This window comes from Nuphar pumila, chromosome 3 (genome assembly GCF_984573655.1).
Source record: "Nuphar pumila chromosome 3, dmNupPumi1.hap1.1, whole genome shotgun sequence".
Taxonomy (NCBI): domain Eukaryota; kingdom Viridiplantae; phylum Streptophyta; class Magnoliopsida; order Nymphaeales; family Nymphaeaceae; genus Nuphar; species Nuphar pumila.
In genome coordinates, this window is record NC_143251.1 from 129,773,082 (window position 1) to 129,835,417 (window position 62,336).

General features: G+C 36.9%; 3 protein-coding genes, 1 non-coding gene and 1 pseudogene across 4 annotated transcripts; 2 read left to right on the plus strand and 3 right to left on the minus strand.

The window, feature by feature from the left end:
• Positions 1 to 3,740: 3,740 nt before the first annotated feature.
• On the plus strand, positions 3,741 to 18,368 carry LOC149843792 (putative glucose-6-phosphate 1-epimerase). The gene is made up of 8 exons (XM_090001935.1): positions 3,741 to 3,848; positions 4,145 to 4,219; positions 4,829 to 4,885; positions 4,972 to 5,135; positions 14,625 to 14,759; positions 15,094 to 15,196; positions 16,969 to 17,068; positions 17,884 to 18,368. Exons 1-8 carry the CDS (start codon positions 3,741 to 3,743, stop codon positions 18,060 to 18,062), a joined length of 921 nt encoding a protein of 306 aa, XP_089858061.1. The 3' UTR covers positions 18,063 to 18,368.
• Positions 18,369 to 19,635: 1,267 nt separating this feature from the next.
• TRNAM-CAU (transfer RNA methionine (anticodon CAU)) lies at positions 19,636 to 19,707 on the minus strand. Its single transcript has one exon. It is a non-coding gene; the product is annotated as a tRNA-Met (tRNA).
• A 5,580-nt stretch (positions 19,708 to 25,287) lies between these two features.
• Positions 25,288 to 35,450, minus strand: LOC149843794 (exosome complex component RRP41 homolog). Its single transcript, XM_090000970.1, has 9 exons — positions 35,397 to 35,450; positions 35,269 to 35,315; positions 35,014 to 35,074; positions 34,763 to 34,826; positions 34,316 to 34,398; positions 34,185 to 34,221; positions 34,001 to 34,075; positions 25,432 to 25,488; positions 25,288 to 25,334 (listed from the first exon to the last, which is right to left on the minus strand). The coding sequence occupies exons 1-9, from the start codon at positions 35,448 to 35,450 to the stop codon at positions 25,288 to 25,290; spliced, it is 525 nt and encodes a 174-aa protein (XP_089857096.1).
• A 3,819-nt stretch (positions 35,451 to 39,269) lies between these two features.
• On the minus strand, positions 39,270 to 40,754 carry LOC149843795 (exosome complex component RRP41 homolog; annotated as a pseudogene).
• A 16,512-nt stretch (positions 40,755 to 57,266) lies between these two features.
• On the plus strand, positions 57,267 to 60,339 carry LOC149843796 (putative inactive receptor kinase At4g23740). Its single transcript, XM_090000065.1, has 2 exons — positions 57,267 to 58,924; positions 59,342 to 60,339. Exons 1-2 carry the CDS (start codon positions 57,682 to 57,684, stop codon positions 59,989 to 59,991), a joined length of 1,893 nt encoding a protein of 630 aa, XP_089856191.1. The 5' UTR covers positions 57,267 to 57,681; the 3' UTR covers positions 59,992 to 60,339.
• The last annotated feature ends 1,997 nt before the right edge of the window (positions 60,340 to 62,336 follow it).

Consider the following 62,336-nt stretch of genomic DNA (forward strand, 5'->3'; position numbering starts at 1 on the left):
ATAGGTTGTGAGACAAGTGACCAATTGATGGGCTGTTTAGATTTTTCATCTAAGGACCCATGCCAAATGAATCTTTGAAACAAATAATTGAGTCATTTTTTTAACCTTTTTGAGAATCTTAAAAAATTAAAGAAAATAAAGCTAAGAACAAGAGATGTTGAAGCGAACAAGATTGATTCTACCCGCTCTAGAGAGCAAGCATGAAGCATGAGACTGTATTTTTTGACTAACTCTATCCTCCAGGGAGCTCTAATATGATTCCCTAGGGAGCCCCAAATGGAGTGGTAAGCCCAAATACTTCATTGGTAAAGTTTCAACTTCACAATTAAAAAATGTTGAAGCCAACCGTTGGGAGTCCCCAAAGGGGTCTTTAAACACCAATACTCGGCACTTTTCTTTATTCATATGCAGGCCAAAAATTACAGAAAAATAATTGAGCACCACCCATAAGGCCCACATGTTTTTCTCATAAGCCTCCCTCAAAATCAACAAATCATCTACAAAGAGGAGAAAATTTGTCACCCAAATCGACACTTTACATCCTTTGAAAGCACCTCCACATTAGAAAGCATCACTGACAATGCTTTCATAGCCATAATGAAGAGAAGAGGTTAAAAGGAGTCGTCTTGCCTCAACCCCCCTCTTTGTTTTAAAGAAATCATCATTCTTCCCATTAAGAGAGACCACAATTGAGGTTGCAGGCATCCTTTCAATCAAATACCTCCACCTCTCACCAAACCCATCTTTTGCATACAACACAACAAGAATCTCTACTCAAGGGAGTAAAAAGTTTTTTTAGTGATCTTGATGGAGTGGATGGTCTCATGGGCGACAACACAAGCTTCATGAAAGTGCCGGCCGAGTATGAAAGCACTTTGAGATTCTGAAATAAGGCGTCCAATAACACCTTTTAGTCAAGATGCTAAGATCTTCAAGATGATCTTAAAGAGTGTGCTCACCAATGAAATGGGTCTGAATCTGCCAATGTCCTAGGCTTGTGTATCCTTAAGGATAAGGACAAGTGTTGATTTGCTCAAAACACCCAAAATTTTCTAATGAAAGTTCACCATCATTTTATAATAAATCCGTTTTGACACATTCTCAAGTGTATTTATAAAACTCAATAGGGAACCCATCAATTCAATTCCTGGGTATTTCCATTAAGAAGAGACAATAACATTTTTTATTTCCTCCAGATACCCAACCTATCCTCTTCACCTAAGGATTTAAAACCCATTCGGGAAATATCATACTCTACATCTACCGTATAAGAAAAACCTACCTTGAAAAAATCGATGGCACAAGATAACATGCTTGACTCTTCTTTTCTAACCCCTTCAATCACCAAGGAAAAGAGATGACATTCACTCTTGGCTGAGTGGAAGCACATAAGTGGTAGAAGTGTGAATTTGTCTGCTCAGATTTGAGCCAATGAGTCTTAGCTCTTTATTTTCACCTTAAGCAAGCTCACATCTTCCAGTCCCCAATTACGTTGACAAGAATTTGAATTGGCTATTTTTTACTAACTTGGCTATTTTTTAGTATGGCAGAAAATCGATATGATACTAACTTGAATTGGCTATTTTTTAGTACATATAAAAGTACTTAAAATTAATTTTTAATATTGTTTTAACACATTATATAATACGAAATATTTTTTAATTGTTTTTTAGCTTATTAAAAAAGATTCACTCGAAAATCGGTATCAGCCTGTTCACCTGAATCGTTGGCCAAAACTATTCAGGGCCGATACTGACAACATTGCCTCCCACTCTTTCTCATAGTTTTTCAAAGCATCGACCAGAGCGCCTCCCTCCTTTTTATGATCACGTTGAACGTTGAGGACTTGAAGTGCCTGCCGCCAGAGAAGGAAAAAAATAAAACAAGGACAAACTCCAACCCATCAACTATCTCTCCCTCTCGCTCTCCACGTGATCCTTCTCTTCGAGGGTCTCCTCACACACTTACTCTCATCTTTCTCACGCTTTCTTTCCAACTTTTGTTTATTTTTAATCCCACTCCAAACTCCAAGAAACAAATAAAAAAAACAGGAAAAGAACAAAAGAAAGAAAAAAAGAAATCCCATCCTACGCTTCCTTCCAATCACCCCCATTAACTGTGCCTTGGATGTCGTTCATCTTAAAAATGAACCACACTCAATGTGAGCTGTTTGTTTTAGACCATTCAGTTGCTGTCCATGTGAAATAAGAAAACACCGGAAAAAAAGTCGGACCCATCAAAGTAATGAGCATCTCATTAGTACAGGTTTCGATATCGTTCATCTTAAGATCAACAGCACCCAAAGGAGCTCTGACGGGTAGAGATCACTCTGACCTGATCCCATCTCATTATTGTTAAAGCTTGTTACTTGCTGTTCTTTTTACCCCCTTTCTCTGTTATCCACGCATTGGTCTGAAACACACATGCTTCTACAGTTGACGTACCCCCAAGATTATTCTTAACGTCTACAGAGAGAAAGATAGATAGAGAGTTTTGCTTTTTATTTGTTTATATCGTAACGCATGTACTTAGTATATTGACAGAAGGTGGTGGTTGAATCTCTTTTCTCTATGGCCGTTCATGGATTACTTTTTTGTGAATCTTTTCATAAGTTGGATTTTTTATGTTGGTGAGACTAGCAAAGTCTGAAATAGGCTTTTGAAAGCGAGGCACGTGGGGTACCTTGATTTCTTGGGGTTTAGGATTTTCCTCATTGTTTTTAACCCATTTTATGGTTTGTTTTCTTTTGAGGGTTTAATGGGAAAGCGATAAAAACTTTGGTGGTTTGCTCAACATTTTGAGTTTTGAGGTGGGATTGTTGGTTCGCATATTTTTGGAATGCACAGTTGAGAATTGAGAGTTTTTTTCTTTTTGCCTCTCTTTTTTAATATCTTTGTCGGGATCTTTTGAAATTTGGGTGGTTTTAGAATTTGTCCAAAAAAAGAGTGCTAAATATCAAATTGGGGCATGTGATCTTCCATTTCTCATTGGTTTTGGATTTAGAGACTTTGGTTGTTGTTGGAGTATCTGTTGTTTATTTTGGAAGTTGAGGTAGTTTCATATTTCGTCTAAAAAGCGTTGTTTAGACTAATGAGATTCTAATTTGGGTTCTAGAGAATAGATACAATTGATATCAGAAATTATTTTGGTTTTTAAGTTTGTTCAGAGTAAGGAGATACCATAGCTTGCTCCCATTTCATAGGATTCGTTTTCTTTCCTTTTCTAGCTCTAGTTTATCTAGATATTCTCTCTTGGTTATGAGTTTCGTCATATTATACTTGCAATATTATTCCCATTTGCTGATTGGGACGACTTATATTGGACAGAGGGTAGAATAAAATAAACTCCCCTACTTCAAATTTATGGTCTTCTTAGTTGATCTTAGAGTTCAGTTATGTGATTCGCTATAAGGCCGTAAATGCTTTTGAGATGATGGTATTGTTGAGTTGTGACTAGGAGCATTTCTTAGCGTGGGGAGGTTCGGTGGGAAGATGGTTTTTAGGTTTTGGTTCACGAGTGGATGAGATTCAGTCACATGAAAGTGCTTTTGAGTGTAGAATTTCAAAGTGGGTTAGAGTCTGTTGATTGGTAAGTCAGTAGTTCATTTAGTTCTCAAAGGGCCTATCTGAATGTTTGTGAGAGACAGCACTAAGGACACCAAGAGGCTCATGTAAATATGAGGCAGAGACACCATTAAACAATCCCTCTTCATTTTCATGCTCTCCCCTCATTCCCCTGAGATGGGTGATTGTGCTCCTTTGAATCATAGGGCTGCCATTGAAGTTGCAAAAGATTGGAATGGTATTGATCAGATCACACTTAGAGAGCCTCGAGGTGCATCTGCTCGGGTTAGATTTTTTTTTTGCTTTAGCTGAAGTTTTTTTATGGTGCTCTTGTATATTCCATGAACCAGTTTTCATGCTGTTGTTTTCATTTGCGTGCGAGCTTACAAAGCAAGAGTCAGGGTATCTGTATTTATTGCTCAGTCTTATTCTCAAAGGTTGATATTCATATTCGGCCTTAATCAGTCTTATTCTCAAAGTCGTATTGCTCAGTCTTATCGTTTTTTAGCTCCTCTTTTTTTGCTAAGCAAAAAATGTTTCGTATGATGTCTTTACTGAATGATCTCCTGTGGGAATTTCAGGTGAGCTTACATGGAGGGCAGGTTATCTCATGGAGAAATGGTCGCGGGGAAGAGCTTCTCTTCACAAGTAGCAAGGTGTTTACTCTGTTTCTTAATTAATGATGACTGAACATCATGAGTGTATGATGCATAACATCTTTGAAATCTGAAATATTTTTAGCTCTTCTTTATGATAGGAAGATTGTTGATTAGTGCTGATAAAATGTGGCATGAAGAGAAGCAACGCTTTTCTCTTGTCTTGCTTCGAGCTAATGATGGCTTAGCACTGTCTGTATATGCTGCATAACTTTGAAATATGAAATTTTGTTGGCTCTTCTTTATGACAGGAAGATTGAACGTTAATGCTGATAAATTTGGGCTCTTTTAAGGAGTATTGTTCTAATCGAATCTAGGAATGGTCAAAACTACTGACTTGGATAAAATTCAGTCTTGTTTCCATTTATTCTCAGTGCTCAACATGCATCGCTTATGGTGTAAACTGATACTTTTTTCATTAAAACTTTGTGATGTTGAAAGGAATTCCCTGTTATATGGATGGCGACTCCTGTTTCATGATGTTTGAGCCTTGTGTTTATTGGCATTTCATCCCTGGATATATGAAATGAACTGCATAATGGAAACCAACTAGCCAAACATGCACGTCTTCATCTTTTGCTTACAAATCCTGTCCGTTATCTAATTCAGGCAATATTCAAGCCTCCAAAAGCAATAATGGGAGGAATTCCTATTTGTTTCCCGCAGGTATTCTTTATCCGCATCAGGCATATGTGCTTTATCGATTGTATGTTGCCGTGCTGACCATTTCCCACATGCTCTTGCTCTTGTAGTTTGGTAACTGTGGATCTTTGGAGCAGCATGGATTTGCTAGAAATAAGATATGGGCAATTGATGATGATTCTCCACCCATTCATCTGAATGATGGCGATGGTAAAGCTGCCATAGATTTGTTACTTAAACCATCTGAAGAAGACCTCAAATGTTGGCCTCACTGGTATGACTTTCACTCTTCGTGATAACCTCTTTTTTGCCAATTCTTTTTTGTCAGAATCTCCAAGAGATGCTGCTGGAACCATCCTTTCGGCAACAATCTACCGTTTTGGATCATAGTGCATCAAACATTTTGATGGGGGAAATGTTCTCCTGCCTTATAGTAGGAAATCTTCTCCCAAATGCGATCACCTTCTTATCAGCTAAGAATCTTGTTGGAAGTTCCCTAGTAAACTCTATGGCTCTTAAAACTGTATAAAGTACAAGGGTGGGTAGACTTTTAGGATAACAGACCTTCCTGTCCCAGTTCTGGGAATACACAAAAGACCCTGTGGAATAAGTGCTGTTCATTATGTTGTTTCTTTTTATGCTACCGAGAATTTCTTCCTGACATCTTTGTCATTGCACTCCGGGAATGTACTGGATAAGGCAATTTTAGCTACCATGCTTGTCTTCTTGATCACATAGACCTGCTCACATCTTATCTTCCTCATTTTAACTAATCTTGTTTCTACTTGCCCCAGAGCTTCTAAATTTTGTTTGTGATTTCTGCTTATTTGTGAGCTCTATTCAGGATTTACTGTCATTGTTACATAGAAACAGTCGCATTGTAATAAAAAGCTTCATTGATTCACTTCTGTTTCTTGTTTTCTGTAGTGTCATAAGATTTGTGGCATATTCATATTTTTCTACATGTTGCTAAAGAATACCAGTTGAATGCAGTATGTTATATCATGAAAACTAAAAAATGGCCATTTTTTGGGCCTAGCATGCCTTTGTGTCATAAGAATGCTGAAGCCCCCTTGAAATTATGGAGGGTATGTAAACCAAAAGATTACCATAGAGGGTTGTGTCAAGCAACATTGAAGAGTCAGTAGCATAGCAATCTGAATGTACCAAAGCCTATTCTGAGCTTATTGCACTTGATACCAGCTTTTATGGAACCTTTTGAGTCTCATAAATTGGTTACATCTGTAGGTTGTCATTAATTATTATCTCATTCAATTTAGTATTTGATGATCAATTTAGTATTTGATGATCCTAGATACTGTATTTGTATAATGATTCTCTGTCCATACTCTTCATACATGTTTGTGACTGGAAACAACTTATACTTGGTTTTTTGTTTCAGCCTTCAATAAAATTCATAAACAAGTCTTGAGATAGGCTAGTAATTTTCAGTAAGGGCAGTAATATTCAGTATAATTTGTATATTCTGGACTCAAGGAACACAAAAAAATCATTAATTTTCATAACATACTTATAATATTTACAATTTTCCCTTTTATTTTTGAATAATTGATATACAATTTGAGGGTGTGTTTGATAGCCCTAAGCCCCCAGAGGGATAATAACTCTCCTGCATTTTGCATTGGTGGGGAGCTTTGTTGGAAATTATACCTTAGTGGGTCAGGCAAATGAGATTGAACCGGTGAGCTTGGAGGCACGCGTAAACGCAGAGTTACCGGAAGCGCCTAGGTAAAAGGGGAAGCGCGAAACATCGCGCTTCCGAAGCGTGAGGGGAAGCGTCCCCCTTTTTGGGAAGCGTGCTTTCCTTTTATGGGACGTGCTTCCCATTTATGGGAAGCGCGCTTCCTCCACGCTTCCCCCTCACTTCCCCATTTTTTCATTTTTTTTCTCTTCCCCCTCGCTTCCGGTTCGCTTCCTAGGTCGCTTCCGAGACGGTTCGGAATTTTCTTCTAAGTGGTCCCACGCTTCCCCTTTTTCTAAATTTTTGAAAGTGCCTCGCTTCCCCGCTTCCGCTTCCCGTATCGTTTCCCGCTCCTGCTTCCTCGATTGGTAACTCTGCGTAAACACATTGTCTTTCAAGTGATAGTTGCCCCATTTAGGATAAGTCCTCGGTGCAATGGGTATTCGTGTAACTATGCTCTCAGTATACAATCGAGCTTTCGCTTTCTCGCGAATGATCAGACCACGCCTTACATCGGGTGAGCCCAACAACCTCGACACAGACTACCTTCAACAACCTCTTGACTAGGGTTAAATCAGGTATGGATCCTGGGTTTAAATTTGGATTCTAACAGTAACTGGGTTGAGATCCAAACTACAATGGGATATGGGTCTGATCAGCAACCAGATCTGGATCCTGGATAGGGATCCAAACTATAACGAATCTAGATCTTAGATAAGGATCCAAACTATAACAAATTTGGATCTTAGGACTGGATCTAGAACCATATTTGAATCTGAACTGCAACTATATCTGGATCCTAACTACAACTGGACTTGGATCCGAACTAAGGCTGGATCTTGGCTAAACCAGATCTGGATCTCTACCTGAATTTGGGTCTAACCCAAGAGAGAGAGAAGCACAAAAAATTAGAGAGAGAGAAAAAATCTCAACTCGAGAGAGAGAGGAGAGCACTGAGGATGAGAAATGAGGAGGGGTTGGGTTTATGTAGGCCCCAACCCCATGCCACCCATAAAGGCCATAATGGATCTTTAAGAGGCCAAAACGTCTAGGCATTATGGGCCATGGCTGGCCAAACGGCTAGCCATGAATGCCCAAATGGCTAGCCCGAGAAGGATGCCAAAACTAGACAGAAACGTCCTTGAAAGGTCCAAGATCGACCTTGACAGAGTCAAAAGCCAACGGTCAACGGGGCTGGACGGCTATGTACCGTTTAGACTATTAAAACCCTATGCAAAACATTAGGGCATGGTCCAAACGGATCTGAGTCAGATCCAGGAAGATTCGAAGAGGTTTTAATGCAAAGTCAAAGTCGATTTAATGGTTGGTCAAAGGTAAAAAATATACTTGAGGATTAAAATTGTCTCAAGTACTAAAAAGAAAGTCAAAGACCAAACCAAGCCAAACTGAACCGAACTGAACTGAACCAAGATGAGTTGGGCTGGGCCGGGTCGAGTCGGATCCGGGTTCGTAATCCACAAACCCAAACCCAAACTCAAATCTAAATCTAAATGTATATATTGTTTGTGATCCAAGATCCAAGGTTTGTTCAATCCCAAAATCTAATGTCCTTGAGGGTCATGCCCTCTAAGGCACCACCCTTCTATATAAGGACAATGAAAGTTCCTACAACTTTCAATACGTGACTAAACTTTTTTAGGCAACCCTATACCTACATAGGAAAAATTGGAAAGATAGAGGATATACTTAGGTAGTTTTGAACCAAAAATACAACAATCTTCTACGTGGATCAAAACTATAAGAAGATGACTCAAGAGGTTATTCGCGAAGATTCAGTACATAGCCGAAGGTACCTTTTGGGTTTGAATCCCCACATTAGTGTTACTTAGTCTTAGTCAATTTAAGACCTCAATAGCGTTAGCTTTGAATTGAAAATCTTAATTGTCCTTCCAGACACCATGATGCACACTTTCACTTCAGGTGGTCATAATATGTCTACCAATATATATAAGCTACATATTAAGGGTCCTATGCTATATTCAAGTTTTATGAGTGCTCTAGAAACAAAGTCCAAGTCCCATAGAAGGCGACCCCCACCTTCACAATCACATAGGTAATTTTATCAAGGGTGTAAATCTGTTTGAAACACCCCAACCATAAAGCCTATGGATATTTTTAAAACTTCAATTTGAACTCAACCTCCTTACATAGATTTTGAGCACTTGACATCAGGAATGAAAAAATCATTAAGTGCTCAATCCAATCACTCAGCGACTTGTTCTTCCTATTGAACCATTTGATATGGTTTGACCCTTATCATGTGGTTGGGTTTCCATCAATGGTGATTGCTTTTATATACTTTAACCTCATTTCCCTCGATGTCTTAAATATGATATCTCGATAAAGTCTCTTTGTCAACGGATCTACTAAGTCTTGACAAGATTTCATATATTCAATTGAGATTACTCATTGCTTGAGTAAGCTATTCACATAATTATGCTTTTGACTAATATGTCTAGATTTTTTACCATAAATATTACTTGTCACTTTATATATAGCTGCTTGACTATCACAACACATAGATATCAGGGGCACTGGCTTATCTCCTAATGGTATCTTCATTATGAGATTCTTTAGTCACTCAGCTTTCATACTACCTGATGTTAGTCCTATTAACTCTGCATTCATTATAGAATGGGTTATCACAGTTTGCTTCTTGGGTCCCCAAGCAATTGCTCCAGATCCAAGGGTAAATATCCAACCGCTTGTGGATAATAACCCATTTGAATCATAATTTCAGTTTGCATCATTGTATCCTTTAAGTACAACAAGTTTTCTTTCATAGAATATTCTATATTCTAGAGTTCTTCTCAAGTACTTTAGGACTCGATATATTGTATTTCAATGCTCTTATCCTGGATTACTCGTATATCGGCTCAACTTGCTCATGTTGAAAGCTATGTCTAGTCTAGTTCCATTCATATCATACATGAGGCTGCCTATAATAATTGCATACTCCAATTGAAATATACTCCTTCCAATATTAATCGATAACTTAATACTAGGATCAATCAGAGTAGCAATGAGTTTACAATCATAATGATTATATTTTCTCGATATAGTAGGATTGAGTTAATGCATGACCACTTTCATGTCTAATCAGTTTAATACCAAGTGTAACATCAGCTAATCTCATATCTTTCATGTCAAATTTATATGAAAGAAAGCTTTTGGTATTATTTATGCATTCTGCATTATTACTCATGATTAGCATATCATCCACGTAGAGACAAATAATTATAACATGATTATCTTCTACTTTGCTATATATGCATTTATTAAAGTCATGAATTCTAAAACCATGTGAAATGATTACTTCATAAAATTTCTAATGTCGTTGTTTAGGTGATTGTTTTAAATCATACAATGACCTTAACAGTTTACCAACATTCTTTTCTTGACCTAGTGTGATATAACATTCATGTTATTTCATATAAATTTCTTCTAAGACACCATTCAAAGAGACAGTTTTGACATCTATATGATGAATTTCACAATTATAAATTAATGTCAAAGCAACCATAGTTCTAATAGATGCAATCCTGCTTACAGGTGCATATGTGTCAAAATAATCAAGTCTGGGTTTTTGTTTGGAACCTTTAGCTGCTAGTCTAGCTTTAAATTTTTTAATAAAGCCATCAGTTCAAAGTTTCTTTTTGAAAATTCATTTGCCTCTCAAAGGTTTAAAATCAGGGGGTAAATCAACTAAAACCCAAGTTTTATTTTCTATAATAGAGTCTAATTCACTCTCTATAGCTTTTTTCTAAGGAACATCAAGAGAGGTCATAGCTTCCGAAAAAGAAAGAAGATCTCTATCTATTATATAAAGATTAAAATCAAAACCAAAATCTTTTGATTTTCTTGATCTTTTACTTTTTCAAATTTTAGAATTTTCAGTCTTATAAACTCTTTTCATTGGATTATTTTCAATAACTTTTGGAGCTTTAAGTGATTTTAAAGTTAAATCTTCTCTAAATTCAGCTTGGATAGATTCTAAAATCGCTTTGGTTTTAATATATATCTTACTATTTTGAGAATATCCAATGAAGACACATGTTTTGGTTTTTGGACTTAGTTTGGTTAATTTTGGTTTAGTAAGTTTTACATAAGCAATACAACCCAAATTTTTAGATAATTTAAATTTAGGTTTCTCCCTTTCCAAAGTTCATAAAGTGTAGCATTTGACCTATAATATGAAAATCTATTTAAGATATGACATGAACTGAGCAATACATCACCCCACAGGTTATAATCTATAACATAACTAATAAGCATTAAATTAATTATGTCAATTTGGGTCATATTTTTACGCTCAGCTACACCATTATGTTGAGGAGTATACAGATCAGTATTTTATCTATGTATTCTATGGATTTTACAAAATTCAATAAACTCATTTGAAAGATATTCACCACCTCTATCAGACCTAAAAGACTTTATTTTGTAATTATGAAAGTTTTCAACCTCCGCTTTAAAAATCTTAACTTTTTCAAATGATTAATCTTTTGTTTTCATGAGATAGACATAAGTGTATTTTGTGAAATCATTAATAAAGGTTATAAAATAATTGTTACCCCCACGAGTTGAAGTATTTTTCAAATCACATACATCACAGTGTGTTAAATCTAATAGTTTAAACATCACATTTTCTAACATATTCATATTTGCATTTAGGAACAAGTCATAAGTTACTCATGCATCTCAAAAGACTTATAATTAACATGTCATAATTTAGCATGCCACAAATCATATGATTGTGCTTCCCATTGGTGGCATAGCCTTTGCCTACAAACTTATGGTTCTTCGACAATATAATATTACTGAATTTCAATACAATTTTGAAACCATTAGTTCTAACTTCTAAGTAAATAGACAAATACAAGATTTTTTGTGATGATAGGTACGTGATACACATTTTAGAGGGTTAAACATTTTCTGGAGGTGAAATAAAATTTTACACTCCCTTTTTTATGAGCCTTAGCTTCGTGTTTATCACCCATATAAATCATATGGTCTTACCCCACAGTTTCGTATATTTTGAATATACTTCTATCATTGTATGAATGAATCGTTGATCCAAAATCTACGTATCACCCTTTGTCCGAATTAATCATAAATATCTTACTAACTACAGTCATCAGGTTATCATCGGGTTTACTAGTTTTATTGCCTTAAAATTTCTTCCTGTGTCGGCATTCTCTCGCATAGTGACCTGGTTTTCACAAGTATAACAAGAAACATTATTTTTCTTCTTAGCAATAAACTTGGATTTCTTGTTCATGTTCTTGTTCTTAAGTCCGGGTTTAAACTTTGGTTTGTGTTCAACCATGTTTACCTTAGCACGAACTTCTTTCATATCATCTTTCTTATCTTGAGATCAAGCTTCCTCCTCGATTCTAAGATATTGAAGAAGTTGTTCTAAGGTTAACTCTTCATTCTTATGTTTCAATTCATTTCGATAATCTTTCTAAGATGGGGGTAATCTCTCAATGATTGCAGTCACATGGAATGATTAATCAAGATTCATATCCTTAAACTTAATTTGATTAGCCAAGATTTGGATCTCATGGACTTGAGGTAGCAGTGGCTTATTATCGAAGAATTTGAAATCCATGTACTTATTAACCAAAAACTTATGATTTCCTATATCGTCTATTTTGTACTTGCCTTCAAGGGCTTCCCATAGTTTCTTTGTTGTGTTGACTTTTGAGTAGAGGTCGAACAGGGTATTAGAGAGTGGATTAAGTATGTGTCCATGACACACGAAGTCATCATGTTTTCACTTTAATCTCTTGTGGTTTTCAACAATGGTTTTGTCCTCCCGCTCTTCTAGATAGTCTTCTGCGGGCACGTATGCTACTTTTGCAATTGTGAGGAAGATAAGCACCTTGTGTTGCTATCGTTTGAAATTGGTGCCATCGAACTGGGACAACTTGGGCAGCTCCTGATTTTCAACCTTCATAGTTGCCATTTGCAGAACTATCGCTTGAAAATTGTTGAAAATTATACCTTATTTAGTGGCTTAGGCAACTGAGAATGAACCAGTAAGCTCGGAGGAATGCATAAACGTGCTATCTTTCAAGTGATAGTTGCCCCGCTTAAGATCAAGTCTTTGGTACAATGGGTATTCGGGCAACTACGCTCCCAGGATACAATCGGGCTTTCACCTTCTCGCGAATGATTGCACCACGCCCTGCACTGGGTGAGCCCAACAACCTCGACACGGACCACCTTGAACAACCTATTGACTAGGATTGAATGAGGTATGAATCCTGGGTTTGGATCTAGATTCTAACAGTAATTGGGTCGGGATCCAAATTATAAGTGGATATGGGTTTGATCAACAACTAGATCTGGATCTTGGATAGAGATCCAAACTATAATGGATCTAAATCTTAGGATTGGATCTAGAACCATATCTAGATCTGAACCACAACTATATATGGATCTGGATCTGAATCAAAATTAGATCTAAATATCTACCTGAATTTGGGTCTAACCTAAGAGTGAGAGAAGCACCAAAAATTAAAAATAGAAAAATTCTCAACTCAAGAGAGAGGAGGAGAGAGCCGTGAGAATGAGAAATGAGGAGGGGCTAGGTTTATATGCCCCATCTAGCCATTATGGGTCATGGCTGGCCAAACGGCTAACCATGAATGCCCAAATGGCTAGCCCAAGAAGGATGCCAAAACTAGATATAAACAATCCTGAAAGGTCCAAGATCGACCTTGACATAGTCAAAAGTCAACAGTCAATGGGGTTGGATGGCTATAGATCATTTAGACTATTAAAACCCCATGCAAAATGTTAGGGCAAGGTCCAAACGGATCCAGGTCAGATCCGAAGAGGTTTTAATACAAAGTCAAAACCGACTTAATGGTTGGTCAAAGGTCAAAAATATACTTGAAGCTTAAAATTGTCCCAAGTATTAAAAAGAAAGTCAAAGACCAAACCAAGCCGAGCCGAGCTGGGCTGGGTCGGGTCCGGATCTGCAATCCACAAACCCAAATCTAAATATAAGCTATGTCACACGGACTCGGCTCCAAGGTCGCCGCACCCGCGTCGACACGCACCGACACGGGTGCGGCTCGGACTCGGTCAACCCGACCCTGGGTGCGGTCAACGCACCCAGGGTCATTTTGGTCCATTTTTTGGATTTTTTTTTTTTTTGAGTTTTTTTTTTAAAATTTTCTGGGCTACAGCTGTAAGGAAAAAAACCCATCACAACTAAAAAACCTGTACACTTTCAAGTTTTAAGTACAGAATGGGCACAACTCAAGTTTTTGTGGTTTTTTCCTGTACGAAGAAAGTGAATTATTACAGTGTATGAAGAAAGTGCCCAAAAGTGAATTATTCCTGTATGAAGAAAGTGTACAGAATGCCTTCACAACTCATCACCTGTCCCCTAATGGGCACAACTTTGACCGAGTCTTATATATATATATATATATATATATATATATATATATATATATATATATATATATATATATATATATATATATATATATATATATATATATATATATATATATATATATATATATATATAGCCGAGTCCCCGTGTCCAAATTTTTTGAAATTGCGCCGCACCCGTGTCGCACCCGCACCCGCACCCGCACCCATGTGACATAGAATATAAGTATATATTGTTTGTGATCCAAGATCCACGATTTGTTCAAGCCCAAAATCTAATGCCGTTGAGGGTCATGCGCTCTAAGGCACCACCCCTCTATATAAGGACAATGAAAGTTCCTACAACTTTTAATATGGGACTAAACTTTTGTAAGGAACACTATACCCACATCCTTAGGGAAAATTGGAAAGATAGAGGATATACTTAGGTAGTTTTGAGCAAAAAATCCAACAAGTTTTTCTCTACATTTTTGAGGAGAAAATTTTGGAACCATGGGGATCCAAACATGGTTCATATTCTTGTCTGTTTTTATGCAAGATATGTGTTTTATTGTTCATGGTTGTGTATTCTGAGTGTGGTGTATGGCAATTTTGTTTGCATAATGGTTATCTTCATTGTTTCAGTTTTGAGTTCCGTCTCAAAGTGGCTCTAGCAGTTGGCGGAGATCTCATGATGATAGCACGCATCAGGAATGTTGATAGCAAGCCATTCAGTTTCTCATTTGCTTATCATGCATACTTTTCTGTTTCAGACATAAGGTAATGTCAGTTGCTGTGTTAATTTATACCCAGCAGATTTATTTACCAGTTTTCTTTTCTTTGTTCTTTTTTTTTCTGTTCAATCATTAGTTGTGGCAAAATTAAAGTATGGTGTCAATTTGTTGTTTGAGCTACAATATTTACATGGCCTTCTTTTGGAAGATGTGGTTAGTAACTCTGCTTTGAGTGGTCTATTACTCGAAATTACATTAAGATCTATCATCACGAGCTAGAGGGTCATCTTACTATGGTCTTTTTTAATTCATAAAAAAATAATTTTTAATTATATTCAGGTATTCTTTCTAAACTTGTGTCTTATACAATTGTGACTCAGTGAGGTAAGGATTGAAGGTTTGGAGACACTTGACTATTTTGACAATCTGTATCAGCGAGAACGTTTTACTGAGCAAGGAGATGCAATAACTTTTGAGGATGAGGTAATTTCTCTTGCACATTATGGTCGCGGAAATGACAATTGGCACACTAAGAACAGTTATTGCAAAGGCACAGGCAAAACACTGTTCTTTTTAGAATATTAATCAGTTTGAATTGTGTATTTGATTAAGAATATCAATTTTGTAAGCTTCTCGTTGCATGGCTCCACAATTGTGAAATGTACTTTTTCTAGTAGTAAGATTTTCCTTTTATAGTGGCCTCAGACAAAAAGTTTGAGAAATTTGTGAAATACTTGTATCTGCAGTGCCAATCAGAAATTTCCTATTCCAGATTCTCTGGAATATCATGCGTTTTTGTTTGTTGCCTCTCTTTTGTGGGTTTGAATTCAATATGAGCCTTCCTTCTTTTTACTGCTACAACTAAGCTTGCATTCAGCACTTATAAATTATACAGTAACCTCAAGGGAAAATCTGATGGACCTTTGCAAACACTGCAGCTGGCTGAGGTGAATCAACCTAACCTGTGAAGTTTGGTATGCACAAGCCAAACCTACATGAATTTCATCTGCCCAACCTCAACTATACAATACACCCTCGAATTAAAACTTTCCAAATATATGGATAATCTTAGTGGATGACACTCTCTAGATCTATCAATTTTGTAAGCTTCTCATTGCATGGCTCCACGATTTTTCAAACTCATCCAAGCAATTGGTATCTGAATCATTAGTCATCACAATGTTCTGCAGCCAAAAATTGTATACACACACATTTGTTCGAGGCCTTGAAATAGAAACTGTCAGTGCCTTTTTATCTGGACTTGAAGTTGTTTTGTTTGTCTTGTAAATGCTATGACTTCAATTTCCACGTTCAGTTGTTTGGATTTTCTATGCATTTCCTTCAAACCAAAATTTACTAATTGATACCTTTCTCAGTTCGTGAATGTCATTTCTCTGTGGCCACTGTGACTTGTGAATTATCAAGGGATTTTTGCAGATATGGAGTTGTTGTTTCATGGTATTAGCATGCTTAGGATTCGTTGACTGAGTTTTTTTCTCAAGTGGTCGAGTTGTGAACCAGAGTTTATACTGGAACTTTTCTGCATGAATGAGTTGGATGTCGTTAACATCCTCTTAACAAAGTTTACCTTTTGTATGTTCATTTTTAATGATCACTTTTGTTTGTTTTGAGCATCTTTTAATGAAATTCTAAAAGAGAATTTCTCATTTGCTAACAAATTTCTCTGGCAAAGTCCCAAAACTGTACCCTGATCTAACATGCTTCTTTGCCTCATCATAGTAAACAGTCTTATTCTAAAACTTTTATGGAGTTCTTGAAATGCCATTGTCAGGTACCTTGTACTTTCAAGGAAATCTTTTCCTTGCATTTGCCAATGGAGTGGTCAACTAGTCATTTTTTCTTGGGGTCAACTATTGTATTTTTTGGGTAAGCAAGCTGAGGGATAACCCACGTGGGATTCAAACCCAAGGCCCCTTGGTTATGGACTTACGGTAGTGTGACCTAACCATCCTGCTATTTTATTCAATCCTACACAACTTATTGTAATTAGATCATAACTAATGAGTTTAGTTATCCTAACAGTTCTTAATATACAGACACTATTACAGGAAGCATCTTGTCTCATGTCAGTCTAGCCTGGAGAAGCTGTGCTTCTGTTTATAGTTGAAATAAGAGCACGTGTTTCTGTAGAGGAGCAAGTCTCTTGTTATTTATTCATAGAAATTTGTATATGATATGGTATTCTTATTTATCCCATGGCACCTTCAGTGATACATGCTGTTTGTTATATTCAGGTTGACAGAATTTACCTCAGCACACCAAATGTGATAGCTGTCCTTGACCATGAAAAGAAGAGAACATTTGTTTTAAGAAAGGAAGGACTGCCAGATGCAGGTAAACCATCCATGAGAATACATATTTCATGGTTTATTTTCATTTCTAATCTGGGACTCTTATGCAACTGCCAGTTGCAACCAGTGTTGCCGGTGATGATTGATAAACTGCTTGTTAGCAATGGCACAACTGGTTCCAAAGTGATGCTTTCCAACGGTTTCTTGAGAAAAATGGAGGTGATATTTTCATCTTCTGCAAATTCGTCAAGAACTGAGCAATAGTATGCCGGCATGAGGGTTGGGAAAAGACATTCATAATGTCAAATGCCCCATTATCTGAGGCGTATAAACTTTAAACACATAAGAGTGCTGTAGAAAAAGTGTTTAGTAGGGAAAAATGGAAATAATCATCAAATGTAAGCATTGTACCATCTTAACTCAGGTTTGGGGTTCTAATGGCATGTTTTGTGGTTAAACTTCAAAAAGAAATATTAGAGACACAAAAAGCTATCACTTTCTCATGTATGTTAGACAAACTGACGATCTGAATTATCGACCCTGATAATTTGACAACTCAGATTATCAACATTCTTTTGCATACATTTTAAAGTTGACATTCTGCACCTATATATAGTCATCAGTTTAGTCTGTTACTGTCCAGTTGCTTTGACGCAAGGAAGCTTCTTACACTGCTGTTTTATGCCTCGAGTCAAGATGACTCTCTCAGGCAAATCGTTCATCTGCGTCTATCCTTTCATCCTTTAATGATTCTACTCATTTTGTTTAATATCTCGGTTAAATTCCCCAAACTTTGAACTTCACTAAATTTATAAATTACTGCAAAGATTGATTTTTTCTTTTCTCCTTTCTTTATAGTCGTCTGGAATCCATGGGAGAAGAAATCAAAATCCATGGTGGACTTTGGAGATAATGAGTACAAGCAAATGGTATGTGTCGATGGTGCCGCTATCGAGAAGCCAATAATGCTCAAGCCTGGCGAAGAATGGACAGGTCGGTTGCAGTTGTCAGTTGTGCCTTCAAGCTACTGTTGTTGATCAGCTTAATGTTGCTTTCTAGGAGTACCAATGGCTAAAAAATGAAAGAATTCGGTCATGGGGTCCTGTTCTATCTGCTCTCCTTGATCTTTTCCTTTTAAGTTTTAGCCATTACTTTGGAGCACACTATATGAAAATATAGGCTTTTCATCCATTGGGATCAATTTTCTATTGTTCAGATAAGGAATGGATTTGAAGGGTGATTATGTTTGCCTTCTTTGTTTGAATGTTGTTGTTATGTAATTGTCACTGTAAATCTGCATATTTTTAAGAAAGAAAATCACAACCTTGGGTTTTTTTTCTCAGTAGAAACACACTCTTGATATGTAAATCTGCATATGTTAAAAAAAGAAAATCACCATGTGTTGGGACGTTGCAAGTTCAAAACCCAGTGGTATGTTTTGTAACTGGTGGGGAGTCAGCCTAACCCCAGCTTGCCTATTAAAAAAAAAGAAACACTCTTGATGGTTAGTGCATGGGGATTTTCTCACCACAGAAAATTCTCATGTGAAGGCATACCACCAACATCAGCCATTTTCTGAAAATCTCATGTTTTGATGTCAGGATTTCAAAATATCACCTATTTTGAAAATAGTGTGTTTCTATCATTCTATTGTTGCATTATTTAATGTGATATTCATATATTTTATGCATGTTATATATTTTCAATATTTCTTCTTGTAGTTTTTTAGTTTCAATATATTGACATCTTCCCGAGATTTTTCCAAGAAAAAAATTAATTTATTGCAATCCTTTGCTTGGAAAATTCCGATTATGTGATTTGTGACTAGATGTGCATATAAACAATAATTGGTTCTTTCAAAAAAAGTATATATAAACAATGATGTGAAAAAAGTAACAAGAAGAATTAGAAAAAACTTGTTAAGATCATGTTAAAATCGTGATATAACTAAGAATAAGTGATCTCTTGAATTTAGTGTGATTTTATGGGTACTTGAAAGTATCCAATAACGGGCGAATCTTGCTTTCGTCTTTAGTCAAAGCAGAGTGATGATATTTGCTGAGAAAATCCGGATAATGCGAGTTGTGACTATATGTATAATATACAAACAATAATGCGAAACAAATAACAAGAATAATTAGAAAGAACTTGTTAAGAACACGTTAAAATCGTTATATAACTGAAAATAAGTGATGACTTGAATTTAATGTGATTTTATCGGTACTTGAACGTATCGCACTAACGGGCCAGTCTTGCTTTCATTTTTAGTCAAAAGACTCGAAACAGACTTAGTGATCTTATTTTTGAGGATTGTCTTGGCTTTTGAAAATCGCGATAAGATCGGGATATTTTCAAAATGTGACTGCTATTTTGTTGCATTGCACTTGCCAAAGGACGTAAGAAGGAAAGCCAGAGCTAAAAATTAGAGTCAAACGACTGTTTTGGGACATGTTCTGCCCTTGTACGAGTTCTTATGACTATTTCTGTCATTTAACTTTATCTTTTTTTAATGACTGGGACCCACCAGGATTGAATGGACGGCTCGATCCTGGTGGGTTACTCGTCTCACAAAAAAAAAAGAGTCGATAGCAGAAATCCTTTCTGAAGAATTATCAGAGCCAGGTTTCGATCCTGGGACCTGTGGGTTATGGGCCCACCACGCTTCCGCTGCGCCACTCTGATGAGTTGTTATATGTTCTGTTTATTTATTTTTAAATAACCATTTATGTCTCGACCTAATTGGTAGTCTCGCTTGCTAGCACTTCCATATCCAAACTTCACTAAGAATCATGCCGTGTCAGAGTTTGGCTGGTTCATGGCGTGATTGTGTGGGACTCAATGTGTCTGAACCAAGTTACAAAGACTTGGTCAACTAGGGCAAAGTCATAACTTCATAAACAAGAGCAGAACTTGTTATATAGTCAGTCAAGCTTACCGGTTTGGATCGGTATGACCAAGATACCAGACCAACATCATAGTAATCTTCATTCCATCAGTAATTAGTGTCACCAAGACTGATTAACCACTGACTATTAATGACCCTGCTCTCTTAAACAATTTGCGACCTAGTTGTTAGTCATCCTAGGCAACTCCTTCAGGCCCCTTGTTTCTTGGTAAACTGCTATTAACGGGCAAAAATTTGGAAGATGGATCCCTCTGTTAATTGATAGTAATTCTCAAAATTACGATGCACTAATCATCATATTTTCAACATCAAGAGGCCAAAATGAAGGGGGCAAAAAAAACTTGTAGATCATTATAGGTAGGGTCCTTTGGCTTGATGCGAAAATGACCAAAATCCGTAGAAACATTCAAGGTCATGAACTTGTTAACGTTTCCACCCAATTCAGATACAACACTAACTGCTTGATGAAATGAATGAAAAACCACATTGGTGACTAGCTACTGTGATGAGCCTGTTGACTTGACCATGAGCAGCTACTCTAATTCTTAATCGGACCTCCTTTATTACCAAAACCTTATCAGATCCGGGTTGGGATAGTTTGTTGCGATCAGAAACACGTGAAAGAGGCCATTTTCCCATGGGAACTGTAATAAATATCCCCGCAGGGAAGCACAGGCTAGCCCAAGCTTTTCATACGAAATGGCCAGTTTCGTATGAAAACGGGGCCTATAGAATTACTCTAAAAAATACCAACGGGGGGCTCGGCTTGTTTGGTAGGAGCTGTTAGTGCACGTCACCATGTATTGGAACGTTGTAAGTTCAAAACCCAATGGTATGTTGTGTAACTGGTAGGGGTTTGCCTAACCCCAGCTTGCCTTTCAAAAAAAAATATTACTCTAAAAAAAATGGAGGTATGGTAAAAGCTTCTTTTCCTTGGGCTTTCTTTTATAGTAACTCGATGCCTGTGAAAACATGGCTTTCTTATGATTGGACGTATAGGCCTTATTTAGTGCCTTTAAAGACAGATCCCTACAACTTTTGACAGTAGGGTGGTGGTAAAGTTGTAAAAGAAAGAATGGTGAACAGCCATCTAGAGAAGGAAAAAAAAGAGAATGGTGAGAGTTAATCAAGATCAGAAAATAAATCATCCCCCCACATCACATACACAAGTAGACCCTACTCGTCGATCCAAAACCAGTCCCAGCCTGAACATAATCTTAACATCAAACGCCAAGTCACATTTCGACCGCAATGCTCCACAAAACCTTTTTAGGAATGTTACTGACACCCGCATTTTGAGCAAAACACAATGTTGGATTACTGTGAGCACAAAATCAGATAAAATTTGCATGTTGATTTCCTATGATCAATTCATCTTATATGCAGAAGGTTGACAGTGAAGCTTTCTACAGCTAGAAAAGTTGCCAATTGGCAACATGCAGAACCAAAGAACAAGCCAAGTTACCTTGTTTGACATGGAAAGAACATCATTGTAGAACACAACCGGTGAGCCATGGAAAGAACATCATTGTATAACACAACTGGAGAGCCAATGTGACTTAGAAAGGATTACCATCTTACCAACATCAGCCCATTTCAAGGAGCCAAATCGAAGTCTTCTATTTGTCAGATGAGACGGTTTATTTTCATTTTCTCAATTTATAATTAGAGAAACCTGATGAAAACCTGTAAACCCCAGTTGAACAATGCACTCTGAGTGTGTGTGTGTGTGTGTGTGTGTGTGTGTGTGTGTGTGCGCGCGGGCGTGCGCATCCCATATAAAGGGGATTCAAGGAAAAAAACATTGGCACAGACGTTCAATTTGTGGGGCACATGCAATACCAAAAAAATTGTTGTCTTGCAAAAACGCACACGCACACACTGGTTTTGTTTGTTAATGTTAGCAAATTGAGTATTCATATATAATTATGCCTGTAAATTCTCTAACATCAAAAGGGCTTGGTTTTTGTGCATGAAAAAAGAGCTTAATGGGGAAAAAGTTAATAATAGCTTATATAATAAACTATGTAACCATTTAAGACAAATAAAATAATTCTTCTCAATTTGGAGAGCCACCAAGCAGTGAGATCTTCAAACAGTGCAGCAAATAATTATAATCTATGCACTAGCAAATTTACAATCATAAAAATTGTTAAATTTCATCAATATCTTATAATGTAATGCTTCCAAATCCTAAAAGATAACCTCAAAGTACATATGAATGGAAAAAACTATTCCATGTTTTAGTTGGATGCATTTTTCGATACACTATTTTTTGGTAAACTGGTGAACTGCAAAAATGGATGTAGCTCGGCATGAAAAGAGCTGATCCCAAATGGGGCGCTGTACAGAAGGATGACATCTTCAGACTCATCACCTATATTCCCCTCCGTAGTTCCAACTTCTTTGTGTTCTCCAGTAGCACCTATTATTCAAAAACCAGGAGAAAGTACCACAAGGTTACAACCATTTGCACTTACATAACTATTCACATATCTACACAATGCAGGAAAAGGCTTACAACCAAAAGAAAGAATATCTCAACAATGACAATTAAGGTATAAACATCAATCTTGATGCACACGGCCAACTAGATATTGAATCGTCATAAGTTTAGTTTGTTATATTTGGTACTTTTTAATCCTTCAACACATGCTAATCGTAAATCTTTTGCAATTTTGACATTTTGGATATGTAATGGGAAGTTTTGCAACAGTAGGATAGCAGATTCTGGCAGATAAGCAAGCATATTTGAAAGAGGATTATCCTGCAAATCTATAGAGTATAGAGGTTTGCAAAAGCACATTAAAGTCCATGGCAATCACTGTAATGCAGAGCATTAACTTTTCCCCTTCCAAAAACACCCTAAACAAAGTAAGGCTGCACAAATTACACTTTCTGTGCAATTAATTAAACCAATATGGAAACTATCCAAAAACTTAAAATCACAGATTGATAATTCTCACAGGTTGGGAGTAACCCAAGCTGTCCGATTTAGAAGGACATGCAGTCACTAGTGCAATCTCATTCACGAATTCAATTGATCTAATACTACTTCAACTGTTTTGGTTCAAATGAGCGTGAGCAATTACATGCAGGATATATCTTTGATTACAACTTTGCCCAAATTGCTGCATCCACTTAGCATGTTGAATGACGAGTCAACTTGGCAAGAGCATACTCTCAAGTCAAGTGATAAATCAGTGAATCATCTAATTTTTCTCCAAAAATGCGCATTCACCTAAGAATAGAACAAAAACAATAATAAATAACCCAGATTATAATGGTTGCATTTTGTAAGATGTGAAGGATATTAATCTTATATGCATATGAAAATTTTCTGAAAAGAAATCACCATACAGAACTGCCAGCATGACATACTTTCCGAATATAATTTGCCACAGCCTTGCAACATGCAATTGCGGATGCGGGTGCGGGTGCGGATGCCGCGATGCGGCACTTTAAAAAAACTTGGGTGTGGGGAGGATATATATATATATATATAATATAATATTTAACAGTTTTAAGTTAACACTACGTGTATTTGTGTGCATTTATGTATTTATATATATATATATAGATAAAAATGGACTTGATTAGGGTTAACTGAATCTACTTTTGGATAGAAATGGACCTCAGTGTGGTTGACTTCACCTAACACAAAGGAAGTTGTGTCCAAGTGTCGCACCCGCCTGGGTGCGGGTGTGGTGCCCTGTTAGAAGAGTCTGTGTGACATAGCTTTGCATCCATCTGATATATAAACAACACAAGTAGCATCAATATGCAAAACTATTTAAAAAACATATAAGATTAGGCATGAAACAAGCATTGAACATGCATAAAATTATGATAGCTGGTGAAGAAAATAGCAGTGATAGAAGTATCATTGCATATTATATAACCAATTTCACCCAACCTCGGCCATCCCCAGCTTTATAAAGAAATAGATAACTAATCATGCAGTACTCTCCTCACAAATCATAATCATTGTTTAAATTCTGAATCTTTCATATATTTAACCAGAATTTAAAAACATAAAGAAATCAGGCAAAAAGAACAAAGGAGTCAAAATTCAATGACTGAAATGAGCACAAATTTGGTAATGATTTCATTATTTTCAGTTTTTTGTATTTCAAAAAAATTCTGTTCATATTTTGTAGTATATTAACTTGTGTAAAAGATACAAGATATGGCCAACCAAACAGTCATTATGCTATGAAACCAGTTATATTAAGAAATAGTTCTGAAGACCAAACTAAAATCTAGACCATTGGTTAAAATCTTGCAACGAAAGAAATGGTTAACTGACAAAAAAAGCTCCAACCTTTTCTACAAGATAATGACAACACCAAACTTGGTTCTTCCGTGAAAAAAGAATTCTCTATTGTGAAGATATATGAACTTTTTCGTCACAGGTTATCGCGAGCAGTGGAACAGTGTGCCTAGTTTCCTGAAGACTTTATTAAAATCGTCTCTTTTGCAGGCAAGGGCATTGTTCTACATTTGGATCAGAAGACACTTACTAGTTTCTCTTTAACACCAAAATTCTGTTTTATTTTTAAAAGGCAATTGCCTACTTGTTTTCGGCAAGCAAAGCAGAAGTTTGCAGTGTTTCCCCATATAAAACACCAACTGAATGACATGGAAAACTCCTGAAATCCACTCGTTGGCCCTCGATAGGAAAGCAAACAGGTGAGACATGGGTTGCACCAAGCTTCATCCAGTGCTACATTCTTTCCCTGGTTACTGAGCCCAGATCCAGATCCAATCAGAGCATTGTGGCACCAATTATATATATATGGGTTGGTCCTACCGCTTTTTTTGTTAGGTCCCATTAGGACCCTAAAAAAATCATATTTTCAAGTATTGTTTGCTCTATCTGAACTGCTAGATGTGTTTAGTATTGTTTATTTACTAAGAAACAAGTTTCTTTCAAATTGATTTGATGTAAAAATGTAAACATTTTATCATCAAATTTTAGGATAATATCAACCATTAATTTTTTCACCACTTTAAAATATACATCTGAGTATTAAAAAATCTTAATAAAATACATGCTCCCTATTGAGTAAACAATGAAACACATCTAATGGTACAGATCAAGCAAAAGTACTTGAAAGTACAATTTTTGGAACGTCATAACAGGACCTAATGAAAAAAGCAGTAGGATCATCCCCCTTATATATATATATATATATATATATATATATATATATATATATATATATATATATATATATATATAAGAGAGAGAGAAAGAGCTTTAAAAACTGAAAGATGATATGTGGTAGTAACTCACAAAATCCATATGACAAAAGAGAACACAGTTTAGCACAAGACCTGGAGGTGTGACTTTATCAAGTTTTACTAGCATTCCAAGCGCTATCTTCTACATAGTTCAAATCTGTTGACAGAAGAATCAGCATAACAAGATACGCAGATACACCACATCCGATAACTATGATAACAAAGTATCCATCCATAACAGAGATCAAACATACTTACCAAGAGAGGAGTGCTATTAAGATACCCAGCACTGTAACGACCCCAACATATCCCTGTAAAGGGATCTCTACATTGAACCAACCAAACAAAATAACTAACTTTATTAATCAATAAATCAATGTCTGAAAACAAAATTAAATTAAAGCATAAAATTCAGAGGCGCACTGTTTAAGAGTAACAAAAGTCAGTCACATGATCTCGCAGACTCCCTGATACAATCATCTTTATCACTGAACTCTAGGTTCTGTGAAAAACATACGAAGTACCGGATAAGAATCAAAGATTCTTTGTACGAATTCCTCTAAAAATCCAAATAGATAAGAAAAAACATAAATTAAATTGAAACAGAAACAAGTAAGAATGCATAATCTAATGCAAAACAATAAATATGCATAATTTTAATACACATGCATGAATAATTTATTAAATTATTATCAGAGTTCACTTTTGCATACATGTCCCTATTAAATGCACGAAAATTTAGTTTCACTTTTCATTATACCCGTAGATAATCAAAATGGGCACCACAATTTTCGAAGTCATAGATAGGTTCTCAGTTGTAGCTTAACACACAATTTGTATTTTATTACTAGGTTTCACACTTGTTCTTTGACCGATATCAGGAATCAACACCATCCATCGAAACATTAGAAATCAATATCTAATATCGGAACACCAAGAAAATCAACATCCACTGATTCCACTTTTTTGGTATACCAATAACAAAAACTGTGTCTACAACACCACCCCAGACAAAGTAGCTGAAAACTCACTAAAACCGTGGTTGTGAGACGAACCACCATATCGAGTTCAGGAGCACAATCGCACAAAGAGTTTTAGTATCCTCACAGTTTCTCAAAAACCGTCATTTAGGATTCTCATACTGTGGAAGAGACATCCAGGCCAAAATACGTGAAGTATTGGGTACTGATCAGACCAAAATATGTGCAACATTGGGTAATGATCAGACCCAAATACATGCGATATTGGGTATTGACCAGACCCAAAACATATGTAGTTTTTGGGTGACTGATCAGACCCGAATACATACTGATTAGACTGGTTACATGAGGATGTTGATAACCATGTTTGCAGGATTGTCATCAAGCTATGTTTATATTGTTAAATTATGTATATATATATACATATACTTATATATATATACATACGTATATATATATATATAAGTATATATATACAGTTTTTTCTCTTTCTTTCCTCAAAATACCCGATAGGGGTATTTTGGTAAAACCACATGTAATCTTTTTTCTTTTTATATTTTTCTTTTTCTTCCTTTTTCTTTTTCCTTTTTTTCTTTTTCCTTTTTTATTTTTAGCTTTTTGTAAGACCACAAGGGCCCCACACATGTAGTCGTTGGGGCCCCAACGGTCAGATTTATGACCGTTGGGGCTCCCAACGACTACATGGGAGCCCCTTGTGGTCCCCTTCTTATGACTCCCTCCTCTATAAATAGAGGAGGTTTTTCCTCTTGTAAAGCATGGGGTTTTCATCCTTCTCTTCCTTTCTTCAATAATATTCAACTTATGACTTTAAGTCATTTTCTACTTTTGTGAGTTTTGTGTGTACACCTTTGGTGTTTATGTTCTTCGCTCTTGTGGTCACTCTTAAAGAGTGCTTTTACTCTATTGGTGCTTCCACCTCTTTTCATTACATGGTATCAGAGCTCGGTTGGTGATTGGGCTTCTCTTTATTATCTTGGAACATGTGCCTCTCAAGCTTTTGAAGAAAGGAAGAATATTTGGTGTCGATGGAACATGATTTTAAAGTTGAGCTTTCTTTTAAGCTCAATGGGTCCAACTATCTTATGTGGGCCTCCGCTATGGAAAATCATCTAAGAGGTAAGAAACTTTGGGGTTTTGTTATGAGAACTACTCCCGAACCCTTTCTTGTTCTCACTAAAATCGAAAATGAGGTTGAAAAAGCTTTAGATGGCGATGAGCGCATCAAAGCTATCAATGACCATCAATCCAAAGTTAAGGATTGGGAGAGTAACCATGCCAAAATTTTGGCATGGTTTATGAACAATGTAGACCTTAAAAACTGTGCTAATATTGCAAAATTTAGAAGGGCCAATGAGGCATGGTTTTTCCTTAAGGGTATGTATACCCAAAAGGATCTTGCTCGACAATTTTTTTGTCAAGAAAAAATTCATTCCACCAAACAAATGGATATGAGTGTCCGGGACTACTTTAGCTCTCTAACCCATCTTTGGGATGAACTTGTTCTTCTTGAGCCTAAATGGGTGGCTCCGGAAGATATTGAGTTTAGAAGGGAACAAATTGAAAAAGAGCATTTTTTTCAATTTCTTCATGGTCTTCGCCCGGAATTTGAACAAGTTAGGGCATCCCTTCTCCATAGAAGCAAAGCCTTACCCATTGAAGATGCCCTTGTCGAAATATGCCAAGAAGAAACTCGACTTGGCTTAAGTGTTAAGAGTGATAAAGTTTTGGTCGTTACTACGCCCGGATCAAATGTGAAAGCATATAGACCTCCTCACTTTAACAAAAATAGTAATGGGCCTAGAAAGGGAGTGATATGTCATTATTGTAATGAACCGGGACACATTAGACCGGTTTGTCCCAAGCTTAAGGGAAAAGTAGCCGCGGTTGGAGAAAATTCTTCAAAGAAGGAAAAAGAAAGTGCCAAAGAGGGAGATATCAAAGAAACTCTTAATCACATCTCTGAAGTTCTCCAACATCTTCTCAAGACTTCTTCTTCAACATCCGGAGCCGCCATCGCCTATTCTTCATCACCTCCAGGTATGTGGATACTAGACTTTGGTGCTTCTTTTCATATGACATCTCATAAAAACTCTCTTTCAAATGTTTTTTCCGAACCCATATCCTCTTATGTTTCAACGGCCGATGGAACATCTTTGAAAATTGAAAGTATTGGAACACTTGATTTTAAAAATTCTTAAAACTTTTTCGTTCCTAAAGTTAGAATCGTTCCAAAAATTAATTTAAATCTTTTTTCCGTTTCCCAAATCACTGATCATGGATGCCAAGTCTCTTTCTCACCTAAAGATTGAACCGTGCAGGATCTCCAGTCAGGGAAGCTGATTGGGCAAGGCCATAGAAGGGGTGATCTCTATTTTATGGATTTTTTGACTCTTCCATCTAAGTCATCTTGCAATCTTGTAAAAGACAAAAGTATTGGAATTTGGCATGAGAGACTTGGACATCCAAATTTTGTAAAAATGTCTCTTTTTCTTTTATTGAACAATACTTGTAAAGACAATCACATGACTTGTAAATATTGCATTTTTGGGAAATCTAAAGCTACTCCATTTCCTCAAAGAAGTTACTTCACCACTCGACCTTTTGAACTTGTTCATTCCGATGTGTGGGGATCTTCCCCTATTTTGTCTAAAGGAGGATTTTCGTACTATGTGGTCTTTATTGATGACTTCACTCGATTTACATGGATTTACTTCCTAAGTCGCAAATCCGAAGTTTTCTCCTTCTTTAAAGAATTTCATGCGATGGTTAAAAATCAATTTTTGGGAAATCTATCTATTCTTAGGTCCGATTCGAGAGGCGAATATATGTCTAATGATTTTCAAAGTTATTTAAAAGAAAATGGAATTTGTCATCAACGTTCTTGCCCCAACACTTCGCAACAAAATGGTCTTGCGGAAAGAAAGCATAGACACATAATAGAAACCACAAGAACGTTATTAATTTCAAAAAATATTCCAAAATCCTTTTGGGCCGAAGCGGTTCTAACCTCAACATACCTTATCAATAGAACCCCTTCATCTTCTTTGAAAAATCTTTCTCCATTTGAAAAACTTTACAATATGTCTCCCGATTATAAAAGACTAAGAATTTTTTGATGTAAATGCTTTGTTCTAACTCACAAAAATGATAAACTTTCTCCTAGGGCTATTGAATGTATTTTCTTAGGATATGGCAAAAAACAAAAAGGTTATCGATGCTTTGACATACTAAAAAACAAACTTTATATCTCAAAAGATGTCACATTCCTAGAAGAAGAAAATGTTTTTCGCACCAACCAAATGAAAATATTGATTATTCCTTTTTATTTGACTTGTTGCCTCAAGAAAACGTCATAGATGATCATATTGATCCTAATGAACCTCTTATTGAAGATCATTTTGAACATCCAAATGATGATCAAAATTTAGAAGAAAATGTTTCAAGACAAATACAAGTTTACTCTAGAAGGAATGAAAGAAATCCTCCTTGTGTTGAAAAATTCTCTCAAAGTGAGTCGATCGAAGAAACCTCTCAAAGAAGATCAAATTGTATTTCCAAAGTACCAAATAGATTTGTTTCTTATGATTCTTTTTCTCCTAATTTTTTAGCATGTCTACTTGCTCTTCACTCCTTTCATGAACCATCTCATTACAATGATGCTAAACAATATGCTCATTAGAATGAAGCTATGGAATTAGAACTTAATGCTCTTAAAAAGGCACAAACTTGGGAAATCATTGATCCTCCCAATGGCAAGAAACCCATTGGATGTAGATGGGTTTTTAAAGTAAAAACTAAGAGTAATGGTTCATTAGAAAGATATAAGGCTAGGTTAGTAGCCAAAGGATATGCCCAAGAGTATGGGGTAGATTATGATGAAACTTTTGCCCCAGTTGCTCGAATGACTAGTGTTCGAGCTCTTATCTTTCAACTTGATGTCAAAAATGCCTTTTTGAATGGAAATTTAAATGAAGAAGTTTATATGGAACCTCCTCCAGGTATGAATTTAAATGGAAAAATTTTGAAATTAAAAAAGGCCTTATATGGACTTAAGCAAGCTCCTAAAGCTTGGTATGACAGGTTTAGTAATGTATTAATCAATTTAGGATTTTCTTCTTGCTATACTGACACTGCTCTTTTTGTTAAGAAGACAGGTGACTCCATTGTTATGCTTCTGCTATATGTTGATGATATGATCATCATTGGGAATGACAAAAAGGGGGTGAATGATATAAAGTCTATATTAAAAGAAACTTTTGATGTGTCTGATCTTGGATACTTGAGATATTTTTTAGGAATTGAAGTGGCTTATTCCGCGCGAGGATACATCCTATCTCAAATGAAATTAGCTGCAGAAATTTGTACCAAATCAGGAATATCTGATGAAAAGAAAGTTGAGACTCCCAAAGTTATCAATGCAAAACTGAGACTTGAAGATGGTGTTCTTCTTGAGGATCCAACCCCCTTCCGTCAATTAATTGGATCCCTCGCCTATGTATCCATCACACATCCAGATATAGCACATGTGGTTCATACAACAAGTCAGTTTCAGCATGCACCTACTTCGGTTCATATGGCAGCCGTAATGAGAATTGTGGGATATATCAAAAATACCATCTCCAAGGGACTCTTCTTATCCTCTTTTTCGTCTCTTGAATCAACTGCTTTTACTGATGCTGACTGGGGAGGAAATCCCAATGATCGTATCTCAATTACTGGTCTTTGCATTTTTTTAGGTGAATCGCTCATCTCGTGGAGATGTAAGAAGCAGCAAAAGGTCTCTCTATCATCCACTGAAGCTGAATATCGGGCTATGGCAAAGACAACAATGGAAATCGTGTGGCTCAGAGGGCTCCTTGGGGACATGGGTGTCCTCATCTCCTCACCCACCAAGCTCTGTTGTGACAACAAAAGTGTGATCTACATTGCAAGCAATCATACGTTTCACGAATGGACCAAGCATATCGAGATGGATTGTCACTACGTTCGAGATGAATTCCTCAGATGAACTATCACATTACTATACGTCACTTCAGAATATCAACTAGTTGACTTCTTCCCCAAAGCGCTCCCAACTCCATGATTTATGTTTCTTCTTGGCAAACTTTCGGTCTTCTCCCCGTAAACTTTGAGGGGGCATGTTAAATTATGTATATATATATATATACATATACTTATATATATACATACGTATATATATAAGTATATATATATACATATATGTATATATACAGTTTTTTCTCTTTCTTTCCTCAAAATACCCGATAAGGGTATTTTGGTAAAACCACATGTAATCTTTTTTCTTTTTATATTTTTCCTTTTCTTCCTTTTTCTTTTTCCTTTTTTCTTTTTTATTTTTAGCTTTTTGTAAGACCACAAGGGCCCCACACATGTAGTCGTTGGGGCCCCAACGGTCAGATTTATGACCGTTGGGGCCCCAACGGTCAGATTTATGACCGTTGGGGCTCCCAACGACTACATGGGAGCCCCTTGTGGTCCCCTTCTTATGACTCCCTCCTCTATAAATAGAGGAGGTTTTTCCTCTTGTAAAGCATGGGGTTTTCACCCTTCTCTTCCTTTCTTCAATAATATTCAACTTATGACTTTAAGTCATTTTCTACTTTTGTGAGTTTTGTGTGTACACCTTTGGTGTTTATGTTCTTCGCTCTTGTGGTCACTCTTAAAGAGTGCTTTTACTCTGTTGGTGCTTCCGCCTCTTTTCATTACATATATATGTGCAGAAAAATCAGTGATCGATAAAAATAATTTCAAAAATAACTATGTTTGAATAGTTGTATACGTGTATGTTATTTCTCTACATAGATATACAATAGCCATGTATTTTTCCAGCATGATGTGCTCAGCATAATCATGCATTAGCAAAGTATTTCCAGCATGTTATTTCTCTACATAAATACGTTTCAACAGAATATTTTCAGCATGCTATTTCTTTGCATAAATATGCATCAACAGAGTATTTCCAACATATTATTTTTCTGCATACATATGCATTAAACATGTGATTTATTTAGCTTTCGGTGGACTGTTGTAGGGCAGACCAATGTTGCACATTTATGTGCAGTATTGTCCGTTGTCCACCGCCTTTGGACTGCATGTCTTTTGCATGAGAAGCAAGATGTCACGTGTATTGTGGCAACATAGATATGACTCAAAGGTTATGTTTTGTATCCCGAGCATACCCAAATTTGTTACATGAATGGCAAGGGTGTTTATTGGTTATGCATGATCATACAAATAAATATTATGTTAGCATAAATGTGCATATCATGAACACGAAATTTCTGAAGTTATTTTGATGTTGCGCTAACATGATCATGTGCATGTTTGGATGTTATGCATACAATAAATCATGAAATAATATATATTGCAAGCAATTGTTAACATGTATATGCAATTTGTGTTGTATGTACATTCTTATGGTGTATGAATGAATGTGCATTATGGACATGTTTCAATAGTTGTGTGTGTGTGCATGTTCACCGAGAATTTTGATTAAGATGCATCGGTGGTTAGATGCGAACCAGTGTAGGCTGTGTGGTCCAGGAGCATCTGTTGCCCCAAGATTAGTGTTTATGCATTGCAAATTTTATTCTATAAATTACTAACTTTATAAATTAATTACACTATTAAAATTGTAGTGGGTCAGCTCCCGTGTTGTGTTTTGCAAGTTGATTTGCAAAATGAGTCTTTTGTAAAGAATTTGACTTTTGTTAAAAAGATAAAAGAGATAAACAATATAATTAATATTTTTTTTCCTGGATATCCCTTCCACAGTATAAAAATCCTGGATGACGATTTTGAAAAAATCGTGAGGATACTAAAACTCGGTGTGCATTTATGCCCTTAAACCCAAATAGGGCGGTTCACCTTCCAACCATGGTTTTAGGGAGTTTTCAGCTAATTTGACTGGGAGTGGTGTTGTAGACACAACTGTTATTATTAGTATACCAAGAAAGTGGTATAAGTCGATGTTGATTTCTCTAGTGTCCAGATATTAAATGCTAATTTCTAATGTTCTGATGAATGGTGTTGATTCCTGATATCGATTGAAGAACAAGTGTGAAACGTAGTAATAAAATACAAAATGCATGTTAAGCTACAAATGAAAACCAAAGTTGAACTTCGAAAACTGTTGTGCCCGTCTTGAGTATCCACGGGTTTAATGAAAAGTGAAACTAAACTTGTGTACATTTAATAGGGACATGCATGCAAAAGAAAACTCTGATAATAACTTAATAAATTGTTCATGCATGGGTATTGGAATCATGCATATTTATTGTTCTACAATAAATCATGCATTCTTACTTGTTTTTGTTTCATGTGAGAATTTGTTATTGCATGATAACTGATTTCAAATGCTCGAATAGTAAATGGTTTATGAGATTATTGTTATATTTCTTTTCAAAACTTACATGAATTTTATTTATGTTTTTTCTTGCCTATTCGTCAAAAAACAATCTTTGATTCTTACTTAGTACTTCCTATATTTTTCATGGGACCTGAAGCTCAGTGACGAGGATGATTGCATTAGGAAGTCTTCAAGATCACGTGACTGACTTTTGTTACTCTTAGACAGTGTGGCTCTGGTATTTTATACTTCAATTTAATTTTGTTCTAATACATTAATTTATTGATTAATAAAATTATTTATTTATTTGTTGGTTCAACATAGAGATTCCTTATAGTTTGAAATGTTGTTAAGTCTGTGAGGCCCCAGATTCTTGGGTTTTGGTTTCTGCAATTGTTTTAAGAAAAAAAATTATCACTTTTCACGAGAATAAGTTGGGATCATTACAAGCACTGCATGAAGTAATAAGATCACGCATTGGGATCCCTGCATATGTAAGTGCCAATGTTGCAGCATTGATACAAATTCCTGAAGAAATGCTGTATCATCTTAAAGAATGTGAAGGTTGTACACACACGCAGAGAGAGAGAGAGAGAGAGTTTCAATACTTCATATGCTAAGGACATTTTTATGTTACCTCCATCAGCTCGAAGAACTTGGACAAATATGTCAATCTGCCACAATGATACAAGATGCAGCAATGAATATCAGATATACAATGAAGCTAGAAGAAAAGCTGCTGACCCCAATGATAGAATTTGATGCAACCTGAGAACGAGGCATTAGATGTGTCGATATGCATGCTTCCATAGTCTGACGAATAACCAAAGAAATTTCTGTTGAGCGCCTGCCACAATAAAAAGATAAGCAACACTGTGAAAGATAAAAGTGACCATCAAATTTATTAGCATTCATAATGAAAAACCAAAAAAAGGTTGAGCTTATCATGCACAAGTTTTAACCATTTAAAAATCTTATCGAACACAATAAACTTCAAAACACAATAGAAAGATAAATTTACTAATTTTAAGAGTCTAAAGCAAATGTGGTCAGAATACAACCTAAAGGTTCAAAACACAGGCAAATTGGAGTGGAGAAAAAAGGAATAAAAAAAGGGAAACACTTGAGAAGTACATGCCCATTTGACTAAAACATGATAAAACTGTAAGATTCTTATCAATGGCAGATGCTTAGAAGTTGGCACGGATAAACCTGTCCCCTTTGGTCTCCTGGTGCGATCGCCAGTGCTAAAATTGGCCATGCTGTACTCACAACGAACCTGTATGAAAAATGGAAAATCAAATTTGAAAAAAAAGATGCAAGATACAAAACCAAATCAAATTCACGAAAAACAAAACATATTCAAACTCGAGTTTAGAAGGAAACACAGTAAACCATGTAACAAGAAGCTGATCCTAATCAACATAAAAAAAAATAAACATTCAAAATAACAAAAAAATGCCAACCTCTCTCGGCCCATAAACAGCTGCTATTACTTTGGTGTTGCCCATCTCAAAAGCAGCAAAACTGGGGGGAAAAAGCCCATTAAAGAATTATTAACCAACAAAAAACGAATTTCTTTCAGGTTAACCCTTAGTTTTAGTTGCGAATTTAGCATTATTCTCTATGAAAAAGAACATATACTAACTTTGAAAAAAAGGCTCAAGAAAACAAAAAAGTTTAATCATTCAAAAAAATCAATGAAAAAATGAAGATGGTACCCGTCAGCTTTTGCTACAACACCAATCTCTGCACGAATCTGCCTCATCTGAAAGTTGACTGAAACTCATTACAAAAACGCTATGAGAGAGAGAGAGAGAGAGAAAGAAAGAGGGTATTTAATCCTTACCTCCATCGGACGGCGACCATCCAAATGCAGCCCTTCTGGACTAACATAATCCATCTCTCCAGTGGAGGGGCCATGAATCTAAACTAGGGTGGCAACACATGCACGGTGAAAAGGAAAATAATTACTAATAAACTATATTAACAACAATTTTTCAAAAAAATCAAATAATTATTCTAAAGCGTTAACGTGCATTTGTATAATAACATAGTTAAATGAAACCTATTTGATTATTTCTCTAATCAAATCATTAACCAACCAAAGTTTATCAAAATTCTCCTAAAAAGATCATATACTAATGATTACTAACAAATATTTAAGAAATGAATTAAGAATTTGAATCAATTCAAATATTCAAGATATGTAAAGCGAAAAAAATGAAGTTTGTAAACATACCAATGAAGTTAATGATGAGCCACTTTGATATAGTCTACTTGAGTTTTTTGATTAAGTATGAAATATCAATCCAATGTCTACATTGCAAAAATATTTACACTGTCAAACTATCTCCATAAAATACATATATATCGGATACTAACACAAATAAGGAATAAACACAAAAAGATCCTAAAATCATAACAGAAATCAACGATGAAACCATGATTATTGCTACTTAAAAAATACAAACTCACAAAGAAACCCCCAAGCCCAATAAAAATCAAACATATAATCATGATTATCACTAATTGAAATGATAATTGAAAGAGAGAGAGAGAGAGAAACATGAAAAGCCCCTAAAGTCCTAATTAGACATTCATGTCATTTGAAATGATGCAAATCAAAAACCTAAATCCTAACAAAAATCATACATCTCATTTATCCTAGTTGATTAAAAAAAAACCCTAATGCTCTAAGTTCTAAGCAAAATCAAGTATTCATGGATTCATGGATTCATGGTTAATGCTAATTGAAAAAGAAAAACACATAAAACCCTAAAACTATAATTCAACATTCATGTCATTTTAAGAGATACCAAATCAAAACCTCAATTCTTAGAAACCCCTAAAATTCTAACTAAAATCAAGCACGTGGAATCATATTTAATGTTGATTTAAAAAAAACACAAAAATATCTAATTAAATATTTATCCCATTTAAGAAAACCAAAATAAAAAATCTAAATGCTAATTAAAAAAAACATTAAAAAACCCTAAAGCATAATTAAATATTCATGCTATTTAGAAAAACTAAATAAAAAACCTCAATCCTAGCAAACATCACTCATATATAGGCTATTGAAAAATGAAAACAAAACCCCTAAAATTCTAACCAAAATCAAGCATGTGGAATCATGTTTAATGTTGATTGAAAAACATGCAGACATAGAAATACCTAATTAAATATTCATCTCATTTAAAAAACCAAAATAAAAAATCTAAATGCTAATTGAAGAAAACACAAAAAAAACCTAAAACATAATTAAATGTCCATGCTAAATAAATAAACTAAATAAAAAACCTTAATCATAACAAACATCATTCGTATATAGGCTAATTAAAAAAAACTAAATTTCTAACTAAATCTATCATGTGGAATCATGTTTAATGTTGATTGAAAAAAAACACACACGGAAAGACCCAATTAAATATTCATCTAATTTAATAAACCAAAATCAAATAACTAAATGTTATGGGAAAAAAGAACACAAAAAACCCTAAAACTTGATTAAAGATTCATGCTATTTATAAAAAAAGAAGTAAATAAAAACATATGCATTTTTTGGGTGACTGATCAAACCCGAATACATACTGATTAGACTGGTTACATGAGGATGTTGATAACCATGTTTGCAGGATTGTCATCAAGCTATGTTTATATATGTGCAGAAAAATCAGTGATGGATAAAAATAATTTAAAAAATAACTATGTTTGAATAGTTGTATACGTGTATGTTATTTCTCTACATAGATATACAATAGCCATGTATTTTTCCAGCATGATGTGCTCAGTATAATCATGCATTAGCAAAGTATTTCCAGCATGTTATTTCTCTACATAAATACGTTTCAACAGAATATTTCAGCATGCTATTTCTTTGCACAAATATGCATCAACAGAGTATTTCCAACATATTATTTTTCTGCATACATATGCATTAAACATGTGATTTATTTAGCTTTCGGTGGACTGTTGTAGGGCAGACCAATGTTGCACATTTATGTGCAGTATTGTCCGTTGTCCACCGCCTTTGGAGTGCATGTCTTTTGCATGAGAAGCAAGATGTCACGTGTATTGTGGCAACATAGATATGACTCAAAGGTTATGTTTTGTATCCCGAGCATACCCAAATTTGTTACATGAATGGCAAGGGTGTTTATTGGTTATGCATGATCATATAAATAAATATTATGTTAGCATAAATGTGCATATCATGAACACGAAATTTCTGAAGTTATTTTGATGTTGCGCTAACATGATCATGTGCATGTTTGGATGTTATGCATACAATGAATCATGAAATAATATATATTGCAAGCAATTGTTAACATGTATATGCAATTTGTGTTGTATGTACATTCTTATGGTGTATAAATGAATGTGCATTGTGGACATGTTTCAATAGTTGTGTGTGTACATGTTCACAGAGAATTTTGATTAAGATGCATCGGTGGTTAGATGCGAACTAGTGTAGGTTGTGTGGTCCAGGCGCATCTCTTGCCCCAAGATTAGTGTTTATGCATTGCAAATTTTATTATGTAAATTACTGACTTTATAAATTAATTACACTATTAAAATTGTAGTGGGTCAACTCCCGTGTTGTGTTTTGCAAGTTGATTTGTAAAATGATTCTTTTGTAAAGAATTTGACTTTTGTTAAAAAGATAAAAGAGATAAACAATATAATTAAAATTTTTCTTCCTGGATATCCCTTCCACGGTATAAAAATCCTGGATGACGATTTTGAAAAAATCGTGAGGATACTAAAACTCGGTGTGCATTTCTGCCCTTAAACCCAAATAGGGCGGTTCACCTTCCAACCATGGTTTTAGGGAGTTTTCAGCTAATTTGCCTGGGAATGGTGTTGTAGACACAACTGTTATTATTAGTATACCAAGAAAGTGGTATAAGTCGATGTTGATTTCTCTAGTGTCCAGATATTAAATGCTAATTTCTAATGTTCTGATGGATGGTGTTGATTCCTGATATCGATTGAAGAACAAGTGTGAAACGTAGTAATAAAATACAAAATGCATGTTAAGCTACAAATGACAACCAAAGTTGAACTTCGAAAACTGTTGTGCCCGTCTTGAGTATCCACGGGTTTAATGAAAAGTGAAACTAAACTTGTGTACATTTAATAGGGACATGCATGCAAAAGAAAACTCTGATAATAACTTAATAAATTGTTCATGCATGGGTATTGGAATCATGCATATTTATTGTTCTACAATAAATCATGCATTCTTACTTGTTTCTGTTTCATGTGAGAATTTGTTATTGCATGATAACTGATTTCAAATGCTCGAATAGTAAATGGTTTATGAGATTGTTGTTGTTATATTTTTTCTCAAAACTTACATGAATTTTATTTATGTTTTTTCTTGCCTATTCGTCGAAAAACAATCTTTGATTCTTACTTAATACTTCATATATTTTTCATGGGACCTGAAGCTCAGTGACGAGGATGACTGCATTAGGAAGTCTTCAAGATCACGTGACTGACTTTTGTTACTCTTAGACAGTGTGGCTCTGGTATTTTATACTTCAATTTAATTTTGTTCTAATACATTAATTTATTAATTAATAAAATTATCTATTTGATTTGTTGGTTTAACATAGAGATCCCTTATAGTTTGAAATGTTGTTAAGTCTGTGAGGCCCCAGATTCTTGGGTTTTGGTTTCTGTAATTGTTTTAAGAAAAAAAAATTATCACTTTTCACGAGAATAAGTTGGGATCGTTACAAGCACTGCATGAAGTAATAAGATCATGCATTGGGATCCCTGCATCTGTAAGTGCCAATGTTGCAGCATTGATACAAATTCCTGAAGAAATGACGGTATCATCTTAAAGAATGTGAAGGTTGTACACACACGCAGAGAGAGAGAGAGAGAGAGAGAGAGAGAGAGAGAGAGAGAGAGTTTCAATACTTCATATGCTAAGGACATTTTTATGTTACCTCCATCAGCTCGAAGAACTTGGACAAATATGTCAATCTGCCACAATGATACAAGATGCAGCAATGAATATCAGATATACAATGAAGCTAGAAGAAAAGTTGCTGACCCCAATGATAGAATTTTGATGCAACCTGAGAACAAGGCATTAGATGTGTCGATATGCATGCTTCCATAGTCTGACGAATAACCAAAGAAATTTCTGTTGAGCGCCTGCCACAATAAAAAGATAAGCAACACTATGAAAGATAAAAGTGACCATCAAATTTATTAGCATTCATAATGAAAAACCAAAAAAGGTTGAGCTTATCATGCACAAGTTTTAACCATTTAAAAATCTTATCGAACACAATAAACTTCAAAACACAATAGAAAGATAAATTTACTAATTTTAAGAGTCTAAAGCAAATGTGGTCAGAATACAACCTAAAGGTTCAAAACACAGGCAAATTGGAGTGGAGAAAAAAGGAATAAAAAAAGGGAAACACTTGAGAAGTACATGCCCATTTGACTAAAACATGATAAAACTGTAAGATTCTTATCAATGGCAGATGCTTAGAAGTTGGCACGGATAAACCTGTCCCCTTTGGTCTCCTGGTGCGATCGCCAGTGCTAAAATTGGCCATGCTGTACTCGCAACGAACCTGTATGAAAAATGGAAAATCAAATTTGAAAAAAAGGATGCAAGATACAAAACCAAATCAAATTCACGAAAAACAAAACATATTCAAACTCGAGTTTAGAAGGAAACACAGTAAACCATGTAACAAGAAGCTGATCCTAATCAACATAAAAAAAAAAATTCAAAATAACAAAAAAATGCCAACCTCTCTCGGCCCATAAACAGCTGCTATTACTTTGGTGTTGCCCATCTCAAAAGCAGCAGAACTGGGGGGAAAACCCATTAAAGAATTATTAACCAACAAAAAACGAATTTCTTTCAGGTTAACCCTTAGTTTCAGTTGCGAATTTAGCATTATTCTCTATGAAAAAGAACATATACTAACTTTGAAAAAAAGGTTCAAGAAAACAAAAAAGTTTAATCATTCAAAAAAATCAATGAAAAAATGAAGATGGTACCCGTCAGCTTTTGCTACAACACCAATCTCTGTACGAATCTGCCTCATCTGAAATTTGACTGAAACTCATTGCAAAAACGCTATGAGAGAGAGAGAGGGTATTTAATCCTTACCTCCATCGGACGGCGACCATCCAAATGCAGCCCTTCTGGACTAACATATTCCATCTCTCCAGTGGAGGGGCCAGGAATCTCAACTAGGGTGGCAACTAAGGGTGGCAATCGTGTCGGGTTGGCGGGTCGGCAGGTCAGCATACTTCAACCCGAACCCGACCCGTTTATTAAACGGGTAGACTGTGGCAAACACGAACCCGGCCTGTTTAATAAACGGGTAACCCAACATGACCCGCCAACCCATTTAATAAATGGGTTGGGTCGGGTAAACGGGTTCTCAGGTTGGCGGGTCGGGTTGGCGGGTCGGGTTGGCGGATTGGCATACCCCTAACACAAATCCGACCCGTTTAATAAACGGGTTAGGCGGGTCAACCCGTTTATTAAGCAGGTTCATTTTTTCCAAACCCAAACCTGCCTAAGAGGCGGGTTGGCGGGTGGTGTCAGGTTTTGCCACCCCTAGTGGCAACACATGCATGGTGAAAAGGAAAATAATTACTAATAAACTATATTAACAACAATTTTTCAAAAAAATCAAATAATTATTCTAAAGGGTTAACGTGCATTTGTATAATAACATAGTTAAATGAAACCTATTTGATTATTTCTCTAATCAAATCATTAACCAAACAAAGTTTATCAAAATTCTCCTAAAAAGGTCATATACTAATGATTACTAACAAATATTTAAGAAATGAATTAAGAATTTGAATCAATTCAAATATTCAAGATATGTAAAGGGAAAAAAATGAAGTTTGTAAACATACCAATGAAGTTAATGACGAGCCGCTTTGATATAGTCTACTAGAGCTTTTTGATCAAGTATGAAATATCAATCCAATGTCTACATTGCAAAAATTTTTACACTGTCAAACTACCTCCATAAAATACATATATATCGGATACTAACACAAATAAGGAATAAACACAAAAGACCCTAAAATCATAACAGAAATCAACGATGGAACCATGATTATTGCTACTTAAAAAATACAAACTCACAAAGAAACCCCCAAGCCCAATAGAAATCAAACATATAATCATGATTATCACTAATTGAAATGATAATTGAAAGAGAGAGAGAGAAACATGAAAAGCCCCTAAAGCCCTAATTAGACATTCATGTCATTTGAAATGATGCAAATAAAAAACCTAAATCCTAACAAAAATCATACATCTCATTTATCCTAGTTGATTAAAAAAAACCCTAATACTCTAAGTTCTAAGCAAAATCAAGTATTCATTATTCATGGATTCATGGTTAATGCTAATTGAAAAAGAAAAACACATAAAACCCTAAAACTATAATTCAACATTCATGTCGTTTTAAGAGATACTAAATCAAAACCCCAATTCTTAGAAACCCCTAAAATTCTAACTAAAATCAAGCACGTAGAATCACATTTAATGTTGATTTAAAAAAAAATACAGAAATATCTAATTAAATATTCATCCCATTTAAGAAAACCAAAATAAAAAATCTAAATGCTAATTGAAAAAAAAACATTAAAAAACCCTAAAGCATAATTAAATATTCATGCTATTTAGAAAAACTAAATAAAAACCTCAATCCTAGCAAACATCACTCATATATAGGCTATTAAAAAATGAAAACAAAACCCCTAAAATTCTAACCAAAACCAAGCATGTGAAATCATGTTTAATGTTGATTGAAAAACATACAGACATAGAAATACCTAATTAAATATTCATCTCATTTAAAAAACCAAAATAAAAAATCTAAATGCTAATTGAAGAAAACACAAAAAAAAACCTAAAACATAATTAAATGTCCATGCTAAATAAATAAACTAAATAAAAAACCTTAATCATAACAAACATCATTCGTATATAGGCTAATTAAAAAAAAAACTAAATTTCTAACTAAATCTATCATGTGGAATCATGTTTAATGTTGATTGAAAAAAACACACTTGGAAAGACCCAATTAAATATTGATCTAATTTAATAAACCAAAATCAAATAACTAAATGTTATGGGAAAAAAGAACACAAAAAACCCTAAAACCTGATTAAAGATTCATGCTATTTATAAAAAAAGAAGTAAATAAAAAACCTAAACTCTAAATCCTAACAAACATCATATATATATATATATATATATATATATATATAAGAAAACACTTAGGCCAGCCGTGTCAGATTGGATATCCTGTAGAAATCATAGCTCCAACCTGACCCAAACTTTAATTAGATCAGGTTCTTGTTGACCCAAATAACATTTAGGGTAGGCAATTTTATGCCTATACCTGGATATCTGGGTTCGAATCGGTCGAATATCCAAGACAAATTTCATCCATTGACAACATTGCTTGACTCAACAGAATTCTTGTGCAAAATAATCAGTTAGTTGGCAAGCAAAAACCTTGCCTATTTGAGATTGATGTGCAGTTATACGTGACAATACATACAATTTTTATTGAAAGATGTCTAGTGCACTAAAATAGCATTGTTAATTGAGAGTAGATCCAGGGTGACATTGCTAATGTCAAACTCAGCCAGAATGCAACATGCATCCTGGCTGGATCAAAACAAAAAAAAAGGTTAGTTAACGGGGCACCCCACCCCACCCCACCCCACCCCACCTTTTGCTGAAGCTGAGTTCAAGTTTTTGTGGGACCCAATCAGGACACGTGTTGTGTTTCTGGCTACATTTGAGATTAGCAATTGCAGTGTTTCATGTGGACCCCACTTAGAGACGACCTTGTAGTTAACCCAAGTGGACTTGTAGTTAACCCAAGTGGACAATGAAAAGGGCACAATAAGAACCACATTGACTCTTTTTGAATTGTCATGCTTGTGGTTAGTTTCTCTTTGGATGACATGAAAAGTCTTCTGTGGCTGCACCACTCAAATCCTAAAAACAAGGTGGAAGATGACCAGCCCCAAACGTGCCTACATGATGCATGTAGCTAAGATCGACCTTTCTTTTACAAAATAAACAACCATACTTTATAAAGGTAAAAGATTCCCTCAGAAAACTAGGCTTATGCAATCTTTCTAGTCTCTCTCTCTCTATACAGGTGGTATCCCATATATATATATATATATATATATATATATATATATATATATATATATATATATATATATATATATATACTTCAGTTTCAGCATGGTTTGTTTGCTAAGATTACACCTTGTATCATCTTTTTTCAATATAAAATAAGATTTTTTGATTTAACATTTTGGTCCATCGTTGGGTTATTGATTTTTTAAGCTATTGAAAAATTAACAAACGCGTTGCAAAAGTATGACAGCAAACTTACTTTCTACTAAAGAAACCATGTACATCATATATATATATATAAAAGGTTATATTTAAAAAAAATGAAAACAAGAAAAAAAACTAGTGTTTTCTATTAGATTGCATATACAGACTACTTGCTAAGAAATGATTAGTTGCGGAAAACACTCCACGTGGGGAGGGGATGTTGTTGCCCGTGGTTGGCCAAAGGTTGTCCTTATGTTTATAGGCAATACTATAGAGTTTCCATGCATGATGTGCTTGTGCTTGGGATCGGGACCTCCTGGCCGGCACTTAAGAGGCGTTTGATTGCCTTTGTTCGGGAATATGAAGGTGAGATCCCTGGATTAGAGATACCCGTATCTCTAGCCCTTCCTCCCAATGGGCTAGAGATCAATGCCTCTTTTAAAATGTGAATTTGAAGTGGCAGTGGACTTGGAGAGAAGGTGTTGACCCCTTGATCTCAGGTTCAACTCCTACCCAGGTATGTGGGTGCCTTTAATTGGTGGGCACCGTAAGGGCTTGAGAGGTGGGCTCATTGAGTGATCCAGTTCTCAATGAGAGTTCCTAATTGTCATATATATACACACGTGTAGATTTCAAACGTAGCAAATTTTACTTCAGACACCAATCTAGGTCCCATGAACCAGGAGATCTAAGGCATTCAAAGCCACCAAGGAATTCGTGAAGCATTCTTCTCAGTAAGTTGGGCATGGCCATGCATCATTAATCAGAAGAGAAATTCATGGTCCACGTTTCATGACATATAAAACATTCACCAAACTCGAGTTTGAGCACAGCCTACCTAAATGATTTTCATGACTTTTATCTTAGGGCATGTATGTAACACGTGGTTCTTGGATTTTCTCAAGATCTTGTGAATGCAAATCGCAACTACACCACTTTCTCAAGTTTACTGAAACATGAAGAGGATTGTGACCTCTGTTCTCAGAGGCGAACGCCTCAGTACCTCAGAGGCTAAGCGCAAGCTCAAGGAACCAAGACGTTGTAGGAAGGCATTTGCAGGCTTGAAGTGCATGCTTCGCATGGGTGAAACGTGCACCTCGCATCGAGGTGCACTTTGCTTCTAAGGCATACACATCATGTAAAGCTCATAAAAAAAAATCCAAGGCGTACGCCTCGAGAAGACGAACTCCTTGAGGAAGCTGAGACAGGAGGTCGCCAGATCCCTGACGTAGCCGGCGAAGAAAATCATCCTGATTCGCCAGAAGTTCCGGCCGACAGTGCTCGAAGAAGCGGCCATCGGCTGGAGGTACGCCCAAGCAGCCTGCTTCACCAACCGGTTGCAGATAGAGATCTCTGGGCCGTCGCCGTTGGCGGCTCCATCGCGGGGGCACCGGTCTTTGGCCTTCGGGGATTGGGTCCTTGTTGGCGTCGAATGGAGGAGGTCCTTGAGGCTCGCGTAGGACAGCGGGCGAACGGAGATGAGGCTCCAATCGATGAGTTCCGTGGGCAAGGCTCTACGGTCGTTGCCGATGGAGAAGCTCGAGCTCTGCGGCCGGATCGATACGTTGGTGTCACCAGAATCCATTGCCGATATGGTGTTTCGATGTTGGAGGGGCGTCAAAGGCAAGAGTTTCATCGCCACCATCGTCGAAAATGAGAGATTGAGAGAGGGTGGGGTTTTCTGTATTTGGTAGGGAACATTTTTTCTGGGTATTATCAATGCGTCGAAGATGGCCGGAATCCGGTGACGGGTGGATTCTTTTGAAGAAGCTTAGGTGTGAATTGGGAGAATCTGTTGTATTCCTCTTCTTCTCTTTATCTCTCCCCCCCCCCCCCCCCCCTCTTCTTCTCTGTTAGCGTCGACACCCTCTCATCAGGCACCCTAACCCCCCTTCCTCTTTTGCTGGGTAGTCTTGCTGTCACCAACCACCCCGGCCCGATCTTCCTTTTCCCTTTTCTACTTGCGGCAGAAGTTATCGGCAACAGCATCGTCGACTTTCTTCTTCTCTGATCCCTTCCAGTGCCTCTATTTTATTATTTTTATTAATATTATATATTTTATTATTTTGATCATGAAACTTACCCTTCAATGCCTAAAGGCTTAGGCCTCACTTCATAACATGCTCAACACCTCACTTAGCCTTATCGCATTTAATAACCTCTGACTCTCACTTGAGAATGTTCATCCCTTAAAACGTATAATTCTTGGTCACAAGATCGACCTTATGACCAACAATCGCATCTCTTCTACTTTCTTGGCTGTGATTGTTCATCCCCACGTGTAACCATAGAAAATATGCCCTTCAACTCACATGCACACATACACTGGCCATGCAGAATTTCAAGAATTCCTTCTGGCGATGACAGCAAGAACACTTTGAATGGTCACATTATTAAAAAAAAAAATAAGGGTTAGAAGCAATGTTGTCAGTATCGATATTGGCCCAACGATTCAGGTAAATCGGCCGATAAATTGGCTAAAAATAATAAAAAAATATTTTGTGTCAATCTGACACATGTTAAAATAATATTAAAATAATAACAAATAATTTTAAGCATTTTTTTATATGTATTAAAAAATAGCCGATTCAGGTTAGTATCATATCGATTTTCTGCCGAGGTATCTACCCACAAGCAACAAACATTAGGTAGAAGTCTCATTAGAGCCTACGACTGTGGTAGGACAAATTAATAATTGCTCATATACAAGCAAGCTTGCTTGTGGAAGGACCATATAAATATGTAATAGACTTTTATCCGTCAGAGGATAAAAGTCACAATCATTGAAGATTGGAGGAAGCACACAAAGTAAAATAATGAATCTGGAAATCATATATATTTTTGCGAAGAGCAATAATCTGAGATTTTTGGGCTGATTTTCCTTGGGTTTCTATTCATGAAACCTTGCATGGCAAGGTTAGCTCTGGTGAGAGTTGGCATTGGAGAGTAGGAATTGAGGTCAGGTGCGATGTGATTGCAGACTGATCGGGTGCATCAGCACATTAAAAGTGTGCAATCACATTGCACCTGATCGTATACCACATGGGTATGGGTGAAACTTTGGCAAACCAACCAATCACAGACCTGGACCCGGACCCGACCCCTACCAAACCCTAGAGGGTTAGGGTTTGGTGATAAATAAGAAGGCTCGATTAGAATCCAGGTTGGGCCTGAAGGGTCAGATTAATATATGGAGCCGGGTATGGTTTGTGAAATTTTATACCAGATCCAGGCTCGACCCAAGTTCTAAATAAGATCCATATTTTTTCAATGTAAAAATGATAAAAAATATTATTTTATCAGGTATGATCCTATTCTGATTCAAGTAATCCTTATAGGATACGGGTATTGTTTCTCTTATGGTGGGTCCGATTAAACTTGGGTCCAGACCCAATACCATCATCTCAAAACACCCTAACAGAGGAGTGGGAAATAATTGTTAGATCCAAATGTGTAAGATCTCTGCATACACAAACACAAAGTCAATTGAATGGGTAATTTAATATCTAACATGCCTTTTAAAAAATGTTACCAATTAAACTCTTTAAAATAATTAAATTGTATTGCTTAAATCAATGGCTCAAGTACTCGCAAGGTAGGTTGGCTTCAAGTGGTTTAATTAGAAGGATTAGACACTTGGGTGTAGGTCCCTCTTGCAAGGCTGAAGTTATGTAAAACTATTCTCCACTCCTGCCCCTTCTCAAAATTTTGCTCTTCATCCTTGCCTTCATCTTTGCACGGGTTTTGATTTTGACCTCCATCTTTGTTTCATGTTCTCCTTTCCTGTTTTGGAACAGGGCGAGGCAGGGAGAAGTGTAAGTCCATCCCCACACGGGTTTTGATTTTAACCTTCATCTCCACATCCATCCCCGTTTTATGTCCTCCATCCCCGGTCCAAAGCTGAGCCCCATTTTTCCCAGATCTACTGCCATCCTTATTCTGAAGGAGAAGGGAGAGCACTGGTGGAGTTTTGACCTTAGCTTGCCTTTAAAAAAAACTCTGGGTCCATGACATGACCACCTAGCCTACATCCCTCTTCGTATTGAAAAAAGGTCTCGGTCAATATAACATGTCTCAGCCACAACATAACGACCAAATCATAGCAGTGGTTTCTATCAATTATCCCCCCCCCCCCCCCCCCCAAAAAAAAATTTTTTTTTTTTAACCGATCATGGATTAGGTAAACTGGTAGTAATAATAATATTTCCTAAAGTACTATTTAGGATACGAAATATAAAGTCTCTCTCTAAAAAACATAAAAAAGATTTAGTTTGGAAAACTATTATTTAAGGGCCAACCTTTTGCCCCACATTGTAAGCCTTGATTTTGTAAAATTCTTCACATGACCCATAATTTTTCTGTTAATAGAGACGAGGGGTGCAAATTAGGGATGTCATCGGATCAGTTTTACTCTGACCCAACCCAAACCAAATCTTATAAGGTCCGGGTACGGTGATAAATAATAAGACCTGATTAAGACCAAGCTTCATATTCGAAGGTTAGATTAATACATGGATTAGGGTATAGTTTGTGAAATTTTATACAAGGCCCATGCCTGACTCGAGTTTCAATTAAGACCCACAAATTTTTATTATAATTAAAAATAATAAAAATATTCTCTTATCGGGTCTGGCTCGTATAGTTCTTATCGAGTCCAGGTATGATTTCTCTTATAGTAGACCAGATTAGACTCGAGCTTGGACCCGATACCATACCCGAAAATCGGGCCCAAGTCTGGTTCTACCTGGGTCCGAACCAAACCCAGCTCGTTGACACCCTTAGTGCAAATGGATCGGATCCACTCCAAGGGGGGTTGGCGTAGTAGGGTGGGGCCTTGTTTGCTAGACAGGCAATCAAGATTTGATTCCCATGAGCATCACCCCTCATGTGCAAGCCAATGCATATTATAGGCCCCAGGACAGAGGTTTGTCGGTACGACGATCGTGATATGACAGACTGAGCCAGCGCGATCAGGTCTTTGTGCCGAGTGCGGTTTCTTCGGGTTATAAAAAAAAAAAACATAGGTTGAATCCAAGATGGAGGTTTTGCAAATTTTGGCTGTTTGGGATTCTACCCCATCCTATGTATTTAGCTGTTTAGGATCCGAACATTTGCATCCTTATGTCAACATTATCATCTTACAATAATCTTGTTTTTTTTTTGTTTCGTTGTCCTTAAAATTTCAAAAATACTCAAGTGAGTACTATTCCGTCCATCGGACAAATCCAAAGACGATTTTTGTAATTTGGCTCAGGCATAACAACGCCGTGCGCCTGCAGTCGCATGCGACAAGAGGAAGATACTTATGATTCAGTTAATGAAATACCCAAAAAAGCCCTCCTAACACCCTCCCGATAAACGAGTATACGCGCGATCCCGCAGCATACTTCTTTACTTGACCGAAGCGAGCTCTTGACACTGCCCTAGCTCACTCATACTCGTCATCGGGCTCTAGAAGTGTGGAGCTATAGTATGGTGCTGGATCACCGGATGATAGCCTAGCCATGCTGCTTATGATGCTGGATCACTATTCAGTAACTCATCCATAAACTTTGTGGGAGCAAATTGTTTTTTTAGTGAATATAAAATTTTTTATTTAAATGGTTGATGATGAGGTACCCTTTAAGATGGAATATAAGGAGATGAAAGGAGTCGCTTAGGAGTCCGGATCGAGTGTAATATGATTGTACAAAAATTGTGCACTAAGCACCCAATCGCTCTCCATTATGTCTTGGGCTCCACACCTGACAGGCCCTGTCCCAAGATGAAAGGTGATAGGGTGCTTAATGCACAAATATTTGTATTGCAACTGATCTTTTCAGGTGCCTAAGTGCCATAACCAATCACATAACAGCAATGTATAGGGCCCACAGCTAGAGTGCAAGCCCCACATAAAATACTGTCCTATGATTGGCTGTGTCGAATAGTCATGGCACTCAGCTGCTCTCCGGATCCGTGCTTGTGATCTGCATTTGCATCCATGGTGGACCCTCGTTCGGCCACACCACTTGTATTGCATAGAGAACATCATTTTTTTATTAAACTTGCAGGGTTGAGTGGCCTTTTCTCTATATATTCTTCCGTTCCTCTCTTATCAAACCCTTCACCATGCATGTAGCACACATCCACCATCTCTAAATCATGTCATTTCTTGAAGAATTGAACAACTTTGGGTCCAAGATGAAGTTGTCTGAACTCCATTTCCATTTGATTGCTGTACACAATTTACAGCCAAGATCTAGCGAGTATTGTTTGAAAAAAAAAATAACACATTGCCAAAACAAAGTGTATAAGAGTTTTCTACTATAACATAGTGGGTATCGATTCCCAAGCCAAGTTTTTGAATCGAGATAACAGTAAAACCTTGATGAAGTGGACGTTGTGGTGAAGTTTCCATCTTGATGCCTAGGCAACACAACGATCATTATTGGTTTGTCAGATCAAATTGCCCAAAAAACTTGTATACCATAATCAATCCTTTACAGATCGCCGATCCCTTCTTCCATTTTCATGCAGATGAAACTTTTTTTTGATGAAGGTGGTCATGTGCAATGATGATACGGTTGCGAACCGCCACCACCATCCATACATGAAAGCTCAATTCATTGCACCTAGTTTCTGAATTTTGAATCCACCAAGGCATGTCAATGATGAAACTCTTTTCCATGCTACAAAGTCTTAGCTGGGCTGGACCCACCCCAATGAAAAGATATAGATAAACGGTCCAACTTGATCTCCATTCTTATTAGATCAACTGTTGGTGAGCATAATTTATTATGTTTGTGCTTGAAATTATTCAAAGCTTCAATGATTCAATTAATAATGGAAAGCAAAGCACACCATGTTTGGTTGATGGAACTCCCACGTACTTTGCTAATTACAATATGTTAATCATATAAATTTACTTACAACCCAATCATTAATAAGGTCTTCCCAAGCAGGAGTGAAGCTACATACTGACCAGGGTGGGCAAGCGCTCACCCTGACCTGGAAATCCCTAATAAGCGGGGTTGGGTCAAGGTGTGTGGTGCCCTTCTTCCCCCCTCTCTCTCTCTCACTATATATATATATATATATATATATATATATATATATATATATAGAGAGAGAGAGAGAGAGAGAGAGAGACCCTAACTTGTATTTCTGGCTTCACCCGTGTTCTCAAGTATTTGCCATTAGTTTCTTTTTGTAACCCAAGTGGGAATTCTTGATAATATGAATTCTGCAAGGCCCACATTTCAAATGTTTGGATAAAAGTAAAAATGTGAAAGGCCACAATATAATGGCATTAGCTTTTCTTTTTCAATGAGAAACCTGTTGGGTTTTACCCCAAGAAAACTTGGAAGAATAGGTATTTGGATAGAGATAAAACTCAAAAAAGGAAGTGTGGTTAGAATGGTGATCCTCTGGGAATCGAAATCGCCCAAAGAGAGATAACAGTGCTTTGTATTTCTCTCTCTTTTATTTTCTAATAGATTTCATCTTTGTAAAGTTTTCCTCCTCTCTTTGGCTAACCATTATCCTAGGTGAAACGGCCCATCTTGATATTTCTCTCCATTCAAACTTTAGCTTAATATAACTTGGTTAAACTGTCAAAATCTAAAGTAGGTAATTACAAAAGTTAAAAAACACAAGTTAACTAGTGAGGATAAAAAGCTTAGTTAAACTAAAAGTAACTTAGATAAATCAGTTAGTTAGGCTAGTTAGGTCAGTTCGTCAAAGATAGGGGCGCCAATAACTCTAACTAAATGGGCCATGGATGAGGCTCCATGGACCACATGGCTTTACATCCTAGGACTAGCAGAACCTTCGTAGAAACACATGCTAGTCTGCCTTCCTACAAAGGAAACCCGGTTTGATCCCCTTGTATTAGGGAACTTACTAGAGAAAGTGGCAAGGTACATCTTGAAAGCACTGGGTTGATCTAGGGTCCTCCATCTTAAGCTCCCTTGTGCACCCGGCCCCTGCTAGTCAGGTGCGCTCAGCCCACTAGGTCATAATTACGTTAGCTTTTAAAAAGATCAAAATAAGGTGGCTTCAAAGCTACTGCCCTATACAAGTGATAAATTATGGAACTCACAAGCTTCAAATTTCTAAAAGCGCCACTGAATGAGGGTTTTTGTTATACCATCGGTTGGCTTCCTATCCAAGTGGACACTTTTGTGGAATTAAAAGGCCATCAAGGCAATATTCACAATTGTGGTATTCAAGTCAGCTTATTTGAATCCCACACCTCCCAACCCCTAAAAAAGAGAAACAAATTTGCACCATTCAATTCAAAATAAACCTGAATCAGTTTTTTTTTGTGTGTGTGATAATTATGGTATTCGTTCGCTACTATATTATATATCTAAACATTGAATGCATATTTTGGAATTTGACTATACCTTATAAGTGATCTTTTGCTTCATTTATGTATTTTTAAATTATTTTAGATGAATTGTTTGATTTTTTGTGATTTCTAAATTTTAAAAACAACTTTGTTAAATAAGCCAGTTCAAAATAATTTGATTCAATTCAATTAAGTCTGATTTTTAAATCCTTAAAAAATAATTTTTTAATAAAAAAAGCTAATTGTGTTAGGCAACATTGGCTTGACAAAGCCCCAAGGGTTAGTGGGAGGGGGCCTTGGCCACTAGCCTGGTGGTTAGGGTTCCATTCCCGTGGGCATAATAAGCTCTTTGCATATAAGAAGGGCAAGGGCATTATGTCCCTTGCTCCTGCCAAAGCAAGGAGACTCCATGGGGTAAGAGGTGTGCCTTTGATAAAATTACCATAATTACTGCAGGCATAGCCAGCGCGATTAGGTCTCTGATCTTGTAGGTAGTTTTTGGTTTTTCATTAAAAGAAGTATTGGCTCCACGAGCCCAACATAGACTCGTTGGGGCCCACTTCCAAATACGTGCAAGACTGCATGCCCTCTTCCTAATGCGGTGATCTCCTCATATGGACGGTGGTGATGGCCCCTGTTTAGGGATGGCATGCATTGGACCGGGAGAAAATGGGGCCCTCATCCAGCCTCGCTCCCATTTGGACCTCGGATGGAGGACATGAAACAGGGATAAAGGTTAAAATCAAAACTCATGCGGGGATGGACTTATGCTTTCCCCCGCCCTGCCCCATCCCCGTCCCCGATCTCTGTTAGTAAAATGCTAAAATATTCCTTAAGGATGACAGTGGATCGAGGGAAAACGGGGCACCACCTTGCCTTTTGGACCGGGGATGGATGACATGAAATAGGGATAGAGGTAGGGGTGAATAGGGATGACAGTGGACCTGGGCGGGGGCGGGGGACAAGGTCTCCACCCCTGTCCTGTCTCAAAATCCGAACCTCCATCACCACACGGATGGATTTTAACCTCCACCCCTGCCTCCATCCCCGTTCCAAATGGGGGAGGGGCGGGACCCGTTTCCCTTCGATCTATAGTCATCCCTTAAAGGATTGGAGATGGGACGGGGCGGGACAAGATGGGGATTGTGATGGGGGCGGGGCAGGGGAAAACGTAAGTCCATCCCCGCCTCCATCCTGGCACAGCATAGATTTTAACCTTCATCCCTGCCTCCATCCCTGTTTCATGCCCTTCATCCTCGGTCCAAATGGGGCGAGGCGGGTGGGCGCCGTCCCCCGATCCACTGCCATCCCCGGATGAAGGTTAAAATCAAAATCCGTGCGGGGATGGAGGGTGAAATTTTATTAGGGGAAGGAGTGGAGACCTGTGTCCCCCTGGCGTTGCTTTTAGTGCTTATTCAAAAAAGGGTATTTTGGTCAATTTCTTTTTGTATTGTGATGGATCATGAGATCAGATCGATGGTCACGTTTGGCTGTTTCTTTGATCAAAACCAAACTGAAACCCTGCTCTTTAAATGACAAAAATTCCACAATTGATTGAAGTAAGAGAAAATTTACCATATTTTTTTCCCTCAACAATGACCAAAATATCCTTGAATGGTGTGCTCGCCTCTCATGTCGATCCAAATCCGGATCCGAATTTAAGCAGCAAGTCCTGATCCGGGTTTCAATTTGAAACAGATCGGAATTAATGCATATGATACTGGTTATAATAAAAATAAATAGAGAATATGTTTTACACTTAGTTATCATATTATGACCCTAACTTGAAGCGAGAACTTAAAAAAAATGTCGTAACTTTAAAAAAAGAATATTAAAAAGTACGTTCTCACTTAAATACATTTTTAAGCCTTTTAAAATATATGTATATGTATATAGTATTTTTTTCATAACAAAAATATATATAAGATTTGCAATAAATGTTTATTAAAAATAAAATTTTAACATGAAAAACACATTTTTAATATAAGTGGAAGATCAATTTCCATTTTATAATGAATTATTAAGAACCGATATAACCCCAAAAAGAATTCAGCATTTTTCAAAATATCACTTATTTAAAAAATATGACATTTTATAATCATATGGATTAAAAAAACATCGTTTATGTTTTCTATATAAGTTGATAATTTTCTTGAGATTTTGCATAATTTTCAATAGATCCCTAGATTTTCGCTTTTTGAAATTTTCTCTTGAACAATATATGTGACATTGGTTAAAAAGACGAAATACTATAAATAGGCAAGATTTTGATCGCAATTTACCAAAAAGTTTGCATATTTACATTATAGGAAATATTTATATTTTTGTTTTCAAGAAAATAAAATTTTATCCTACAAGGGCTCCACTTCCCTAATTGGGGCAATTATGGTTTGTCATTTGTATAAAATTTTAAAATAATAATTAGTACTTGATATTTTTTTATTTAGAAAAGTTATGACCCTTGATATTATGTTTTTTGGCAAAAGGGAGGAAAGGGCCTTCGTTTTGGTATTCTTGGATCCAAACCCAACGGATCCGTTTACGGTTATGGACATTTTGGGTATTTAAAATTTCTTCGAGGGCAATTGGATCCTGATGTTACTTTCAACTTCGATCGAAATTACGAAAATAATCTCAACCGTCGTTCCCAGTTCCTTAACGTCGTTTTCGTTGGGACCTACGAGAAATACTTACGTTTCCGAGAGCACGTGAAGGCTGAATAACAAGGACATTGCTTCCGGCATTTGCCAAGAATTTCGTGTACTTTTTAGTAATTTAATATTTCATGACATTGTCAAACATGCCCCCATATATTTAAAATTTTACATCCCTATCCCTTAACTATCACAAGGGCAATTTAGTTGGTAGCCCTCCTCTTCAATGTACGTTACAATGACGATCACATCCCTATGACTATCAGAAAGGTCACTACTGTCCTACCAGAGAATCTTACATATAGTAGGTGTTTACTGTTCAGAAGCACCCACTTATCCAAAAAAATAGGATAATTTGGGAGATTTCATTTTAGTCTTCACTGCAATATCCCAACTTATCCTAGTTAATTCAAAGACAAGATAGGAGGTGGATTTATGGGCCTTAGAAGTACTAGTAAATGGGGATGTCGATGGATCACATTTTGGTCGGATATAGGGTCAAATCTGGATCTAATTAGCGGATCTGATAAAGAAAGTATCAGATGATTAATGATCAAATTCGAATTTGTTATGTGGTTTTCCATCGCAATCTGAGTATGAAACCAGACTGAATCTGATAACCATGGATAATCAGACTTGATTACATACAAAACATACCCGTTTGGCTAATCAGATTTGAATACAGTATTATCTTTCTTATCTGACTCTGATAATTACCCCGAACTCAAACAGAGATCAAAATTCTTGCAGTGTGGGCATAAAATTGCTATTATGATAACCCGAATATTGTTCAAGGGATATAGATCGGATTTTATCTGATACCTTGCCAAGTCCAAATACGTTTAGTCAGATTTGGTATAAACCAGGGCCATATCCAATTTTAATCAGATGCAGATATAATTTGGATTTTTTGCTATTGAATTGAATGACTATCCAAATCCAAATACATGCACAGATACCATCAGATTTGGTATGGACTTTTCAGCGTGCAGATCCGAAAGCTTTTTGCCAATATCCAACAAATCACATTTAGTATTGGCCATATTTGACCTGAATCCAAACTGTTTACATACCCAGTTCAGCCAGACCCAAATAATGTGGACCTAGTTTGAGTAACAATTTCTGTCAGATATCCGACCCGAGCCAAGTATTTTATACTCATTTTTTAGGTAAAAGAATACATATTAAATGCTCCTTAAACTGTATGGGTCGGGGTGTTGGGGATGGTCAGGTTAACATTGAAAGGTGCTCGGTTCGATTACTGGATCTGCTCTCACTCAAAGGGGCGGGGACATATTTGTCATTAAAAGAGTTCAAATAACAGTCAGCAAACACTGTGAGGGGCAAAACCGTCTGTGGAAGAAGACTGGGGAGAAGGAAAAGGGCGTATGCGTCAAATTAGATATTGAGTAGGGGTAGAAGAGTCATCGGATGCCCATGAAAATGAGAGCTCGTGGCGAGTTGGGGGAAGGTTTCAGATTTCCCGCCTCGTCCTCCTCTTCACTGTCTCCCTTAGGTGAGAGAGAGCCGAAAGAAGATCAACATTATCACTCACTCCCTTAGGTGAGAGAGAGAGAGAGCTCTGAAACAGTGAAGAGTTCTCTCTCTCTCTCTCTCTCTCTCTCTCTCTCTCTCATAAGGGGGATCATTGAGAAGAAACGTTACGTTTACAGGGTTTTTCCTCTGCTGCGCTGTGACGAAGGGAGGAGGCGTTAAAGACGGCTGATTTAGGGGTAGAACACGAACTTGATGCTTGTTCTTGCTCATTTTGTTCGTCAGTTGAGGAGGGTTCTTTGCCGGGTTTGCACTGGAAATCGAATCGAAGTTATAGGGCTTTCTGGCCCGTTTCTGCTTCCAAGCGTTTTGTGGGACAAATTGGGGAGGACGCCGGCATGATAGGTGAGAGGTTTTCGGTGTTGAATTGGGTCGATGTCGACGTCAACTTGTTTTTTTTAGGGTTTCTTCTGTATTTGTTCTTTGTGTTCGAAGAAGCACAGCCATTCCAGTCGCTTTTTCAACTTTTTTTTTTAGATTTTTTGAGGAGAAAGAGTACACTTATTGATTCTATAATTCTAGAAAAATATTTCACACAAAAAGAAAGTAAATTTTTTTTTTACAATTGGTTTGCAAAAAATCACTAGTTCTTTGTCTCTCGAAAACCAGGGTGTTGTTGTCAGGGGCTGAGTACTAATTCTTTTATGCCTACAAGAAAATTGGCTTCATATCATATTTGAGTTTGTTTTAAAGTTTAACGAGTGTGAGCAAGTCTGCAGAGCACTCAGTATTAGTTATCTCTGTTTCTACCTACCTTAGTTGCAAACTCAATTTGGAAAATGCTGACATTTTCAGGTACATAATCCATTTGGTTGGATGTTGAAGCTACTGAAGATCACAGTTGATTCAGATCTGTGGCAGTCGCCCAATCTTCAATTATTGATTGTTGGTAGTTGTTAAAATTGGAATATTGAAGAAATTAGGTGGGAATACTGCTTGCTCTTTGACTATTTCAAAGCAATCTTTGAGAAAGAAGCTCGCTATCAACACACTGAAGGTGGGTGCGTTTTCTGTGGTTGCTAAATCCTTTGCCAAACTGCAAAACAGTTTCTCCCTGGTGATTTTGCTACACAACATGTTAGATTTCTGAGCATTATGCAGAAAAATGTTGATGAAGCCTATTGATATTAAAGAGAAACCTGTGATATTCACTCTCTAAACCCTATTATTGAAGAAGAGAAACCAAAGAAATCGCGTTCTATTGATAGTGATGGCAAATCCAGTATCCATCTTCTTTGTCACTCTATTGCTCGGCTTGCTTATAGGTCTGGCTAGTTCTGATCCTGTTGAAGATAAGAATGCCTTGATTGATTTCATCAGAAACATGACTTATACCGGAGGTCTCAATTGGGACCCAAAATCCCAAGTGTGCAATAACTGGGTTGGTGTCATCTGCACTGCGGATCGTAGCAGGGTGATGGCCCTTCGTTTGCCGGACATGGGATTAATTGGTCCAATACCACCCAACACTCTCAGCCGCCTGACCAAACTTCAGATCCTCAGTCTTAGGTCCAACAGCATATCAGGTCCCTTTCCTAGCGATTTTTCGAATCTTACGGCCTTGGTTTCACTCTACCTCCAGGGCAACAATTTTTCCGGACCCTTGCCTTTTGATTTCTCACCATGGAAAAAACTTTCCCTTTTGAATCTCTCGGACAACAATTTCAGCGACAGCATACCGTCTTCTCTGTCAAATCTAATACAACTTACAGGTTTGAGTCTAGAGAACAACTCGCTTTCCGGAAACATTCCAGATCTGGGGCTACCTAATCTACAGTTCCTGAATTTAGCTAACAACCATCTGAATGGAACCATACCCAGATCTCTGCAAAGGTTTCCTAATTCATCATTTTCAGGAAATGGTCTTGTTTATGAAAACTCTCCTCTCACGCCAGTCTCCTCCCCTAGTTCTGCACCATCCCCCCCTCCTGCTTCAAATGTTCGAAGATCGAAAAAGTTCGGGACTTCTGCTATCCTGGCTATTGCTGTTGCTGCTTGCGTGTTGGCATTTGTTGCATTTGCCATTCTTGTGCTGCTTTGCTTTAAGAGAAGAGATGGAAGTGTTCCTACTGGGGAAAAGCAGAAGAATGTGGAGAAAGAGGGGAAAAGGGAGGAGGATTATCAGGAAGGGGAGAAAAATAAGCTAGTTTTCTTCGAGGGCACTTCTATGGGATTTGATTTGGAGGATCTGTTAAGGGCTTCTGCTGAGGTTTTAGGTAAAGGTACATTTGGGTCAGCATATAAAGCTGTTCTAGAGGATGCAACTGCAGTGGTCGTGAAGAGGTTGAAAGAGGTGTCTGTGGGGAAGAGGGAGTTCGAACAGTTGATGGAAGCAGTGGGGAGTATAAGACATGAGAATGTTGTTCCATTGAGGGCCTACTACTACTCAAAAGATGAGAAGTTGTTGGTTTATGATTACTTCAGTCAGGGAAGCTTGGCAGCACTCTTACATGGTATGTTTCATCTATGCTGCTGCTGCTTCGATCAATATTTGCGTATGACATTTGTTTCTTCTTTTTTCTTTATTTTTTCCTTAACATGTTAATGTGGGATTAGGAAGTTATTTAAGGGTTTTGAAGAAAAGAAAAAGGAAGGGATAAGGAGGGGGAAATGGTTTAAAACCTCTGTAGAATATATCTTTGGGCTTCAAGCATGCCTTTTGTGATTGTCTTCTTTGCCTGTGGAACATTTTTCATTTATTTTATTTTAGTTGCTTAAAGTTGTGCCATTGAATTTGGAGTTTGTGCCTTTCAAAAGAGAAAATTTGCATTGTAAAATGTATTCATAAAGAACGGAATCTGGTTGTGCTTTAGTAGGTACAGCTTGAACATTTCCAGTGATTTGTTTTCACTCTCTGTAACTGAATGCAGGGAAAAAGGGTGGTGAAAGTGCTCCTCTCGATTGGGAGTCGCGTGTTCGAATCGCTTTAGGAGTGGGCAGGGGCATTGCTTGCATTCATGCAGAGGGTGGTGGGAGGTTGGTTCATGCCAACATAAAATCCTCTAACGTCTTTATTAATTCAAATAGATATGGATGCATATCAGATTTTGGACTATCCTCGCCAACCATTCCGGTAGATCCACCGCACAGACAGTCGGTTGGGTACCGGGCTCCAGAGGTGATAGAGATGCGGAAGCCAACGCAAAAGTCGGATGTTTACAGCTTCGGAGTTCTGCTTTTCGAGCTCCTTACCGGGAAGTCTCCCATCCGCATTCCTGGTTGCAGCAACTCTAGGGGGAGTGAAATTCTTGACTTGGCTAGGTGGGTGCAGTCTGTGGTACGGGAAGAGTGGACTGCTGAGGTATTCGACATTGAGCTGATGAGGTCTCCCGGGATCGAAGAGGAGCTGGTGCAGATGCTGCAGACAGCTATGGCATGCATTGCAAGAGTGCCAGAAAAGAGGCCCAAGATGGCAGAAGTAGTGAGAATGATCGAGGATGTCCGGCAGTTCGATGCCGGGAACCTGCCATCATCGGATTCCCGGACACCGGAGAATTTCCCAGCATCAACCTCATCTTAGTTGACGTTTTCTTGCTTCTGCATCTGCCATTCGGGTAGATTACAGAAACATCATTGTTTCTGGGATAACTGAACCTGGGAAGTTTTCTAGTGCAGCAGTTTGTAGCAATTGTTTTAATTTTGATAGTTTTCTCCTGGGCAAACAATGCTGCTCGTTTTATCTACGGGCAGTGAGATTGCGGGGAATTGCTCCTTTTCTCTTATTTGCGTCTTGTCCTCTTCTTTTCTGTAGGTTCGGTTTTCATTCAATTGCTTTGCTTGATAGTCTCGTGTGTAAATTTCATTAATAAACTGAAATGTGATTAACGTTTGCAATTTGCAAATGATTGAGGTATTATGTTTGGGGTCATTTTTTTATGCAGTGGCGGCTCTACCGCTGATGACCATCTATCTCAACATTTCTCGAGATGGACCAATGGGGTTTCGTCTGGTCGGGTAGGAGCAGTTAGTGCACATCGCCTTCGAATCCCAATGGTATGGTTGTATAACTGGTAGGGGTCTGCCTAACCCCAGTTCTCTGTTGGAAAAAATATTTTTGGAGATGGACACCACACTCATCTTGAGAAACGCCGAGATGGGTGGCCGTCAAGCAGGTCGCTGCTTGCCCACCATGCAGTGACGCTGCATATAATATGAATACACTAATTTTTTTTCTTCAATAAGGGCCCCAAGGAATTATCCATCTGCAGTGGGTAGCGATATCTTCACTGCCAGTCTATTCCAATACAGGCTACGGTTGGCAGCTGTCCAAAGAGGAACTTGTTGAACGTTAGGGATCAAGGCTTGGATCTCAAACCCAAGGAATCTGATTCGAGAACGATGGATTATGGATCCAATTGGCATTGTTACTCAACCTCCTAAGTTGGGTTAAAGATCTGTGGATTTGCACCAAAAAAATAAATCTCAATTAAGATGACAAGTTCAGTTCTTGAACTGCTTATTTGAAAGTATTCTCTTAATACTTTGGAAGCTAGTCGATCTGATTCTTCTTTTGTTTATTTGTTTTAAAATTTTACTCTAGCTGATCATGAGTCTACCACATCTGGTGTTGTCCAGTAATGCAGATATGAAACACAGAATTCACTGGGTGTTATTTAGCTGTCTGGGTACCAGATTTGACTGCCTGGAGATGGTAACAGTATCTGTGCTAAGTCGTTGCTGTAACTGTTCAAATCGATTACCCTCATCCCCAAAGTCATCACTATCTTCATACCCCTCCCTTGGCTGTCATTGATGCAACTAGTTTTGATCAAATCGGACTCCATATATGTGATCTACATCATTCATTTAGTGATCGACATTTAAATCACCGAAATAGGCTACCGTTGACACAAAACAGAAGTTTGTGATTTAAAAATCATATAATTTTTTGTCAAAAAAATACAATCCAAGGGTTGATTCTTATTAAATTGATCATTCTGAATCCATCTATAAGGTCAGATTTGATCAAAACAACTTGCATTATAAGATTTAAGAGGGACATGAAGATCAGGGATGACATAGAGGGTGAGTGTAACCAAACTGTTTCTATTCATTTCCAGATAAGATCTCAAATACACACCTTTTCATAATTCATTTTTTTATATTATTATTCAAGTAATGAGTATGTCATTCACATTTATCAGGATCAAAAGTACCCACAAACCTGTATAATCTCGATAATATCCCAACACTGTTTCTTCTCCCCTATTATATCTATAGTGATATTATCACGAATTTATCATAACTTTTATATTATGACAACTGTTTTCTTATGATGAAGTTCCCTGCCGAAGCAGGTAATCACCGGGTGGCTGTTATACATATGTTTTTTATAAGACATATTTGCTACTGTCTACTGTACGTATAATCTTCAACATCATAGGTGCAAGTTTTATCCACCAATCTGACTTCATAGATGTGCTCAACATGCACTATTTGCTAGGGAAACACACCTTTGATGATATTTTTTCAACATAAAAATGTTTTTTTTTTAATTTGGCACATTGTGTGCCGTTGATTTTAAGCCCTTGAAAAAATTTCTTACATGTGGTAAATACATGATCCCAAATCCATTTTATACTAAACAAAATTGTGCAAATCTCATCCCTAAGATCCACAAAAGAAATTGTAAAAAGTTGAAAAAATTATAAGTGACCTCAGTTAGCTTGTTACCAATTCCTTGATCCACGCCTAATAATTTTTCAGTGCATGAACTGCAACAATCCTCCAACATTGTCAAGATACTTGGTTTTTGGCATGAACTATTTTATCTTGAAACCTCTTAATAGTGACAACTGTGGACATGATCATTCTAGTTTTGCCTGCAAAAGCAGCTTAGGCCCCATTGGATGTCACATTCATTGC

Coding starts and splice junctions, on each gene's coding strand:
- LOC149843792 (XM_090001935.1), top strand. CDS start 3,741: ATGGGTGATTGTGCTCCTTTGAATCATAGGGCTGCCATTGAAGTTGCA. Junction 3,849..4,144: donor CTCGAGGTGCATCTGCTCGG/GTTAGATTTTTT, acceptor TGGGAATTTCAG/GTGAGCTTACATGGAGGGCA. Junction 14,760..15,093: donor TTTTCTGTTTCAGACATAAG/GTAATGTCAGTT, acceptor ATTGTGACTCAG/TGAGGTAAGGATTGAAGGTT.
- LOC149843794 (XM_090000970.1), bottom strand. CDS start 35,450: ATGGATTATGTTAGTCCAGAAGGGCTGCATTTGGATGGTCGCCGTCCG. Junction 25,489..34,000: donor TGATCTTATTACTTCATGCA/GTGCTTGTAATG, acceptor ATCCCTTTACAG/GGATATGTTGGGGTCGTTAC. Junction 25,335..25,431: donor TAGCACTCCTCTCTTGGTAA/GTATGTTTGATC, acceptor TTCTGTCAACAG/ATTTGAACTATGTAGAAGAT.
- LOC149843796 (XM_090000065.1), top strand. CDS start 57,682: ATGGCAAATCCAGTATCCATCTTCTTTGTCACTCTATTGCTCGGCTTG. Junction 58,925..59,341: donor CTTGGCAGCACTCTTACATG/GTATGTTTCATC, acceptor AACTGAATGCAG/GGAAAAAGGGTGGTGAAAGT.